This window comes from Lagopus muta, chromosome 9 (assembly GCF_023343835.1).
Source record: "Lagopus muta isolate bLagMut1 chromosome 9, bLagMut1 primary, whole genome shotgun sequence".
Lineage (NCBI taxonomy): Eukaryota > Metazoa > Chordata > Aves > Galliformes > Phasianidae > Lagopus > Lagopus muta.
In genome coordinates, this window is record NC_064441.1 from 12,071,840 (window position 1) to 12,123,635 (window position 51,796).

The window sequence follows — 51,796 nt, forward strand, 5'->3', positions numbered from 1 at the left end:
CCCAGCCCCACAGGCACACACGGAGCAGTTCTTAACAGCACTTTCATAGAGAGGTAGTATGATCCTATATATCTAAAAGGTAATTAATTTGATTTATTATACTTGAAAAATCCTGTCTGCAGTACGGGCGTCATCTGGAAACTTCATGCTATTTTATACTATCGCTCTAAAGCCGAAATAAATGTTACGAATTGATGACAGCTTCCAGCTGCATGATAAAAATAGCCCCTTCGCCTCGCAGGATCGTGTTTCTTGTTATCGAAGATGAACCAAAGCTGACCCGTGGAGTTGTGCAGAGAAAAAAAAATATTTTGATATAAAATAAAAACCTTGGCTACGTTTAATACACAGTGAACCTGAAATCGCAGCTTGGTTGCGGTGGAACGGAATCCACTTCAGTGTGCTCAGCAAGTCAGAGAAATCCATCCTGCGCTCAGCCCCAACCAAGGACCCCGGGTATTAATCTCTCCAAATGAATTTGAAGAATATGTCCCTTTTGTTACAAACGCGATCCTTTCTACACAGACGTCCGCACGAAATAATTGAGGTTACGTGAACCTCCAGCACTGCACCTCCTCGTGAAGCACACCGATGTGTGTCCTTCTGGAAACACTGCCGTTTCTTTACATATAAATTCAGATAGATAGCGGTGAGGGCATAGATACGTATACGTATATTTAATAAAACCGGTAACACGAACGGTGATTCTGGTGAGCATGTGCGTAGCTCACGCGTGCCCCTTGGGTTACCCCAAAACAGAGCCCGCACCTCCGCGCTGCGGGAATGAGGCTGCGGGGCTGCAGCGGGCCCAGCCGGGCCTCCCAGCTCTACCGGCCTCTCGCCGGCAGCACAGCCCCGCACTGAGCCGGGCCGCTGCTTTTGGAGAAGAAAGCAAAGGTTTCTCCGCCGAAACGCCGCACCGCGGGGCTCGTTGCTGTGTTTCGAGGTGCGCGACGCGCACGTGTGCGCGTCCCGCGGTGCGCGGCGCCCGGCCGCGGGGCTGCGAGTGTGCGCGTGTGGGTCTGTGCGTTTTGGAACCGTGTCCAATAAACGGTACCCCGTGGCCCGTGGGGATATCGCTCGCAAATTCCTTGCCCTCTGAGCTTCAGCGGTAACACGCACACCGCCTCCTCCGGCATCGGGTCACTCGGAACGCCCTGCCCCGTCCCGGCAGCCTTCTGCTCCCGGGCGCTCTGTGCCCCTCCCGCTGCTGCCGTGTCCCCGCCGCCACACCGCGGCTCCGCGCCGAACTCGGTCTTCAGGCGCTCCCGCTCTCCAAGTGCGCAGCCGGCACCGGCCCGCGGCGGAGCACCGGAGCCTCTCGCAAAGGAGCAAAAGCTCCGGACGTGGAAAAGCTGACCAAGTCGAGGCCGTAGAGTAGCGTAGCCAGAAAGGCAGCGATTGTAACTCTCGACTCTTCGTGCAGCCCTACGAGCACTGCCACTTCTTTACGGCTAAAAAAAGGGAGACAAGCAGTGGAGGCCAGCGTGCAGCTTGTGTCCCCATTTGAAGCAGGGTCCGCTTTAAGGAAGCTAACTTTGTCTTTTGAATGCCGGCCTCGCCTTTTTAAAAAAATTCAAGCGATCATTCACAAGCCATTAAAGAGACCTGAAAGGCGACTCTTCGGGGGCAAATGGAAGAGCCCGATTATTGTGCTGTATTTAACTTTCTGCTTCCCAACAGCACCAGTACTGCCGGGGGTGCTGCGTAAGCACTGCTCTGGAGTGGATGGACGGCACCCCCGCACCTCACACACCTCACGCAGCCCCTCCAGGCACTTCCTGGGCGCTCTCAGCTTCCGCACTGCGGGGCCCAGCCTCTGGCTGCCGGCACGGCGAGCTCAGGAGCGAGAGGCCCGCAGACGAAAGCTCCCGAGCAGTCAGACATTGAGGACGAGAGCAAAATAACGGCCCCCGTAGAGGCTGGAGAGCTGAGACTCGTTTTTCTCCCCGCAAACCTTCGGGAGGAGTCCTGCACAGGGCGCATCGCTGGGGAAAAGTTGGCTTCAGCGAGGGAACCAGCGCAGGGAAAGCCGCCCCGCAGCCTCTCCGCCTGCGCGATGCCCCCACTCTGCCGGGCACCTCGGGGCGCTGCTCCCCTCCTCACGGCCGAGCGGGCAGCACCGCCGTGCCGTGGGCTGGAGTTCAGAGCATTAATCGCCTCAACGCAGAACACCTATTGGACCGCACCGTGCCCCCAGACAGAAAACAACAACAGCAGCAGCCAGACAACCGAACACCTCCTCGTGCTGCAAGGTGCTCACACAACCCTCAGCCCGAAAGTTGGCCGAGCGCTCGGTCCCAAGCGCCGAGACACACACAGGCACAGCTCAGCGCTCAGCTACCACTGCAGACCGCACACAAGTTCAGACCAACTGGCCATACACATCTTTAAAACACCTCTCTTGCACCGCGCTTCCCTCGCAGCACGTCTCTCGGTGGGACAGGGCCGTCCCTATTCCCTATTCCCACCACTATCTCCGTTAGCCGAGCTCTGGTCTCTCTACCCGAGTCCCATCAGGGACGGTGAACAGCGAGCCGCTCTCTGGGCGCCTTAAACCCCATCTCCGTGCGGCCGTGCCCCGGGCAGCAGCGCTCCGTGCCGGGGTCCCAGCGGGGCCGAGCAGCTCCGGTGCCGCCGGGCCCTGCAAGGTGGCGCTCTCAGCATGGCGCGGCGCTCCGCCTTAGAATAAACGCTGAGGGAAGGGAAAGTTCGCGTCGAGCTGCTAGAGCGCTGCTCCAAAACCCCGCGCCGAGAAGTTTTATGCTAAAAAGGAACGGGTTGAGGGGAGAGGGGAGCTGACAAACCGCTCGGGAAGCTGTGGAAATGTTAGGGACAAAGAAATGCGCTCGCGTTGGTTTGCCCCAGTACAATCCGGAGCGCTGGAAACGGCTGCACGGAGCCGAGAGCGGAGCTCCGCCGCCCCCCCCCACCCCCACCCCTCCGGCCCCCACCCCCCCCGCAGTTCATATCCCCATTGAGTCGCCGTACACATAATATTTCTTTAAAGAAGCTGTTAAAGTGTCATCCTGGTCTACTGGAAGGTCAGTCCGTGCAATTCACTCTATGACATATCACAAGCGCTCGCAGCTTTAGCCAAGCTCATGATTTGTGTTGTCTGTTGATATGTTGTCTGCTTAATGGGGCGATCATGCAAGCTACAACCAGGAACAAAGCCCAACAGTTCCAACAACCGTAGCTAAGTTAGTGGAAGCAGTACAGCTTGCAAATCTATCAAACTAAACTGCAAGAAAGACAATCTGATTTAGAGAAAAGGCGTTCTGCTACAGTCATTAAGCACAAGTAATTTAGATTTTTTATATTGTCTTCTCATTTACAAATTTACTGTATCAACGCCAGCCAATGGAACGAATTTCTTAAGTAAATGAGAAATAAATAAAAGAGATAGAAAGATAATCAAATTACATAAAATAATTCTTACCCTCTAGATTTATTTTTTAGAAAGCTATTAACACTGGCAAATTTATAGTAATAATAATAACATAGCATAAGAAGTAATTGATTTAAATTAACATCACGTCTTAAGGAATATCAGGGGGAAAAAAAAAGAAGAAGAAAAGGGGGGGAAAAAGGAAAAAAGGAGGAAAAAAAAAGAAAAAGAACCAAAAAAGAATCAAAAACCAAAAATACACCCAACAACAACAACAACAACAACAGCCTTCGTGACACAGTGCTGCATCTCTCAGAGTGAAAGGCCCAAGGAAAGTCATGAATCCACTGCCTGAGAATTAGTTATGGTCATAAATGCTCTAAATTAAAATAGCAACCGAAATCTCCTCTGTTTTAAATCTCCTAATATATGTTATCCGAATTAATTTAATTTAGGGACCCGGTCCATGCAGATTCATGGGCAGTGCTGGAGTGGAGTGAAGCACTTCTCGTGTAACAATTCCCCACATTAATATTTATGTAGCATATGCAATCTATTTCTGTTATTTTTATGGTTGTTATTCTATGTCTGCAAAGGTCATTTAAATTATACTGCGGCCGAAAATTTGTTTCATAAATTTTGATATAAATACTAATTACACACTATAGTAATGCCAGCAGGGATCCTTTCATTTATCACATTTATATCACCTTCGCTGCTTTAGTGATGACATAATGGAAAGCAGTGAAAAACTGGGACAGTTTTATCCTAATATCCTAAAGCTAGTCGGAGTTGCAGCAGGTTGACTGAGCGAATAAGGATTCCTACCACCATTCGTGGGATTTAAGAATCTTTAATAAGGTACGAAATGTTACCAAACAGTTCTGTAAACTAAATTTTACATACCAATTCTTCTAGCCATAAATATTGAATATCTTGTAACATGTATAACCGGACCTTTACATGCGGATAAATATGGAAATTAGGATTTATATACATTATGTTCTTGTATTTGCCAAAAGCAACGGACAGATATAGTTTATCTCTTTTTTTTTTTTTTTTTTTTTTTTTTTTTTTAATATCACTTTACATAAACAAATGTAACAGTTTGACACGCAGATCCAGGCTTTCACTATACGAATTTCTTGACAGGACGTGTAACAACATTTTACTGCACTACTTAGACTGGACTTTGGGACGAAATGTTGCACTTTATACAAAAAAGCACATTAATACCAATAATATTCTGTTAGATCGACGTTTAGACTGTAATAATACAAAGTAATTCACATTTTGGTACACATTTACTAGAACATTCTTGCCATTCAGTACAAATAGTTGGATTTCTACCTCTCCCCTCGGCCCCCCCACCGCCACCCCCCTCTCCTCTCCCCCCCCCGCCCGCCCCTCCCCCCACATAGATGCAACCACAACTCCACGGCTCCCCGGCTTCGACTGCGGTATAACTATGTACAAAATGAAACAGTACGTTCATGTTTTTTGTGTTTTCTCTCTCTCTCTCTCTCTCTCTCCTTTTTTTTTTTTTTTTTTTAACTTTTTTGAAGCTAATAATTCTGTATTTACAAGAGGGAGTGGGGGAAGGCCGCTGCCCGAGCAGACATGCAGTTGGAGAGCTCTAATCAGTGGTTTCCAGTACAGCCCTACACGGTTGGCATTTGCCCTGGTAACCTTGTCTTCTTATGCATCCTACTAAACCCTTCGCCTACCAAGCCTTGGAACAGAGCAGAGCTGAACAGTCCAAAAAGTAAAAAGGAAAAAAAAAATCAATAATAATTAATAAAAAAAAAAAAGGAAGAATAAACAGGGAAAAAAAAAAAAAAGAGAGAGAAATAAAAGAGGGAAAAAAAAAAAAAAAAGGAAGAAAAACAAACAAACAAAAAAAAAGAGTCTTCATTTTACTCAGTCCTGGGTCTACTGGCAGCATTTTGTTTTTGTTTGCTCTTTTTTTTTATATTCTGATTTCAGAGTGTTCATTATTTTTGGAGTCTTTTAAATAGGGTCTGGATTCGCTCGCTTGGGGCTTTTTTGTTTTGTTTCGGTTTGTGTTTTTTCGCTGTTTTGTTTTAGCGTTTTAAACGTACCATTCGTTAAAATTTGATGTAAGCGTGCTGTGGCTGGACGTGTGGTGGACTGCGGAGGAGGAAGGGGATAAGGAGCTGGCGGTCTGGTTTTCTGTGGATGGAGACACGATGGTTGGAGGGGTGGAGGACTCGTAGCCTGAGCTGGCGGCGGGAGAAGGCTGGGACCCCTGCGAGGACGATTCATGGACCTGCAAGAGAGAACCCGGGCAGAAATAGAGCGCGGCGACGGCCCCAGGCCCCGGTGGCGGCGGCGTTCCGCGGGGACGCGCCCAACATCGACACCCGGCGCCGAGCTGCGGCCCGGTGCCCCCCTCGGGGCATTCCTCGGGTCCAGGCCCTGCGCGCCGGGTCTCCCCCCTTCCCTCCCCGGCCGCTCAAACGGCGCTGCCCGGCGCGGCGGGGCGGGGGCGGCCCCGAGCGAGCTCCGGGCCGGGGCTCGGCTCTCCTCGGCGGCCCCGCGCCTCTCTCCTCGCTCCGCCCGCGGGCACCGCTCCCTACGGCCCGGCGGGTGCTGCCCGCGGCCGTCCCCGCAGCCCCTTCCCCCGGCCAGGCCCGAGGCGGAGCCGCAGCGCCCCGCACAGCGGGCGCCCTCCATTTACCTTCATGTGCTTTCTGAGGGAGCTGGGGTGCGTGTAGGACTTGTCACACATTTTGCAGAGATAGGGCTTGTCGGAAGTGTGCACATGCATGTGCTTTTTGCGGTCGCTGCTGTTTGCAAAGCGCCTGTCACAGCCCTCGAATTCACACTTAAATGGTTTTTCACCTATTGCAGAGGGAAGGAGGGGGAAAAAACGGATCGGATTAGGCAGGGCCGCCGGATCTCTGCTCGCCCCCACCGCAGCGCCGGACGGGAGCACGGGGCTCCACCGCAAACACTCGCAACTTTCTAAGTTCAGCGGGGCTCAAAGCCCCAGACCTTCCTGCTCTCTTCTGTCCTATCCGCACCTCCGACCCACTCTCGGCGCCCATTTCCAAATGGAGGGAGGAGTAGAGCACCCAAGAACTTTTCTTTTTTCCCCTCTCTCTGTTCGCAGGGGCGAATTTCAGCTGCAGCCCAGCCCTAGGCGCTGCTCCCGCTCCCTTTTCGCGGCGCTCGGAAGCGAGAGGCAGAGCCGGCGTGCCGCTATTTCCACCCGATCTCAGAGTCTGCTTGCCGTTTTCACGCCTCGCTCTCGTGATATTTTACCCTCGGCCCCCTCCCCCGTATTTTTCCGCAGTACCGAGCTCGGCCCGGCCGGACCGAGACACGCACGGCGGCCGCAACCCCACGAACCCTCCTCGGAGCAGCTCGGCGCGGAGCGGTGCGGGGGGGAGCGCTCCCGGCCCAGAGCAGCGCGGCCGCCTCCCGCGGCGGGGAAAAGTTCTCAGGCCCCCGGCGCCCGCCCTCCTCCGCACAACAATAACACGCGAAAGCGCTCGGCTCGCTTGATTTCCAATCGCTCCACGGAATTAAATATTTACCAGCCCCTGAATCGCACAGGGGAGACGGATGAGCCGCCTGCAATATTTAGCACCGTTTCTCATCGCGCCACACTCAAAACTGCCGAAGAACTATTAATTAAAACCTATAAATTTACCAAGACCAGGTCGCTGCGGTTATTTTCCCCCCGCTGCCCTCACCATTCCGACAGCAAACCGCGCCTCTCTCCCCCTCCGCCTCCCGGGCACCGCTCGCTTTTTGTCGCGGCCGCCGCCGTGCCCGAGCTCGAGCCAGCACCGCCCTGCAGCTCCGCGGCCCCAGGAGCAGCGAACGGCCCCGAAGCGGCCCGGCCCGACCCGGCCTCGCGAGTCCACGCGCGGACAGAAAGGCTACAGAGAAGGTTACCGTACCTGTGTGAGTTCTTTTGTGTATTTTGAGATTCTCTGATCTGGCAAACACTTTGCCACAGCCTGGGAAAGGGCAGGGGAAAGGTTTTTCACCTGTGTGGACTCGGATGTGATTTACGAGTTTGTATTTGGCCTTGAAAGGTTTCCCTTCTCGCGGGCACTCTTCCCAGAAACATATGTGATTGGACTGCTCGGGTCCTCCAACGTGCTCCACGGTGACATGAGTCACCAGCTCGTGCATCGTGCTGAAAGTTTTGTTGCAGGACTTTTTGGGGTTCGCCAACTGCTCGGGCTCAATCCACTTACAGATGAGTTCCTGCTTGATGGGCTGCCGCATGTAGCGGAAGAAGGCCCCCGCCCCGTGGTGCGCTGCCATGTTCATGTTCATGTGGCCGTAGCCGTGCAGCTGGCTCGAGGCGTAGTGCTCGGAGCGGGGGCTGGTGACCTGGCCGTACTGCTCGGCTCGGCCGTACATGTCTCCGGAGAAGCCCAGGCGCATCTGCCCGTTCACCACGTTGGGCGAAGCATGGCCAGCCGCTTGCTCGTGCAGCCCGGGGAAAAGTATATGTCCCGCGGCATCGCCGTGTCCGTGCGGGCCGCCGAAGCCGCCGGCGGCGGAGGCGAAGAGGCTGTGCTGGGCGCTGGCGGCCGCGGCCTCCCCGAAGCCGCGGTTGCGGAACAGAAAGTCCCGGGTGGAGTTGAACGCAGCGCTGGAGTAGGAGCCGACGTGGGGCGGGTGGTGGTGGTGCCCCAGCGCCGCCGCGTAGCCCGGAGCCTGCGAGGTGAAGGCGGTCTGCCCGGCCGAGGCCAGCTCGTGGCCGCCGGGGTTGAGTTTGAAGGCGCCCATGCCGTCGGCGAAGGGGTTGATTCCCAGCCCCACTTCTCTGTCCGTGACATCGGCCGCGGAGTGGTGGCGAGACGATCCGAACGTAGTGACTCCTATGGCGGGATACTGCGGTCCAGCATCCAGAAGCATCTTCCCAGCGTCGATGCAGCAACCCAAAAAAAAGCACGCGCGCACGCACACAACGCGGAGAGAAGCAGCAGCAGCAGCGGCAGCGGCGAAAACACCCTCTCTGGAAAGTCGGAGACGATCACCACCAAAGCAACCACATCAAAAACACCCCCTTCGGCATCAGCGCGGGGGGGAGAAAAAAAAGGGGGGGAGGAAAAAAAACAAAAACAAAAACAACAACAACAAAAAAACAACAGAGGCTGGTGGGAAAGGGGGGAAAGAGATCTTCGCAGACGCAAATAATAATAATAAAAAAAGGTGCCCCAAAAAAATATTCACTGTCTCTCTGCTTTGACTTTTCTGGGAAGCTGAAGTGGGGAGGGGGGTTGGGGTGGGCGCAAAAAGAAACTGCCCGCAAATAACAATAACAGCGAGAGCTCGGCGCGGGCAGCAGAAAAAGAAAACAAAAAAGAAACTTCCTTCAGTGATTTTTTTGGCTATAGGAATGTCGCGAAGTGGCCGAGAGATTGTTTCTCTCTCCTCTTCGAGCTTCCCCACACTCTCCCCTATTTTTTTTTTTTTTTTTGGCCTTTTTTTTTTTTTTTTTTTCGCTTTGCAAAAAAAGGCGCAAATCATGCACAATATTGTCTTTTGCGGTTTATCTTCCTGGGGAGAAACTTTCACCTCCTCAGCCGGGCGGTGAACGCGAGACTGATAGCGGCAATCATTCCTGCAGATAAATGAATTGAAAGGACGACACCGGCCCCCCCCTTGATGAATGGGAGCCGGGGGCGGGGCGACGTGCGGGCGGACGTGGGCGCTGATTGGCTGCCGGCGGCTCCCCCTTCCCCGCGTAACTCCCCCCGGCCCCGCCAACGAGGGGCGCGCACGGCCGCCGCCCGCCGCTGATTGGCCGCTCCGCCTCATCAATCGCAGGTATTGTGAGCGCCCTGACAGCCCTTTGGACAAACAGGGCTTCCAGGAGTAGCAACTTTTTTTTTTTTTTTTTTTATAATAAACCTTTTTTTTTTTTTTTTTTTTTTCCACGAAAATATTTCCAACGCATCTTTTTGTGTCTATGTGTGCTAAGGAAATAACAACAACAACAACAAAAATCTTTGATTATTCTTTGGGTTCCTTTCTCCCCCTGTCTCCCTCTCTCTCTGCCCCTCTCGCTCCAGCACTCCTATAATGACGGTAATGATGGTTTCGTGGTGATCCCGATTTTTTAAGATCACTGAGCAACTTTTTAGGCTCTGAAAAGAGGAGCCCCGTAGTGACTCGCTGCTTTTGAAGTTGCTGTTTGCCGCCTGGTTAATACCGGAACTCTCCGAGAGTAGGTGCTGGGTGCGCTGGGCTTTATTTGTAGCCAACAGGCGTGATTCTGGGGGGAGCTGCCTCTGCCCTCCACCACTTTTCTGAAATAAATCTTGTTTTCTGCCCCCATCAACACGCAGGTGGGTGAGAACTCTTCACTTTCTACTTCTGCTGTTGCTCTTTCTCCTCTTTTCTGTTTTTTTCATTTCTCCTTTCTCTTCCCTCCCCCCCCCTACCCCCCCCCCCCCCTCGCTCTTTTTACGGGGTCTCTTTCATTCAGGTAAAAACTGTGGATTTCCCAAGCAGACATCGTTCCTCGCTCTGCTGCATGAAACTCCCGCGTCCTTTTTTTTTTTTTTTTTTTTTTTCCCATCTATCTTTATTTTTATTTCATTTCAAACCATCGATAGGAGCAATGTAAATTTTCTGACATCCAAACCTTTTCTAGTTCACAAATCAGTCACCCTTGTCACAGTTATTGAAATTCCTCAACTTGCCACACCAGGACGGTGGAAAAAGCAGGCGGTGCCTTTGTTGCTGACCAGGCTTTTGATCGCCAGGGAAAATTTACTTACCTTCAGATGAGTGAGCAGAAAAAGAAATAACACTCCCTTTGATTTAGTTAGAAAAATGCAGACATTTGGATTCAGTGCAAACATACAACACTTGGTTGTTTTCTAGATGCAACCCTCGATTAACCTGTCTTTCCCCAGCTCAAAGTCTATTGAAAATCTGCGGATAGTTCTTTTTTGTTCTCGCTACAAAGAGCCATTGAGTATATATTAAAATGATTGTCGAGAGGTAGAAGTGTGATATTTAAAGCAGAAAGCCTTTGTGGCTTAATCAATTAAGCCGAGCAACATTTGTACAATATTTTAAACGATGCTTCGGCTCTGAAAAAAAAACAGACCTCGCGAAACTTTACAATAGATGCATACGTGTGTGTATATACACTTATGTGCGAGCACATGTGTGTGTACGCGCACAGAAACCCGGCAAATTGTTTATTTACTCGGTCGCCTGCATATTCATTAGGTCTAATTATTTTCTAGTAACGAAAACACAAAAAGCTCGCTAAGACTCGGAATCCTTCAATTTCGCCTTTGTTCAGCCCTTCACTTGGCTTATTCGCAACTAAATCTGAGCCCCTCCAATTCGTGGTGGCAAACAAAGAAACTTTCAACTCCCGGTGCTAATGAAGGGCGCGGGCAGCCACCGCCGCGCAGGTACCGGAGCGGGCGGCAGCGGCACCGCCAGCAGCGCTGGGAAGTGCACGGTGCCAGGAGCGGTGGCAATGGATGCAGCCCAAGGAGGAAAGCAACCAACGACCGAGCAACAAATAAACTTTGATATGCCTTCAAGGAGCCCTCCGCTGCAGTTTATCTGCAGATGCACTTTGCCTGTGCTCAGTGCGTGAGGGTCCCTTCCAGAGCAGATGTATTATGTAATTTCCCTCTTGGAGCTTGGGAGGATTTGCAGCTTTTCGGAATAATGAGGGGCTGAATCTACACGTACGCGTTTATTCTGCAAAATCCGCTCGGAGGAATTGCAGTAGCTTAGAGCAACAGGTACACCCGCCCTGCGTGCCTCTGCGGGACGTGATCCTGTGCGGACGTCCCATTAATCTCTGCGTTTGGTTCTAAAATTAACCGGAGCGATGGGACAGAGTTGTCAGCATAATGGGGGAATCTTCAGGGTGATGGCATCAGGAGAGCCTGAAAGTTGGGCAACGTGGGGCGAGGATGCCTCCAAGTGCAGGGGGAGCAGTGACAGTGCCAGGTCCGCACAAAGCTCGCAGGAAGGCGGACGGGAGTGTATTTTTAGGAAGCATATCTAAATATACGGTGTAAGAGTGAATGTAAGGAAAAAAAAAATGTTGTGGGTTGTAGAAGTTATCAAGTGGGATTTGCGGCACGCTCTCTGCAGGAAACGAAAGCTGCTCCAGTTCAAAGCCACATGCACCAACGTGACATATAAGCCATTAAAATATCATCCTGACGGCTCATTTCTGCTTCATCATACATTCCCTAACTGCTTCCAGAAAGCAAGAAAAGAAGAAATGAAGGATGACCGCCTCGATGGAAGCGCCAAAGAGGTGGTGGGTTCTTACGGGGGGGGGGGGGAGGGGGAGGGAGGGGGTGAAGAGAGAGAGGGGGAAGGGGGAGAGGGGGGAGCATTGTTTTCCTTTTCTTTCTTTCTTTCTTTTCCCTTCCCCCTTCCCCCCAGTCACACCCCACACCCCTTACGCACCCCCCCCCCCCCACCACCCCCCCTTAATTTTTGCCAGTTCAGATATGAGGGGAAACCTTCAACAGGTCGAAGGGGTAAGTGCCGGGGAGGAGGGAGTGCCTTGGGTGGCTGCCCCCACCGCCTTCCCCAAGACTTGGGGGACATCTCCCTGCCTTCGGGGGTCTCCGCAGGAGGAGGCTCGGCCACCCCTGGGAAGAAGGGTCGGAGCCCCGCGGGGCCCTGAGGCAGCGCCTCGGCGGCCCCGAACCCACGTGGGGCCGGCTCCCGGCAGCACCTCGGCGTGTGGGGCGGGCGCACGGAGAGAGAAACCCCGGGGTGCCGTCGAGGGGGGCACCGACACTCACCGCCGGCCCCGGCCAACTTTCCGGACCCTGAGGGGCGGGCTGGGCGGCACTCCGCAGGGCGGAGCGGGACGGGGGTCTGCGGATAGGGGCGGGGGTGGCTCCGGGTGGGACGACGGCAGCTAGGTGGAGAAGGGCAACGGCGGGACCAGCTCCGTCCCGCGGTCGCCTAGGTGGCAGGGGGGTATCGAGGAGAGGGCGAGGGGCGCCGACAGTGTTGAGACCCGTGGTACGGCATCCCAAGGATGCGCTCCCCGCCCAGCGCCTCGCCCACCGCCGCGCCTGATGCCATGGGGCCGTGCCTGGGGAGCCGGCACTTCGGCACAGCGCGTCCTTCTTTATAGGCGGCTACAGGAGGGACGGAGCCCGGCCGGCCCCCTCCACCCCTATCCACATCCCACTCCCCGGGGCAGGACCGGGGGAGCTGCCAAGAAGCTGGGTGCTGCAGCCAGCATCGCGCAGCGCCCTCGGGGGGGCGGGACCCCATCCCTGGAGCCGCTCGGGAAAGGGGAGAGGCTCCCACATCGCAGCTGAGGGTGACCTATGACCCGAGCTTGGCTCCGTGTGCCAGCCCCGGGCACAGGGAGCTCGGTGTCCCGCGGCTGCTCTACCAGGCACGGCCTCCAGCCCAGGGCAACGCGGCCGGTTTCGGTCTGTGACGCCGTTTCCATTTGTGCAGCCGACTGTAGCCTAGGACTACAGTAGCTGCTGGGCTAGGGCTTTCTCCACCCGGTCTCGAGGAACTTTCTCTCTGCATTGACTTCTTCCCTGTATTCCCGGGGGCAGAAAAGGGTACCCGGCCGGACTGTCGCACCCCGAGGCAGTGCCAACAAACCGCAGCTCCTGCGGAGGCTGCAGGCAGAGGCATCTCCTGGCCCCTCACTGCTGCATGAACGGCTGCACATTTCTCCCCCTGCTTTGGGGAAGAGCGGCTGGATTCCACCGGCTGCTGGCCCGAGGGAACGTCGAGCCCTTTGGCGGCAACGAGGGCCCCGGTGCAGTCTGGAACCCTGCAGCAGAGCCCCAAGGTTCAGCCGATCACGGGCAGGGTTGCCCTGCCTGGATGATGGGACATCCTGCTCCCCGTTCTGACAGTGGCACCTTGTGATCAGAAAGGCTATGAGGTCGTCCCAGAGTTTTAGTCAATATTTACTCAGTTCCACAACTGTTTTGCCTTCGCTTGTGTCATCTGGTAACCATTTGAAATATTAAATGCAGCAAATTTGTATTTATTTATTTATTTTGTCCAGTTTCAACAAGTTTCGGAGAATGCTCGGGAGCTGAGCTCTCCCAGCTCCTCCATCCTACCCCATACAGCACCACTCCTGCAGAACTCTTGCCAGTAGGGCAGTGCTTACTTCACTGGCTCTATAAACATGTGAGCGTGAATGGAAATTGACAAGTAAAATAATTCCTGAAGGTTTTCCTTTGGTCCTTTTTATTTCTTCAGTAATTTTCATCACAGCAGTGAAAAGGTTGAAGGCATCAAATTATTCGTGATGGAGTATGCCTGTGATAAGCTGATGAAGTTTCATAATTAATATCATCAATTATTTGTGTTAGTATAGATTTTTATTCCCCAGCCCTGGAGTCTCAATAATAATAATAGCAACAGAAATAGTAATAATGATCTCTTTCCGAAGGGAAAAAAAAAAAAGAAAAAGAAAAAGAAAGAGGATTCTCCTCTGTTTTTCTATATTGTAAAACACTCGAGAATTTCAAAGGTATGTGTAAGAATTCGGCCTCGGACATTGCATCAAAGCCCAGATCTGTACTACTGCTGCCGCTCAAAGAGATGCGCGAAGTTCTGCCTGCAGCAGTGACAGTGCTCTGCCTCGCAGAGTGCAAAGAGCAAGCTGAAAATTATAGGCAGGGAGAAGTGCCAGGGTGTTACAATGCTAATCCTTGCTGAGACAACAACTTGCGTTGGAGGCTCGCGGAGAGCCCGAAATTTAATTTCGGGAAGGAAGGATCTGTAAACAATATAGCCGAGTTGATAGAAACCCGCCTCACAACAGTCTGCCAGAAGGTGAATGTCAGATCAAAGGAGAAGTTGAAAAGATGCCCTTTCATAATTTTTTTCCCCCTTCATCAGCCATGGAAACTTCATGACTCCATAAAACATGTGATGCTTTGCTGGGGAGACAGCCTACAGTTTCCCCTCAGAGAAAGCTCCTCTCGCCCACCCCTTGCTGTTAACTCTTGGGGTTTGTTTCTCTCGGCGGTTTTTTCTTTCCTTCTTCTTTCCTCCACGGTGCCCAAGCCATACATAGCCGTACTCATTTCATATCACACACAAACTGTTACGCTCTTAACTTTCCACCCCTCTTCCTTAACAGGAACCAAGTCAGGAAATGAGGCACAAGACTCCCCTTGTAATGAGGAAAAGAAAACGACTTTACAGAAACATCCTGGAAAAGTCAAGTAAGTTAAAATATGTCTATTTTTCAGTTCAAAGGAGACAATATTTTTTTCAGCTTAGTGTTTAACATACTTGCATAAACACAAATCAGCGACACAACGCCCCACCAGCAGCTGCCTAATCCTGCTGAATGCCTATTCATTTGGAGGTTCTAGAATTAATATTTGACGACTCTCTCATTGAAACAACAACCCCTGACCCCCAGTGATTGCACTGTCACATTATTCTATGACATATTCATCTTGAATTCATTTACGGACGATTTGATTGGAATGAGGTTTGACACGTATTGGATCCTATTAAAGAAGAAGACTTTGATCTTGTTGATGGGGTTTACATGATATGTATCATCTTTACCAGGGCTACTAGGCTTCTACAATGTGGTGTCTAAGTAGTTAGTGACTGACAGCTTATCTGACAGGAATACCTTAATCTTGAGGTGCTGAATGAAATATTCTATTTAAAATAAGCATATGATTTGCTCGTCCTAGGGTAGCTCTAGGTCACAAAAAGTAAGAGACAAACCAAGGCACAAGTCCTTGCTCGTCTGATGGCTGAATTCCCTGAAATAAAGAAGCCCCGTCTGCGGGAATGGGGCGAGGAAATAGGAACAAAGGGAGAGTGCAATCCCGAGCCGCTCGGTGCCCCTCTTGGCGAGGAGATGCCGAGGGTACCGGCAGGCTCTACCGAGCCATTCCCCCCGAGCAGCGGTGCCTTCTCCCGGCTCAGCCATTGCCCACACACCCTCCCGGCCCATCGCGAAGCTGATGGCTGTGGGATCGCACGGGAACGCAGCTCGGTCCTCTCAGTTTCTCTTCATTGTTGTTGTTGTTTGTTTGTTCTTTTAATTATTTATTTATTATTCCTCTGAGTAAATATTAGGATTTTCAGATTAATCCTTTCCTCCAGTCCAGGAGTTGAAGCCTGTAAGGTAGCTCCTAGAAGCTGCTGTGTGGGGATTTAAGGGCATACCCTCAGAGCCCGGATCGGAGGGGTTCTGGCCGGCTCATTGAGCAGGGAACTGTGCTCAGGGGTGGGAGGGCACGGCCGAGGGGCCGGAGGTCAGAGCCCGGGGCAGGACCTCTCCTAACATCGAGCACAGCTCTAGGGGGGAGCAGTATTTGGCCCCAATTCAAAGAGCACAACACGAGCAGTCCCGGTTTCCTGGGACTTTGCCTGTCGCCTTCACAGAAAGGTAGCAATAGGGAGAAGTGACTTACTACGTCGGGGAAATTCACAGCAAAACCATAGTAGCTCTGTAAACCGCTCGGCACAGCCAGGACGGCCCACCCCCGGGTCTCTGAGGTGCTGGGCTTGTCCTGCAGGACGCGGTGCGGGCAGTGCCGGGGGCTTCGTGTTGCAGACGCCCGCCCATAGACAGGGGCCGTAGGACCGGGGAGAGCCGTAGCCCTGGGGCCAAGGAAAGGAGAAAGGTGCCTCGGAGTCATCTCAGAGGAAAAAACCCGGGTGTATCGCTCCATAACCTGTCAGCTCTCTGGAGCAGACCATCAACGCAGGCAGGCTTGAGGACAGCTGCTAGGAAAGTTGTACCGAGCACAGAACTGTCAGGAGCACACGTTGATTGCCCCTGGATCTGTCACCAAGAGAGCACCGAGGTTCCTCTGCACTTCATTCTATCCTAAGGTCTACCCTAAAGATCTCATTGTCCTAGCACTGGACCTACCCTGATGACTGGCTCAGTTTGAACGGAATGTTTCTGTTTTGCTGCTTGAGCATTGCTGCCTTCTGCCTGGAAGTGTTCAGGTTCATCCAGCTTAGCAGTCCCGGGGGGGTCCAGAAGGGGATGCCCATATCGTAGCCAGGTGGGTGGAAAGGAAATAATAACAATAATAATAAAACCTTGGCCACGCACAGGCTGATGTTGACACAGTTGAGCGTTTGCCGAGCTCATCTGGTCACACACAGCTCGCAAAGCTGCCAAGAGCAGGAAACCTCTCTCACCCCTCGAGCGGCAGCCAAAGGGCCGCTTAACGGCGCTCAGGATTCCAAGCATCCCGCGAGCAGCGCCGAGCTTCAGCCCCGCTGCCCCCCGCCGTGCTGCCCTTCTCTGCCGGCACCGGGAACCCCGCCCGCCCCCCGGGACAGCGGGATCGGGGCTTATTCGCTGTTGCAAGCGGGACTGGGAGCGGGGTGCGAGCCGAGAGCCATCGGTGTCCAAACAGAAAACACTGCAGTAACTCAAGTGAACGCAGGGCAAATCCGGTTAGAACATCTTTAATAGATAAACTGTTCCAGATGTATTCTCTCCTGCCCGAGAAGTGTCAGAATTACTGGATAACAAGTATGTAGAGGTGGAAGGTTTTCGGGAGGTTAGGGAAAGCAGCTTTGTTTGGAATTCACGCTCTCAGTGCATTTGTAAGTAACAGATTCGTACTTCCTAACGTGTCTCCTGAGCACTCCTATTGAGTTGCTCATGAATAGGACCGCTAAAGCCATTCCCTAGAGCCAGTAGTTGGAAGTTAAGATACTATGAGGATGGCGTGTGCTGTAAAATGCCTGTGTAAACATGTTCTGTAAGGATGGAGAGCTGACAGCGTCATTTGCCACTTTTCATCGTATCTCCACTCAGATAGATGTACATGATTATGTTCCTACAGCCAGTGACCATAGTATCACTTCTGTGCTATGGGGGAAGTAGAGCGAGAGCCAAAACTGCAGCCAGGCAGCATGCTAGGCTGTGCCAGGAACATGTCCTATGTGATTCTGGGTGTCTCATGTTTACATCCTATCGTTTCCACTCGTTGGCTAGTAGCTTCTGTTCTGAGAGCAGCTGCCTTGACCGTGCAGAACATTTTCATATTTTGCCACTTATTGTAAAGCTGATAAATTTGTGTGGAAGTGTGGAAACCTGTAATGGGAGCTTCATCTGGTGTGACAGAGAGCATCCATGGGGAAGCGACAGCGAAACAGGTACCGAGCTGTGGGAGCCAGGCTTAGGGAACTAATTGCTTCTTTCCCTTGCTCATTGGCAGAGTCCTCTGTGGTAGGACCCCAGATCTGGTGCTGCTGTAGGCAGCTACTTACAGTTGTGTTTCTTGTTCTCAAAGCACACACTGTCTTTCACGTGTCTTCTCCCATGCTCCACAGAAAGTTCACAATCCCCATTTTACATTGAAGTGGGAGCTTCCTTCTACACCCTGAGCTTATCTAAACCTGTCAGGCCTCAGTGCACGGAGCCTGACTCTTAGCTGGCAGCTCGCACCCCTTGGTTGTGCTCTCTCCTCCAGGTGAGAAACACAGAACGGAGGCGTTACGGGTGTGTTGCGATGCTTCTCATCAAATCGAGGATGGGGATTTACTTATAAGTGTCAGAGAGAGACAGGAAGGGAGATACCCCCTATTCTGGGTTAAGAACTCAGACTCAGCCCCAGACACCACGATTTCTCCCATTGCCTGAAAACGAGCAACCGTATAACACCAAAACTCGCCCGAGGCTGTGAGCGCAGCTTTTTCGAGAGCCCTTTGCGCGGCCGAGAGCCGCAGTACCAACCCGAGCACGGGGACGCTGCACAACCCCAAGGGGAGGCTCGCGGGGCTGCGCGTGGAGGCGGCCGCCAGTGAGCGCCGGGGCCCCAAACAAAGGAGGAGGCCGAGGGGAGCGGCCGGGGCTTTCCCACCGGGGCTCTCCCTGCCCGTCGGGGCTTTGTTTACCCGCACCGGAGGCCTGGCCCGGCGGCGGGACCGGGGGCACGCTCCTGTCACGGCCCCGGCCCCCGGCAGGGCTGCGGGAGGGCGGCGGGCCGGGGGCAGCCGGCGGCAGCGCATGCGCAGTACGCGGCTCCCCGCAGCCCCCCGCCCGCGCCGAGCGATAACCCTCGGTTCGGCGGCGGGACCTGTCAGCGGTGACGCCACGACGGCGGCGGCCAATGGGAGAACAGGGCGATTGTTTGGCCGCGGGGCCGTGCGCGGCAGCCCGGAGGCGGCGCGGTCCCGTCCCGCGGCCGCGCGGCGCGGGTCTGCGGAGGCCCGCGGAGGCCGGGCCGTGCGGGGACCTCCCCGGCCTCAGCCGCCGCCAAAAGCGAGCCCCCGCCACCCCCGCGCAGCCCACCCGCTGACACCGTGCGCCCCGCCGCCGGAGCAAGCGGGACGGGAAACTTTTGGGGGGAGAAAGGAAAAAAAAAAAGTTTTCCTCCCCCTTCACCCCCCTCGCTTTTTCTTTGCTTTTTCTTTATTTCCCCCCGTCCCCCACCGTCTCCCTCTCCCCTCCGCTGTCAGATGGCTTTTTAGCGTTAACAGCTAAAGAGTGTGGGTGCTCCGGGGATCCCAGTGATGGACCCCGCTGCTCTTTGCGGGCGGAACGCAGCGCTGAGATTCGTTGACCCGGGGGGATCTCTACGTCCCCATCTCCGCCACCCCCCGCAGTCCGTGCCACGCTGCCCGGGCCTCGCCGCGCACCCCCCCGCCGCCGGGTCCCGCCTCGGCGGGCCGCACCAACACATGGGGCACCGCCACCATCCTCATCTTCCTCCTCAGCATCACCTCGCATCCCTAAAGCTCGGCCCTGCCCCTCAGCCCCACCGCCCGCGCCCGGCGGGCTCGGCCCAGCCGCTCTCCGGTCACACAGAAGCGTTCGGCCCGGCGGCGGTCCCCTGCCCCGTGTCCCATACAGCTGCGGTCAGGGACTCGGCCATGCCCGGGCTGAGCGAGCAGCACCCCGCTGCCCGATCTCACCACGGACTGTTTGTCTCGACAACAGGTAGCTGCCCCGGACACCGCGGGCACCACCGCCCCTCGGAAGCCGGGAATCCCGCGCTGTTCGCTGGACTCCATGAGCAGCCGCCCCGTGCAGCTCCAGGTGGCCATCTAAACGGACAGATAAGGCTGGGGTTACCTGGAGAAATGTACGCCAAAGCTGAACATTTCACTCCAGTGCCAGCCTCCAGGACAGAGCCTTTTGCTGCTTCTTCGCTTCATAGCTACGGTGGCATGAACCTGAACGTGAACCTGGCTCCGCACCACGGCCCGGGGGCCTTCTTCCGCTACATGCGGCAGCCCATCAAACAGGAACTCATCTGTAAGTGGATTGAGTTGGAGCAGACTCCCAAAAAATTATGCTCGAAAACTTTCAGCACGATGCACGAGCTGGTGACTCATGTCACCGTGGAGCACGTTGGAGGACCCGAGCAGTCCAATCACATATGTTTCTGGGAAGAGTGCCCGCGAGAAGGGAAACCTTTCAAGGCCAAATACAAACTCGTAAATCACATCCGAGTCCACACAGGTGAAAAACCTTTCCCCTGCCCTTTCCCAGGCTGTGGCAAAGTGTTTGCCAGATCAGAGAATCTCAAAATACACAAAAGAACTCACACAGGTCAGTATGGAAAGCTCTCTTTACTCTCTCTGTATTATTCAGCGTACTGTTTTGCTTTATTTTCTTTTGAATGTGTCCTTTGCGTTGTTGTTGAATGCACGCCAAGTCCTTCCAGAAAATAAATTCTCGAATTTGTTTGCTTCTGTACCGCTTGGAGGGAGGGGGAGAAGATGGGGGGAAAAAAAGGTGAGCGAGAACAAATCTCGGAATTCTCGTCCATGTTTTTTTTTTCTGGTTTTGTGGCTGTGAGGTTTGTGCGGGGAGAGCTGTGACCATACCGAGTGGTAGAGCTATTGCTGCTGCTTCACACGGGCGTGGATTTCTTTCTTTTCTTTCTTTCTTTCTTTTTTTTTTTTCTTTTTTTTTTTTTTTTCTTTTTTTTTTTTTTCCTTTCCTGTTGGCAGTTTAATGTAGTTGGGGAAAAAAATGAAATCATTGTGCAAGCTCCCAAATTAAAAGTGAACAATAGGACTTACAACTTGTCTAGTCAGTTTTGAGCGATGTCGCTGAGATGCTGCTGGTCGAACGTTGTGAGAATAACACAGCTGCGACCTTTTCGTTCAACAGTTTTGTTTTGGGCAGAGGGAGTTTCAAATGTTTGATCTGAATAACACTGACATATTTCATGAGCATTGCCATCCACCGACTCTGTGCGCTCGCAGATACGGGGAGCTGCAAGTTCTGAATCTCGGGAGGGAAAAAAGAGAAGAACCCCCTGTATTGTTTCGGCCTGTACGGCTTGAGATGTCATTTGCAGATCTGTGAAGCGAAATTGGGACATGTGTCGGGAGCGTCTGTTGGTTCTGGCTAACAGAAATAAAGTCACTCGCTGGACGATCTCTCAAAACTGCCTTTGAACTCTTCCGGCCAGGAAAGCATTTATAATTAATGAAATGACACGTAGAAAGTTTTCACACTTTCAGGAGCAGCTTGTGAAGTTGTATTAATTAGTTTAGCAGCCGGTGTTTGTAGTCTGTGGAGTTGGGTTGTGATTTTTTTTCCCCTTTTTTCCCCTCTTGTTTTTTTTTTTTTTCTCTTTTTTCCTTTTTTTCTTTTTTTTCTTTTATTTTTTTCTTTTTTTTTCCTAAGGACGATAAGAAATAAGCCCTTTTTGGAACATTTAATCTGTTCCAGTGTCGGGTTTTCCACCCCCACCCCCTCCTGTACTGCCTTATGCACTGCGAGGGAAACTCCATAATCCTATTGTAAGATCTGCTTACAGCCAAACGATTTTTTTCGCCCTCCAGTTCCTAAAAGTCCCCTTCCCCCCACGCTCGCTGCGGCCCGACCTTCTAGGAGCCGCGTTTTTACGATACAACCCGACGTGCTGTAATATGCATGACATCTATCCTAATTTCGTATCGTATCGCCTAAACATAGCGCGGAGGTTTTACAGCGAGCATCACTCGTCACCTAATTATTTTTCCATCGCTCTGTGAGTAGCTCATCTGGGAGGGGGTGGGATGTGGGGGGGCAAAGAGGAGCTGGGTTCCTCTCTTCGTTCTCGGCCGCTTTGCGAGAAGAAAGGAGCGGCCCCGGGTCACGCAGCTTGCGGGCGGATCGGAACAGGTACAGCCTTCGCCCGGCGGAGCTCATCCCTTAATGACGGCGTTTTTCTTAAGTAAACAAACTTTTACTGCTCTTTAACGGCCTCACTGTTTGAAGTCTCTGAAGCAGAAAATGGTTAAGTTCTTGGGGAAAGTGACCTACATCGGCGAGGCAGGTTCAGGGCAGAGCCGCGATCGGAGCCGTGCGTTTATTAAACATAATTCCGCGCGTCTGTACTTTTCACTTTAACGTTCCCGGTGATTAATTGCTGTATTGTGAAAACTCCTGCGGGGCCTTTATGGTTCCACCGTTTCTATTAAACACCCAGAAGTTGTCAAAAGCGAAATGTTTCTGAAACCCTCATAGAACTCGCTACAAATTATTCATGAAGACAGTTCTAGATTCAACAGGAAAATTATTGCCTCCTCAAATATTAATGACCGCCGCTCTCTGAGGGGCCGGGGAGGGCTCTCTGCCGGGGCTCTGCTCCCCAGGCCCGAGGTTCCCGTGAGCCCAGGGTGGGGGGGGGGGGGGGCCGGGCCGGCTCCCGGCGCTGCCTCCCGGGGCCCTCTGCGGGCCGTGGGGCGCTGCCCGCCGCCCCCGTTCCCCGCCCGCAGCCCGAGGCCGCCGCCTCCGGCCCCCCGCCCCCCGGAGAAGTTGGTAAATACCTTAATCCACTCCCGGAGACGGGGGATTATGCCACAATTTCCGAGCAGAGGACGGTTTTGCGCAGCTACAAGTGGGGGGGTAACATGGCGGGTTGGGTCCTGCGCTTTTCCGTCGCCCGGAGAACTCTCTGAGCGTCCGCATCGCCGCACCTCTGTACCCGGGCCGCCCTGGGAGGACCGCACCGTGTCCTCTTCCCTGCGGGTGGGGTTCCCACGTAAGAAAACCCTCTCTCAGGAAAGGAATACAGCTCGGCCGGCTCCTCTTTACCGAGGCGTTCCGAGAATGCAACCCGGGCGGCTGCGGAAGCGCTGCCCTCTCCCCGCTGCTCTCTGACTGCACGAGGGCTGCTCGGCGCCTCTCTCACGGGGTTAAGCGAAGTTTAACGTTTTGCAACTCCGGAGGAAGCAGAACGCGCCGCAGCCGCCTTTACCTGATTGTAACTCACGTTGCACAACCGAAGCGCTTATGAGGATGGCTTTCCCTGGGGCCTCCTAACTTACTGCTTGCTTGTACTACACTAATATCCTTGATTTGTTGTCTCAACGTAGATGCTGAAGGTCAAATTGTTGCCTTACGTGAAGCTGTAATTAGATTATATGTGTGCGTGCATATGCACTGCTGTATACCGACAGCATTTGGTTACGGACCCGCATTAATTTCTTCGAGACCTTATTTTTAACCTCTCCCCCTTCTCCCCGATGCCAGGTGTTTACCAATCCTCTGTGCAAATGTTAGCGGAGACGGTCAGTGGGTATTCCGGAGGAAAGGACACGCTCGCAGCGCGGAGCCGTGAGCCTTTTCCCACCCACCTTGCATAAAGTGCATTCATGTGAAATATTTGGAATGCTTTCCTTTATGTGCTCGTGCTCACAGCCAGCGCGAGGTGGGCTGCGCCCCTCCGAAATTCGATCGTGACGATCCGCGAGGGGATAAAAACCGCCAACAAATTAAAAACCAGAAGCCCGGAGCTTTTACAAATGTGCCGGGTCCCTTCCGCCACACACGCCATGATGGGAGTACAGGGGCTTTGTTTGTACTTGACGATTAGGGTTCGGCTGCACATCTCGTGGTGTCTCCCTCGCCCCGATACTTTTTTGCTTAAGGGGATGAGTTGGCTTTTCTTTTTTTTTTTTTTTTTCCCACCCGGCTGCTGCAGAACCTGAGCATTCCTTGCCAAGCTGGGTTTGCAGTGTGCCATTGTCAGTGACAATAACGCAGTCGTCATTTCAGCCCGAAGCTCTCCGTGGCACGTTTCCTGGAAAGCTGCCTGTATATCGTGTACCGTGCACGGTTTGCACCATCCCAACTTATGCGTGACTTTGGCATCACAATTATATTTCAATTCTGCTTAACGTCACTTATCATATTACCCGACAAATTAATCCCGATTGCGATTCCTTCCATGACTGAGTAGGTTCAAATGAAAAGAGAATGCTGCCCCAGACAGAGCAGTGCCCCGGCCTACTCTTTCTCCTGCTGAATCCCTCTCGTTTCGCCCACACCATCGATGTCTTTTAGAAAGATTTTGTGCTTTGCCCTACTGTGTCAGCAACTGGGGAGCGGGGAAGGGAGGGGGGACGCGGTTCTTCCGCGGGGTCGTAATCAGTGCGAGAAAGGAGTGCACGAGATGTGATCTGGTGAGGTGACGAATAATATTTCCACGTGCACCTCCGGGAGTGTGAGAAATGTATTTAACGTAAAAACGCTCCCAGAGATAAATCACTGCCCGCTCTTTCTGCAGGACACCGGGGTCCTCAGGGACAGCGCGCATTGTTTACCCGGAACGAGCACATCGCATCGAAGTTTTCCTTATCTGGGGGCTTTGTCTGGCGCACAAAACCCCACGTTGACACCGAGGGCAGGGGCGGGAAGAGCGGCCTCGGGCCGAGCGCTCCCGCTGCGGAGCCGGATGGGCATGAGGGGAGCGTGGCGGGGAGGGACCGGGGCTGGCGGGGCCCGAGAGGAGCGGCCCCGGGGGAGCCTTGCGGGGCCGAAGAGGATGAAAGCGGGGTCGGGGTGCGGGGGCTGCCCGGAGGCCCCCGTGCTAACGGCTGTGCTCTCTCTTTGCCACCCGCAGGGGAGAAGCCGTTCAAATGTGAATTCGAGGGCTGCGACAGACGCTTCGCCAACAGTAGCGACAGGAAGAAGCACTCGCACGTCCACACTAGCGACAAACCCTACAACTGCAAAGTGAGAGGCTGCGACAAGTCCTACACCCACCCCAGCTCCCTGAGAAAACACATGAAAGTGCACTGCAAATCCCCTCCTCCCAGCTCCGGCTACGAGTCCTCCACGCCCTCCTTGGTGTCCCCCTCCTCGGACTCCGGCCGGGACCCCCCCGCCTCGTGTTCCCACGCCGAGCCCTCCGCGCCCGCGCCGCCCGCCGCCAACCTGAGCGAATGGTACGTGTGTCAGGGCCGCCCCGCGCCCCCCGCCGCCCCGCCGCCCCCGCGCCCCGCCGCCCAGCCCCGGCCCCGCTGCTAGGGAGCGCGGCGGGCGACGGGAGCGGGGAGCGCGGCCGCGGGCAGCCGGAGAGGAGGGGACGGGCCTTGGCTTCGGCCCCGGGGAGGCAGAGCCGTGCTGCCGGACCCCGCTGCTCCCGCTCGGCCTGGCCAAGCTGCCTCCTTCCTCCGAGCGCACCTCCCGCTGATCGCCTCGCTCCCGCCTGGCCATAAGCGCACAGAGTTGCAGCAGCCGTTTTCTTTTCCCTTTCCTTTTTCCTTTATCCCTTTTCCTTCCCTTCCCTTTCCCGCTCCCCACCCACAGTGGTTTCACAACAGATTCGCAGCTGTACAGGTTTTCTCTTGTCAACAGTGTCTCGTGCTGAAGTGTTCTGCTGGTCCTCTACTTTCTGTGAGAGCGTTGTTCTGTTTTTTAAAAAAAGAAAAAAGTATATAAACAATTATTTGTTACCGAATTGTACAGAATTAATCCATTAAATTCTTTCGTTAATTAACTCTCTCGATGGACGTTTCTGTAAAGAATCTCCCACCGTTCCCTGCAGCAGTACGTAACAATACATACAGCTATCTATTTCCCCCAGTGCCTAACACAGGCGGCCCAGGCGGTGTGGGGCTGCACGTTCCTTCGGAGCTGACTCCCCCAAATCCCCCTCTTCCCCCCCCCCCCCCAGGTGAGGTCTCTGTCTGGTTGGGGTTGTGGGGGCTGAGGGCAGAGCCGCCAATGACGTCACGCAGCGGGTGGGGGCCCAGTGCCCCCCGGCAGAACGGGGCCGGGGCCGCTGCTGTACGGCTGTGCCCTGCGGAGCGCTCCCGGTGCCGGTGCTCGCACAGCGCGGCTGGGGCATGGCCCGGAGCTTCAAGCTAGACCCTACACAAACATACACGGCTCACTCCTCTTGGCGAAATAAAGGAGGAAAGAGGAGGGAAAAAAAAAAAAAACCAAAACCAACCAAAAAACAACAACAACAACAAAAACAACAAAACAAGCACACAAAAGCCTCCAGTGGGGTAGCTTGAAACTGCCGAATGGTACCGTTTTAATTACTTTAATGATGTTTAAGAATAGCAGATACTATAGGCAAATAAATAGCACGGGCTGCTGGAAGGGTTTCCCACGGCTTGCTGGGTGCGGAGGGGCTGCTGTGAGCTCTTTCCCTGTGCCCCGTTCACCCCCTCCGCCCAGGTGGCTGCGGCTGTGTCCGGCAAACACACGCGCACATACACACGTGTGTGTTTATAGATGTCAAGATAAAAGCGAGAGGAAAACAGATAGGCGGTTAGTGGCAAACCCAGCCCCTCCTGCTGCAGCCCGATGCTGTTCCCAAGGCACCACGTCCCCACTTCATCAGCGCGAACCTGGCAACTTTTGGGGTTTGTGTGCCTCGCTCCTCGCCGTGTGTCAGGGCGAGAATGCACCGCTGGGCCGGGGGAAACGGGTGCGGAGCCCACGCTGGGCGCTGCTCCCTTCTGCCACGCAGCCCCAAAGTCACACCTCAGAACCGGAGCCTGCTGCGGGCAGAAGGCTGTGTCCATCCTGTCCCCGGCTCTGTTTAGTTCTTTATTTCTCTATTTCCAGAAGTGTTGGATGTGCAGGCTAATCACCTTTAATTTTTCATTTGCTTGTTACAGATGTCTGCCCCGTTGCTCTCAAGGTAATCTAGACAGACGCAGCTGAAAGCCTGAATCTTATGCCTTAGACATCAAAGAAAGCTCGCACAAAGAAGTATTTCTTCACAACGGTGAATCTTCATGGTAAGTTAGGATTTCTATGGCAATAGGCAAGTCATACTTAAATAGTGAAAGGCGAAGTCTGGAGCCCGTCCAGTCTTTTCATTAAGGACATAATATTTACGTCTAACGGGCCCTTTTTCTTGTGTATACAAGTATATATTTTTGTTTGACGCCAACTAAATCATTTTCATTTAATTTCCGGTAAACAAAACCCACGCGAACGGGGCACTTGTTCCAGATCATAATAAAAATGGATAAGAATGTCGGGAAGAAAAGGCCCGCCTGAACCGCCGCCTCGGCTCACTTTTGTTTCTGCTTTCTGCCGGGATCAGAGAATGCGTTTGGGATTTGAGGGCGAGTTTCTAAAGGCAAGGAAATGGTTTTTAAGGGGGAAAAGAAAAGGAGAAAGGTCTAATCAAGCTCGGGTTGTTCAAAGGGCCTGATTTTGGGGTTGAAAGTGTGAGTTTTATGGTGCATCAGCATGCCACGTTAGGATCGCTATGGTAATGAGGAGAGCAATAGCAAGCGGCCTTCAAAGGAGGCACACTCCATTTGAGACAGTCTATTAAGATACATTTGCACTGACCTTTGGTTTCATGCTAGCTTAATACACTCAATCTGCCCCTCGCTACGGACATGCTTCTTCCACCCAAGGCCCTTCTGCGGGGCTGGGCTCCGCCGGGCTTCACCCTCGACCCGAGCGGGCTCCGCTCCCCTCATCCCCCAAAAGGGGCAGCTCCGGGCTCTGCCCGCGCTCCCCTCACCCCCATCCCCCCGGTAGGACGGGGAAGAACCCCTCTGGCGACCGCCCCACGGAGGGGCTGCGCCGGGGATGTCACCGCGACCCGCGGCTCCGCTCAGGGCTCGGCTGGAGGGACCCCCCCGCAGCCCCCGGGGGCGGGGAACTTGACACCCGCACGGCCGGGGCCATGGGCGCTGGGCCATGGGCCCGGGAAAGTTAGAAGTCCATGTTCCAGTAATTGTCTTGTTGTTTATTTTATCCAAGTACCCTGGTGAATAGGGGAAAAATAAACACGGTGAAAAAAAAATTCAAACAGTTGAGTCGTCTTTAGTGCCAGCCCTTGTGGTTGAATAAAAAGGATGGTCCAATTTCTATTGAGCTGAGAAATCTTTGAAGTGGGAGTTATTATCTGAGAAATTCCTGCTCGTCGTCCTAACAACGCTGATGAAACGTAAAAGGTTCTTTGTCAGCGATTTGTTCTCCTCTCTGTCAAACTCACCCTGCCCGTTGGCTTTAAACCGTTTCTAAAGAGATAAAATCAAACTTTTAAAGATAACTTTGGGGGCCCAGAGGGTGCGGAAAATACCAAACTACCGAATCCTGTGTATAGACATACATCTGGATCTACGTGGCTGCGTCTGTGTGAAACTGTCTGCCTACAGATGTCCGTAGATGTCTGTATGACCTTACTGCTCTAAAGTTGAAATGATGTCCATTTTGGCATTTTATCCTCTGAACTTTTCCGTCTAATAAATTATTCCTCCACATGTGCTGCGCAGAATGCAGCTCCTGAGAGAAGGCAGAAACGTTGGGTCTCGTTGCCACCAGTATGTGACCAACAAACGTGTTCTTTCACTAGAATGAAAGCAACAGCAAAGACATCAGAGTGAAAGTCTTTGATCATTTCAACAGTCCGAATACCTATTAAGCGTGTATATACTGCGATGTATCGAAGTGGTTAACGCATTCAAAGCGATGGCTTCCATATGCTCCCATGTTTTATTGTCCGTAAGTGTAAAGATAGCCCAACCGCATCCCTTTTGTATCTTCATTTGATAAACATCACCGTGCGTACCGATTCCCCGGTCAAGATTTATTTAGGAGTTTCCCATCGGAGATCGTTCAAAGCTCTGTTTGTAAAGCGGATTCCTCGAAGTTGTAACTCATCGGTGTACTTCTGTTTTAGTTGCTACAGAGTGATCTGAGCCCAATTCCGCCGTTCTAAGCAACCCCAAAATTTTAATGGGACTTTTCCTGATCAAAGACCGAGTCAAACTGCGGCGGAGAGGGTATTATTATTAATAATATTATTGTTATTATTGATTCTGGCTCTTATCATATTTATGGGGAAATCTACCACACTCCTCGTGAACTGTACGGAGAAGAAAGCACCTCTGAAAATGTAGCTCGCAAAAACATTTGCAACGTTGATATACTGTATCTGACTTCTTAAATTCCGTCTTTTCCTTCATCACATGTTTGGTAACGGAGGAACTTTCTGTTGTGCGCTTGAACATACTATTTATTTTTAATATTTGGATTTTTTTTTTACAATAAATATTTATAAACGTATCAATTCTAGGGTTATTTTTACAAATGTGCACTTTTAAAAATATGTGTTTGTACCGACGATGCCGAGCCGCTCCCAGAGCGCTGTAATTCGTCCTTCTGTTGGTTTTATATTCGTTGAAAAAGATTTCTCGAAGCGGTGTACTGTCAATGTGGTGTACGATATAAGGCGTGTTTTTTTGTTGGTCTTTATCCTCTCCTAATGTTAATCGTTTTAGGTTGGCATTTGCATTAAAAGAACAAAACCAAACCAAAGCACCTCTTTGGCTTCATTTCGGGGATAGCTTTTTTTTGTTTTGTTTCGTTTTTCAGAGAAAGAGATTCCAATGAATTCTATAAACATTGCCCGAAGTGCAGCGTGCAAATGCAGATCCCAGTTCCCCCAGTTTTCCCCAACGAGCCCCGTCCCTTTCTTGTCTGCCCCGCACTCCGCGGTTCCGGGCGGGCAGCTCCGCTCTCGGGAGGTCCCCGACCGCCGGGGATGGGCGCGGGGCTCCTGGCAGAGCCCCCCCAGATCCGCTGCTCCTGCCTCTGTCCCATGGTGTGTGTTTTCTTGGCAGGAAGGCGTGGGATAACATTGTTTGAGGAAATATCCCCCTAAAATGAGCCCTGACACAGTGCCACTTATTTCATTTGATGAATATTTGTATGTATATATCTAAGAAAGGAAATGAATTCATCAGGTGAAGTAGCACGAAGATAACCCTTCCGGGCCATACGAATTGCACCGACTGATTTTGACGCCCTGCAGCTCCCAGCTCGCTCAGAATCCCCTTGGCAGGGCTGCTCAGAGCCCAGCTTTGCCATTTGGGTGAATGCAGCCCTGGGCACAGCAGCCCCAACCCCGGCCGGTGTAGTGCGCATGCGCGCTGCCTTTACCTTTTTTTTTTTTTTTTTTTTTTTTCCTAATGGAAAACTTGAAAGAAGTTGACTAACACACGGAGATGACAAAAAGTTGGCTTTGGGTGGCACGAATATTGTCACTAAGAATGCGTTTGACTACAGAAAGGGAGAGAATGAAAGAAAGTAAAGAATTACAGGAAGAAAGGAATGAAAGAAAAAGAGAGGAAAACATTTTTGCTGATGTGTAGAAGACAAAAAAAAAAAAAAAAAGGCACAAAAAGGCAAGGAGGGCTAACAGTACATGCTAATTAAAGAATACAATTCTATGGTCTCTAATGATTGAGCGAAGACATGTACTTATTGCACTTGACTGTCAACAAGGGAAGGAATGTCCCCTCAGACAGCATGGTGAGAGACGTGTGGGCATTATTAGTGGCCCTTTAAAGACATTGCCTTTTCTTTCTCAATGCTGACAAACCATTTTGGAGGGAACCATCCCCTGTTGCTTCCTATCATCGATCCCCGTGCAAGCCTCTGCATTGTGCAAGTGCATTAATTAAAGACCATTCATTTAACAAAAGCACATTGTATGTTCAGGAAAGGAAGATTAGAAATATGAATCAGTAACCAAAGCCCATTTCCTCCACGATATCGGGAGAAGCGGAGGGGCGGGAGGGGCTGTCAGACACGCCGAGTAGGACTGAGCAGTTTGGGACAGAAGCCCTAAACTGGTTTACATTGCCAAGAACCCGTTGTCGATGTCTGAACGTGCAGCGTTCTGCCCGGCCCTCCCCTCTCCTTTCCGAGGGGTCGGACCCGCAGTGACCCGGGGCTGAGCCCCTGCCCGGGGACCATCACCCCAAATGGGATTTTCCAGCTGTCTCCATGCACACACACTTACGGGCACAGACACGCACACACGCTTACTCATCCTTCCCCATCCCTTCGCTGTCTCGATTTTTACAGCCCAAAGGGAAACCCAGCTGGTCCGGCCAGGCCGGCTGCGACAGGCGCGTGGCTTATCGCGATAAGGTGGAAGAGAAGCGCGGAGGTTACGCGGGGGAAGGAGAGAAGCCGGCTCCCCAGCATTGCCCACATGACTGCTAAGCGGCTCCAGCTCCGCTAAAACCTCTGGGCCATATGTTAGTTTATTTATACCCTTTGTCTTTTCCCGTGTCGCCTGGTGCAAGGATATTCCTGGGATACAAATGAAAGTAAGCAAGAGTGAACAAACAAGGGAGTGTCTGCTAAAGGGATGTGTAACATCGCACAGATCCCAACAGAGCACGGCGTTCCCATGGTTATAAAAGGGCCAGAATAGCAATTAAAGCTTTTAGTTAAAACTCTCGGATTTTTAATGCTGACTGACAGAACGACTCCATTTTTCTTGTGGATGATTTAGAGTTTTTTACGATTACTCTGGGGAAGGAGAAGGAGGGGGGGTCTGGGGGGGGACGACAAAAGTCACCGCAAAAACAACTCTTTCACATAAGAAAAAGAAAAAAAATATATCACGAGAGATCAAGGTGTTCCTAATGATGGCAACAGCATACAAAAGCCTCCACAGTTCCTCATCGTGTTCTGAGCGGTCCGAGGAATGGGAGAGGATTGGGACCCGCGGCTCCGGGCATCGGGCTCCATCCTCAGCCGCGGCTGGGAGCACGTTGGGCAACGATGAAATACCGATACCTTTTATTTTATTTTCTTTTGATTTGATTTTCACTAAAATATACAGGACGCCCAATAAAATCGGCTATTTAATCTTTCCCTTCTCAGGTCAATGCCACCCGGAAGATCGGCTCCTCACTGCTGCCAAACCTTCTCAGGGTCGCTGTGGCGGTGATGAGCGGACGTGGGGAGCCACCCCGGCGTGCACGGGGTTGGGTGGGGGTCCCGAGAGCGTTTCCCGACGGCACTGCTCTGCCAGCGGTCCCTGCCCCCTCTCTGCTGCCCCTCCGGATACCTGCTAGAGCCCTCCCTGAAGCCAAACAAAAGCGCACATCTCCCCCTTTCCCCCCATCCCTAACTCCCCACCCAGCAGTTTTGGAAGACAAAAAAAAAAAAAAAAGTATTCTCCAACTTTTGACTAGCCTCTGCTGGCTTAAATTATCCTTTATCCTGGGGGGCAACAGTGTAGCAATGGGAGCTCCTGCGGGCGGTGGGGAAATGGGGTGCAGCTGAACTCGGGCTGCTCTGCCGCTGCCCTGCTGCTCCTCCAGGGCCGGGGGTGGTGGGGCTGGAAGTCCTGGAAGGGAACTCAGAGGGAGGGCTCGAGGGGGAGGTTTTGTTCTCTCTACCTGAAGACTGATTAATCCTCGCATATAGCTGATAAAGATGAAGATCTTGCTGGGAGAACGGGGAAAAATCGGTAGGAAAAGAAGGAAGGAGTCACTGGATTGTTATTGTCTGGAAAGCGGGCCACCTTTAAAAACCTGTTGTAGAAATACAGAGACTCCTTTAAGTGTGAAATATCATTTCATTGTAACTAGCCAAAAAAAGAGTCGGTAATCCAACTTCCGGAAACTGTTCTGAATTATTTCAGCAGACTCTTTTAAAAGGGGATTAGCAGGGCTTTAGGGGCAAAATCCTTCTGTTTTATTCAATCTCTGATTTTATGTTATAATTACTAGATGTAAAGACTCGCGAATTAGTATGCAGGCGTCGTCCAGACATTATGCAGGTGCTATTCTAATCATTCAGCTTTTTAATTAAGGAACGAGGTAAGAAAACAGAATCATAAAAACACTTTTGTGAGAGCTGAGAAAATCGTGAGCGACTGCATGAATAAAGCCTTTATACCTTATCCTGACAGGTCAGACACCAATTGCCTGACTTACGACCTTTTCTTGCTGAAACAATGGTTAACAGCTTTCTCACCTTGTTCCCATTATAGCCTTTATTCTCGGAGAGAATTTATGGAAATGGCCCCCAAATGCTTACACTAAAGAGGGATGCAGAAAGGTATTGCAATTTTAATTGGTGCGCGTCCCGAGTAAAGATACTTTCTTTGTGGGTCGTTCTGAAGCGGAGGGTCTCCGTCCGGCACGGGAATTTGGGCGGATCGAGGTGGTTTGATGGGGAGCACAGCAACCCAGCGCCGCTGGAAGTTGCCGGGATGCCCGGGCAGCCGAATCGGCGGGGCCGGCGCCGGTCCCCCTTTGTTCAGCGCATCACAAGGCATCGTGCTCCTTGATCCCGCAATGCAAACTTCAAGCCTTTGTGGTCTTTGTTATTATTATTTAATTTCTTTCCCTCGCCTTCCTCCTCACCCCTCCTCTCCCCCCTCCCCACGCCTGGCACTACTGCATCACGTGTATTAACATATGAATGAAACGAGCAGAGCCAATGCACTTAAGGTAATACCTATGCTCCGTTCTCGCCTGATTATCTTTTTATAGAAAGTTACATTAACTAATGACATTTACATAAATATGAATAATTAGTAAGGTAAGTAATTCTGCTCCGACGGGGGAAGGCGGAGCGGGAGAGCGCCTGAGCCCTCAGCCCAATTTTGGGCTCTTCAGAGCTGGGCGCAGCCTGGCACCGGGACGGGGCTGCGTGCAGGGAGGAGAGGATCTGTCCCATTTATATTGTTTTCTTTTTTTCCAATGAGAAACTTTTATCTTGTGCCCCTCTTTTATCTTCCCTCCGGACCTCCAGTTCTGAGCAGAGTTCAGTGGCTGTAAATGATAGGTTCCCAAAAGCATCAATCCGCGCTCCTCTAGTACTTGGCCGAGAACAATGCAAGTATTAGGATATCAGCAGCACTCGAAATGATCACGCGTTAAATTATTTTGCTTTCACGGATGAGGAGGCTTTTTTCCAATGTAAATCAAGCGCTTTAGTTATTAAGTCTGAACACTAATCTCCAACAACCTTTACATAATGTGGCAGAATGTGCCACACCACTTCGCACCTGCACTCTGAATAGAGCCGCCTTTTCAATGTAAGACACGCTTGTTGCCCCTGGGCTCCAAAGGAGTTGTGTGAATAAGTCAAGCTTTTTGAATACCCCTACTCGCTTTCTCTTCCTCCTTTGATCACAGAAAATGTCTTCTAATTTGTCCTTTTTCATTGTAACAACGTTTTCAAGTCTCTTTTTATTTTCCAAACCACATATTTATAAAGAACATAAATCGCCCCAGAAAACAAAAGTTCTTTCCTCGCCAACTGGCCGAGTAGCCTATGATCACTTTGTTATTCACGAGGAGAAGAAGGGGACAACAAGGTTCTAGCAAAGGCTGTTGCTTCTCTAGTTTGTCCTAAACAAACGTTTAACTCCGGGACGGGACGAGGGGGGAGAACCGTGTTCGTTCTCTCCAGCAGTGGGGACGGAGCCATTTGACTCGGGGATGCGCTCGCTGCTGTCCCCAGCCTGGTGGCCGGCCACTCTTCAGCCTTTCGGTCGGCAGCAACACATGGCGCGGAGGAGGGCGGAAAGACGGCCGCCTGTCCCTGCCCGCTGGACGGCCGCAGCCTCCGCCCTCTTCCCGAGCCCACCAGGCAGAGCGGGACGAAGCCAGCTGTAGCGAGCCGGCTGCACGCGTTCATCCTTAGCGGAGCTGCCTATATTAGCGACCTCCGAGGATAATGAACTCTAATTTAGAAACGCGCGCAAGACGCCCGAGTCAATGGGGAGCGGATCCGCATCGTTCCTACTGACCCCGCCGGGCTCCCCTCGAACCCCTATTCTCTGCCCCCCCGTTTCCCGACCCGGTTCTGCAGACCGGAGCCGGGCAGCAGCTGCCCCACTCCGGAGCGCGGGCAGAGCCCGGTGGGGCTCCCATCTCCCGCCGCCTCCCCGGCCCCGTCGGAGGCATTTCCGAGGCGTTCTGCCCCACAGTCTGCTAAGGAGCAGTAGGTTAATGGCATTTCAGTGAAGTTGGTCTCTCGGTGGGCTAAGCCCAACCTAGGAGTTTCTCACTCCTCCTTCTCACAGACGGGTTTCCGGGCGGCTCTTTAACATCCCCATTCATTAGCACGCTAATCAAGGCTGTAATCCCGGCGAAGAGGTGCCCGTGCGTTTGTGCTGAGGCTCAAACCTCCTCCCGAGCGCGCACCTTTACGCGGAGCCGCGCAGCGCCCGCTCCCCCCTCCGACGGCCGCCTCCACCGGGAGCCTATTTTCTGACATTACCGTAGGCTCCGGGTAAGAAAACTAACAAACCCTTCTAATACAGTTTAAAACACTTTGATGTCTTGCCAAGAAACACACTTCCTTCAACAGACAAGTCAACATTTGTTTTTCACGTTAAATGGCGTTTAGTTGCCACTGAAAAAATGATACTGAAGGTCCACTTTTTAATTCGATGTATAACAACCGCGGGGGTCTAAGAGAAAATAACGGCGAAAGCTATAGACACAAATAACTAAATTACCAAAACGTTAGTATATCTCCTAGGTTCATTAATATGTAACAGACTCCCCAGTTAATCTCCAAAAGCCAGTGTTCCCCCTCTAAAATAGCACTCTGGGACGAATTGTACAGGAGATCAATCACTGCTAATGCAGTAAGGTTTACTGCAAGGGGGGAAAAAGCTATTTACACCTTCAAATAGAAGCTTTTGAGATTTAAGAGTAAGGGTCATACATCACCAAGAATAAATGATTATGAATTGGTAAACGCGCCCTCCAGCCATTAGCTATGCGACGCGATTTATCATTTCTGGGTGTTTTTCTTTTTAAAATCATCTGGCTGTTTGAAAAGAAAAGCATGACGGAGAAAAAAAAAACACCGCGGGAAAGTTTGTTTTTGCATATACTATAAGTCATCAAAACACGGCTATTCAGAAATAAACGGGGTCACTTATGAACCGCTTAACGAGGGACAATAAAGTCCCTCCATTGTACACTTTTATGACTGAGCGATCGGTGGGCTCCTCCGAATCGCGCCTGCGGCCGCTCCTGCCTTTTTTCTGCCTTTTCGTTGGAAGTTACAAAGCCGCGAGCGGGCTAAGAAATCATTCACGCCCTAAAAATGAATCTTTCCGTCGTTCAGTCGCCTGACAGATATTGAACTTCAGCTACGTGGGACATTTCTCCAGTGCTCAGCAATCGCCGGTCGTTAGCCAAGACGCTGGCAAGCAGCGGGCGGGGGAGCGGGGAGGGCAGGGGGGCTGTCCAGATGCTGGGTGACAGCGGACACCCTTTCTTGCTGACTCCCTGCTAGAAAAGAGCCGAGGGCAGCTTTGGGTGGGGAACCTTACGACTCAGGTCCTTGGAAGCTTGCTTAGCCCTCAGGCGATATGTGGAGAGCTTCTTTGCTCGCGTGCGTGTCGTTGGCTTTTTTTTTTTATTTTATTTTTTTTTTTTTATTTTTAATTTTAGCTGAAATTGGCTCGCAATGCCAAGTAAACCTTTTTTCACTTAGCCTGTGCTCAGGGCGGTGGGAATGTTGCTCATCAAATTAAATAATCTATAATAAAACGCATACTTCGGAGCTGGGAAAGAATGGCAGCGTGCTCTCCGAGGGCGGGGGCCGGCTGGAGGCACCGCTCCCCGCTGCCGAGGGCTCGGCCTGGCACCTTCCGTCTAGGGGGGACCGACGGGACGGGCTGGGGGGTGGCGTCACAAAGGTCTTTTGGGGGGGATTCACCTGCCCCTCTGTCAGATCCTCCGCAAAGAACGGATTGCAAGGCAAGGGGTGAGGTGATGGGGCTGAGCAGAGAGGACAGCGAGGTGGACGTCTCAGGAGGGGAGACGTCTCTGGAGAAGAATCTCGGGAACGCTCAGACTGGGGCAGCTTGGACCTTGCAGGCCTCTAGTGGAGGCGTGCGAAGGACCTCTGCTCAGAAGGGCTTCAGGGGAAAATGTGAAGTCCCCTAAATGGTTACATCCCGCCGCCCCTGTAGGTCAGGCTTCAATTGTGACAAGTGCCTGTTTTCTTTGGGCAAGGGATTAAATATGTCTGGTGAAGGGGACTGTGGCAGCGAGGGTCACAGCAGGTAACCATCTCTGCCAGGGGGTCTTTTAGTCCCACTTCTAACACTCCCAACATATTTGCAAGATTTGGGAATGAAGCGGCTCGCTTGTGGACTTGAGGAAGAGCTGAGATTTCTGGTTTGTTTTACAAGCTCATTACAGGCGCGTTTGGCCAAAGGGCACAGTTTTATGTAAAGACAAAGACACAGAGCCCGTTCTGGGGAATGAGGGTCTTTTACACAACTATGCCCCATCGTTCATTGTCTACTGGGTGGCTTGGAAAAAAAGCCAGGAGTTTGCACGCGATGAGCTCTAGGCACCTAGGGACGTTCACCAGGAGAAAGAACAGAAACGTTGTGTGGAATTCCCTATGGAAGAAACACACGGGGAAACCGTGGAGACCTTGGCCAGGCATTGGTGCAGAGGGCAGGGGTGGCCTGGCAGCCGCTTCGGCCTGAGTGCCAGAGCTCTGAGCGCATGGACTACCTCTGGATCAATGCTAAGCGTTGCCTCCTCAGGTCAATTCCCACTCCGTAGAGGGCTAATAAATGAGTAGTTCCCCTTCGTAACAGGAGATGCTGCTCCTCTCCACCCCAGGACACCCGCTGGAAGGTCCACTTCTTGGTCCACCAAAGAGCGCTGTGAGATGTTTCCCTCAGAAATCCACCCGTCCTCTCATCCAAACTGCTCTCCTCCTTCCCTCAGAACCTCTGCTAAGAACCCCATTTCAGAAGGCAGAGAAAGAAAAAAATAAAAATAAAAAAATCAGAGACCTAGTTCTCCGCAATAGATGAGATTGTCTCCTTGAATATCTAATGCTGCAATTCCACTTCGAAGTAGTATACTCATTTCCTCTTTATTACATCATTCAGCATTTTATTTCTATGATTTTATGTTTTACTGCTGTTGCTTTTTTCCCCCGCTCAAGTCTATATTTCTGGCGTTATAGAAAGTCTCTGAAGATCCATAAGATTATTATTTATCTGACTTTGTGCGTCTCCGAGTGCTGTATACATTATATAATTGCTTTAAAATGTTTTCATAAATTACATTCAGAAATGTGTCATAGTAAATTACCTTTGTAATAAAATGTAAAAAATGCAAATGGCTGTTGTCTTTATTACGTTTTAAACCATTGGTTTATCTGCACTATTTCACTTGTCAGTTGCACAATATGTTGTATAAAGGGAAAGCACAGTTTGATAACAGATAGATGGAACCTCGTGTGTAATCTAGCAGGCACGTACAGTTTGGGTCATTTCCTTATCTCCCGCAGAAAAGACATTATCCCCCTCATATTTACATACTTTTCAATATTTGTCAAACAATCATAAATTATAAATTAATGAAATGTTCGACAGTCTTCAGAGATCAGACTAATGAAGACATTTACCTTTTTGGTGATTTGGAGTCTCATCTTTGTAAGTTTAATGACATTTAGACTCTCACGGTTTATTAGGCTTTATTAGATTTGTCCTTCACTCCTGCTGTCATTCAGATGTCTCTGCATAAACATCACCTGCTTCAGGTACGGGAACAAATCGACTTCTTCCAGGAAGGCTCCGAAGCACCGCCGGCCCTGGATGGGGGATCCGGGAGGCACGGGAGCTCTGCTCACTGCCCCGGACGGTGCTGCCAGCCCGCTCCCTAGCCGCCTCCCGCAGTCGGGAGTTATTAAATGCCCTCCCAAGCCAAGAAACCCATGTGCGTTTGATTACGAGCCCGGCAGCCAGGCGCACCCACCCGTCCCAGCGGCCCCTCGGGGCCCTCCTGCTCGGGCTCCTGAACCGCGGGGGCAGCTTGCCAGGGCCACGGAGCTGCAGCTTTTTGGACATTTTTCTTTTGTTTTGCCCGATGCTTTCGGACGCTCTGAGGCGCCGGGCCGGGTGCGGCGGTGCCCGGGCCGGACATGCTGCCCGTCCCCGCTCAGCGCCGTGCGGGAACTCGCGCTGACGGATGGTGGCCGCCTCCCCAACACGATTAGGCTGCGGGAATTAAATTGCCCCCAGAGAGACTGGCCCTCATCCCCCTCCACCTTTGCTGGGAGGCACACGCTGAGTCCCGCCGGCCAGAGCCCGGCGCCATCTTCCTGGGAACAAAGACGCGGGGATCCCCCGGCCTCGCCCTGTAATCGAGTTTCCTAATTGCATTACCCCGCCGGCAAATGGCAGGAGCATGTGTCGGGGCGCCGTGCCCCCCCCCGCCTGCCTCCCCCCGGGGCCGCATGGGGAACCGTCGGACACCGAGCTCCGGCCCCGGAGCGGGGAGCCTGGGATGGCCGCTGCCTTCATCCTCCGCTTCATCAAATATAGATGGGGTCTGAACCTCGCTCTCAGAACCTCTAACATTGTTTGCAGAGGCTTCCAAATATTTCCAAACAACGCTTTTTTAAAACACAATGGAGAGTTATTAAAGCGCTTGTTGGTAAAGTGAGCATGTGTTCTGCAATCATCAAAAATTGATATGTACCGCCAGTAAAGTAATTATGCACCATCCTGAGGATACGAGAACAGTACATTGTTAATCCACTTGCACACCCGTTGACTTGCAGCATCAGGCTGCAAATAGCTTAATTAAGTCATACACGTGGAATATAACCATATTGTTACATTGCATTATGCACAGTATATCTCAATTTATTGGGACAATTAATGCAAGTGATAGACCTCGGGCAAAAAATATTAACCGCAAAGCACTAAAGTTGCATTCTGGTGACATTTGCAGTGCGGGGAGTAAACACTGGAATAAGGCACCGCGGTCCGAGAATCGCGAGGACTTCCGAGGTGCCCCCGGCCTCAAGTCGCCCTCAGCGGGCACTTCGGGAGAACGCCTCTGCCACGCTCCGAGCTGCGCCCCGACGTGTGAATACACTGCTCCCGGCACCAGGGATGTTAGTGCTGGGTGGGAACTCCAGGGTCGGTCCCAAGGAGATGTGGAGCATGGAGCAAGGAAGCTCGGAGCCTAAGTGCTTCCCCGCAAGGTTGAGGAACAACGCGGGGAGAATGGAACGACAGAGTTCCGGTAGCAATGGTGGGATTGGGAGGGCACAGCAGTGCCTTGGAGCCCTTAAGCTAGTGACTGAGCACACAAACCGGGATCTCGCCCAGGGGAGCGGTGTGGTTGCAGGCAACAGAGGAGGTTGCGGGCCCCGAGCAAGTTGAATCACCCGACGCTCCCGCACCTCGGCACTGCGGGCAGCGCGTTCTGGGCCGGGAGTGCAGCGGGGCCGGGACACCACGCCCTCTGAGCCTGAAATGCCCGAACTTTGGGCCCTCCGCCCGCCGGGGGCAGCCTGGGGCCGGTCTCACGGCGGAGCCCCGAAGGCGGTGGGATCTTCTGCAGCCCCTCGCGCCTTCCCTCCACCTGCCTGGGGACACCAAGCACGGTGCCGGGAGAGTGTGGGGCATGGGCAGAGCGGGGTGTGTGCCGCCCGGTTACTCGTGCGAGCGGGCACGGTACGCTCCTGGCAGCGAGCGGCAGAGATATGCGCTTTAAGCGCCCGATTTATCCCTTCTTCCACAAAACCGCTCCGAATTGATAGTAATTTTCTGGGGAACAAATTATACCCAAACCCAAACCAAAACCCTTTTGTCTGACTGACTGAACTGCCTTTTCCAAATTGTCTAAATGCCTCTCTATTGTGCACTGTCATTCCCATTGGGATGAAGTCTCACCAAGTTTCCCCAGCCTGTGTTTTTGAGGGATGCGTAGGGCAATTGCCAGCTTCTCAGGGTCTTTGATTTAACGGATTTCCCAAACGTTTGGGGAAAAATACGTCCGGGAGGTAACCGGGGTTCCCCAGGACGTGTCCCCTGCCAACGCTGGAACGTCCCCATTCGGGACAGCCCCGCAGGCGGGCAGGAACCATGGTCAGACCCGAGCGCGACTGAGGCGGGGGCTGCGGCGAGGTGAGATGTGCCCAGCGGACGTATTTGCCCATTCCCATCCCGGCGGCCGGCGCTGCTCAGCCCAATGCGCACATCGGCTGGGGCTGCCTTCGAGCTGTTTATTTCGTAGTTTCCATCAGCATCTCCTTTTACCCACTTCTGAGCTTCCCGAGAGCGACCGCACCGGTGGTAGAAACGACTGCGAACAGGTTTCTGCTCCTGCCTGCGGGCGCTGCTGCAGCCGTGGTCAGCGGTGCAGGGGCTGTCGGGGAGCAGTCCCAGACACTGAGGTCGCCAGGCGTTGGGAACCTGCGGAGTCGGTTTTGCTATGAAAGGTGGCCGTGCCGGTGCATGAATCTCACTTCCGTCCGGACACGCAAACGCACACTCCTGCCTTATAGCTAACTTTTAGCTTGGTTGCGCGATGTTTCCTACCCATTTCGTTTAATCGTTTACAAATGGACCCCAACATCGGGTTTTTAATGCCCCCCTCCCCGGGGAAGCACCCGGCTCACAGGGATCCCCCTCTGTCCCTTGCGCCCTCAGCTCGGATCCAGCTCGGATCCGGGCAGGACCAGCAGTCAGCTCCTTCCCTCCGACGGCGTGGGCAGCACCTGCCGTCCCCACTCTCTCACCGCGCGAGGACAGCGCTGGAACACGCGGCTGCCCGGCACGGAGCCCTCTGTCTCTGCCAAGCACAAGGTGGCTCAGGGTTTTGCCGCTGCCACCGCCCGGTGCTGGAGGGCAGAGGCGAAGGGCGCGGGGTGTGACCCGGTGTTACGCTGCCGGTCGGGAGGGCGGGACGCCGGCATGGCAGAGTGGGGACAATGGGGAAACAGAGGCGAGGGGACCCGGGGGGTGAACACAGACTCCTTGAGCTCGCACCTCTGGAGAAAGTTCCCCTTCCCCCAGTGCGCAGCACATCGACACCTCGGAGCGGAAGCATCGACTGCTGACAGAGCAGGTGAACGCAGCCCTGTGGACACAGCGCCAGATAAAGGCGAAAGGGCCAAACCTATGAACTCTCTTCCAGAAAGGGCTACTTTCTGGAAGCCAGTGACTGCCCCTCCCTCACACCGAAATTACGGGAATTTCACAGGGGAAGGAAGAGTTTATTCGGGAGCAGTTTATGGATGTTTCCTAAGAGCAAGCAATTCACACCGAATTCATACCCTGCTCCACAGAGTCCTTGGTCTGGGGCATTTATGATTACTATTGGAAACGGTTATTATTTAGAGCTAGTTATTACTGAGAAGAAGGAAGGCACAGCCTGCGGTTCAATCCCTGCAACCCTTCCGGCTGTCCGCTCAGGTTGCGGCCAGGAGCCCTCCCAGGGGGCGAGAGATGAGGTGCTAGAAATTAAAACCTAACACCTTGCCCAGGGGCTTTGAGACCACGCGTCCTTTAAAAACTAACCTTCCCCCTCTACCCCCCCCCCCCCCCCCCCCAAAAAAAAAAAAAAAAAGAAAGTTGCCTTGTCCTTTTTCTAGGGGCGGAAAGAAGAACGGTGCGTGACAAATGAATCGTAAAAGTTCACTTTTGTTTATTTATTTGTTGAGATATCTGTAATGGGGGCAAACAAAGCACGATAAACAAGAAAAAAAAGCGGAAAGTCTGGAGGACTGTAACTTCGGTGGCTGGGTTTGAGGCGGGGGGATTCTGGCTACCTTTGGCCATCTGGCTGGTTTAAGCTTTTGCCCCCATGCTGTATGATTTTAGCTTAAAATCTCTTCCGTTGCAGAGCCGCTTTTATTGAATTCATCAAAAGCAAACTTTCCCTGAGTTTTTTTTTTTTTTTTTTTTTTTTTTTTTTTTAAGAAGGGCTAAAATAATAAGTCGACCACTGTGACATTCTCTGGGCTTAGGCCATTTTTCATAACGCAGCTGATACGCTTTTGTGCAGCTAAGGCGACCAAACAGATGAATAACGAGAAAAGTCTCCCGAAAGCTAAAGCTTCCAGCTTTTCTCATCTTTAAAAAGTTAAGCAAAGTGAGAGGTGCGTGTCGAAAAACTTCCCAAATCCAAAAAATAACCCCCCTCCCCCCCACGCCAAAGATCAGGGCAACACGTTAATACCTCCGCATGGTAACGATGCCTTTATAACAACTTACTGCACACACGCACACACCCGCACACACACACGCACGCACACACGCACTCACACAAAACTTTAAAGCTTGTGAAACTGCCCAGGTGGTGTTTATAGGACCGTAGCCAGTGGGTTGTAAAGAAATCCGAGACATTTGAAGGAGATTAGTCTATTTAAAAAATAAATGACAAAATATTTTTTTTTTTTTTAATTTTATTCCCGTTTCACTGTATCAGCAGTGTTTAACGCAGGGTTTGGAGGACCAGGTTGTGTGCAGCTCTAAGGAACAGTCCCACAAGTTGGGAGGATTTGGCAGGCGGGGGTAAGTTCATTTTTTAAAACGTGTTTTCTCATGTGTGTATGCTCGTGTGTGAAAGCTGCGCTGCGAAGAAAATATGCCCTCGTGATTTTAATGTCATTTTAGCCAGAAACCATTTTTGCTCTTAGAATCACGTCCCTAACGTTGTTGATGATCTTCCTGGAATTTTGTCAAGGGGAAAAAAAAAAAAAAAAAAAAAAAAAAAAGTAGATTCTGTCAGCAGCAGAACCCCGCAGCACTCAGACCCCACACTGCTGGGCGGCTGCCTCCATAGCACCAGGCAACAAGTACGGATTTCATCAACTTTCGTTCGGGTTCAGACGAATCGTTTTGAGTTGGAGGTGGCTGTGGGGTTTTCCGTGCGTGTTTTTTTTTTTTTTTTTTTTTTTTTTTCCCTCTGTGTGTGCGTGTTTGTTTTTGTGTTTTTTTTTTTTTTTTTTAATCTCACTTTACTTATTTATTTATTTATTCATTTCGCACGTGCAAACGCCAAACCTTGAGCACTTTCAGATCACAACTGTGAAAGCCGGGTTTATGATGAAAACTACTGTACGTACAGCCTGGATGGAAGCACAGCCATTGGTTCAAAGGAAATGACTATTGATTCAAAGTGCGAGCCCTCCAGGCTGATCCGAGAGGGAAGGAATTCTTTTTTTTTTTTTTTTAATTTTTTTTCTTTCCCCTTGAAAGAGAGAGACTTCTAAGCTGCGAGTGTGACAACCACCACCCAGCCCTTTGATTCCTCTGTTTTTTTTTCTTTCTTTTTTTTCTTTTCTTTTCTTTCTTTCTTTTTTTTTTTTTGGACAGCAGGAACAATTTCCCTATGACAAATAATAAGGTTTTCTTGGAAAATTCTGCAGGCAGATCACCCTCAGAGATAAATTCCAACCTTTCCTATTCAAAACAAGGCTTTGGTTTATTGCAACGACGTGGGGACGAATGAGGATAATAAAGTAACTCAGTCCCTCTCCCTCCTCCTCTGCACGCACTTTCAATGGGAGCATTTCCCTGCACTGCTCTCCGCTCGCAGTTTCTCGGGACGTGCCCGCATCGCCCTTCTCCCCGTGCTCCGGGCAGCGAGCGGCAGCGCTCAGCCCGCTTCGTTGCGCGGGGGGGGGGGAGGGAAGGGGGAGGGAAGGAGTGCAGGAAAAAAGATGTGTAACGAGGAGAAAGAAAGAAAAGGGGGAAAAAAAAAGGAAAAAAAAAAAAAAAAGAAAAGAAGGAAAGAAAGAAAGAAAATAAATAAATAAAAAAGCAGGGGAGAAGAGCTCCCAAAGCCCCAGTTCGTTGGGAGCAGCTTGTTAGCGAGGGGAGGTTGGTGATGCATCCCGGGCACCTCGCAGCCCGCAGCCCCTCCGCCCGGGAGCTCTCTGCGAGCACTCCCCGCCAGCTCCCAGCTCATAATGCCCTTTGCAGAGGTTTGGTCTGCGGTGCTCGCATAAAATGCAACTTTTGCCCCATTGGTTAGCTAGGTGAATTAGCACACACTGCAACTGAACAGTACTTGACCTTTGCCTTTATGTTTGCTCAAATGTTTGCCTAAAACACAATCACCCTTGACAAGAGAGCATGCTACCGTGTGACACTGCCTATTGAATAGATAGATGTTCCCTGCCACACACAACCCAGTTCAGCATTTTAAATAGCTTAGGTATTTGTAAAAGCCGTATAAATTAATGTCTGATGATTGCTAGTTGCTGGTTAAAGAGCCGACCATTTAACACGTAGAATAAAAGTCAGTTTAAAAAAAAAAAAAAACCAAACCGGACCGAAACCGACAACCCGCGGGAATAGAATGGAAGGGCAGAAAACCAAACTGGTGGTGAAGAGCGATCGGCGAATTTGTGCTCAGCATCCGGGACCCGGCGCTGCACTCGGGCACTGCCTGGAGCTGCCTGCGGCAGAAGGACGCGCACCTGAGAGATCCATAGGTGACACAGCGTCACGATGGAGACGGGCAGATTGTCGCGAGATAAATCTGCCCTATCCTTCGCCCCACGAATGTGTCTTACCGAAACCGGGAGGGCAAAAAGTTCAGTTAAAAAAAAAAAAAAAAAAGTTGCCATTTGATGGCAGCGTTTTGGATGTGATGAATTCCCCCGAAGCCCCAGCAGCGGATAGCCGGCGCTGGGCAGCAGGCAGCGGCAGCTCGCCGTCGGGGCCGCCCGTCGGGGCTCGGTGTAACGGCGGGGCAGTGCCGGGACGGGCGGCGGTGCGGGGCGGCTGCAGACCCGGCCGCGGGGAGCGGGCAGAGCAGCTCTCGTTAACAACCCGCCGCCTGAGGTGTGGCTTTTGTTTGAAAGGCTACTTGGGTGTTTGGGAGCGTGTGATAAAGCTGTTCTCCGGAGAAGAATATTTATATCGACTGCAGTTTATAATGTAAGCGGATACCTGCACATCTTGCCCGTGCTTCCACTCGGTAAAAAAATACTGCGCAGCCCAATAGGAAAAGTACAAGTGGTATTGCAAACAGTTGTTCTGCTTTGATTTACCTTTACTGTCTTCATCTGGATATTTTTGACGACCTTTTTTTTACTGTCTTTCAGTTTTGGGAAACACAACTTCCCCTCCTTCTCTCCCTCTGTGTTTTATTTTCACGGCACGGTTTAGTCAGGAGCCTTTTGAAAAGAAAAGAAAAAAGAGTTGATTCATATTTCTGTGAATAAGCAGCTTTAGCTCTAAGTGTAGCGTAGCACTACAACCGAAGGGACAGGCAGAAGTCAGCAGTGCAGTTCACACAAAACGTTTCTTGTAGGAGTGGGACTGCGCCTCACCGACTGAAATATTTCACTGTTACTAGTTGCCACTTAGACAGAGATATTATTTAGATCCATCATTTCATTTTTTTATACCAACAACGACATTATCTCGTTTACGACGGTGTAGCAAACGATCACGAGAAAAATAGCGATCGGACTTCGCAAATAATCTATTTGTAAATGAAAGGAGTCCAGATCTAATTTATTTCGAGACTGTCTGCTCCCTGATGGGTGTATTTCTGTTCACGTAGATAAGCGTGAAGTGTGTCCAGCGCTGCAACCCGGCTCGCACCGAGTTACAGCAAAGCAACGTCCATTGCAAAGGTCACAGCAGCGCAGTGTTCTGCCCAGACATTGCCCCGAGTTGGTGACCAGGGCTGGGAGGCTGTACTGTCCACTTCACTCCTCTCTGCTTTGTGACTAAGTCTAAGTGACCTGGTGGGAAAAATTTTCCTAGAGTTGAAATGGTGTTTTACGTGATTTGCTTCTGTGTGGCTGGTTTTGATGCGGGCACGTGTTCACTCGAGCATACAGGTCACTGGTGACCTGGAATAACGTAGCACCTATTCCTGGAGGCAAAGCGAACTCCAAGGCCGGGCGGTAATTCACTGCGAAGTGGGGTAGGATCCTCTGCCGCTCCCCTCGGGCAGGGAGAGCTGGGACGGGGTTGCCGGACGGGGCTGCGGTGCGGGACCATCACGCACATCCGCACGGGTCCCTCTGCCTCGGCTCGGCCCCGGCAACCCGGGGGGAAACCGCACCTGGAAGGAACGGAAATGGAGGAAGCCCTCACGTGAAATGGGCACCGACACGGAGAGGAGGGGATGGGGGTGGCTAGGAGCTTTCTCCTCGGTTTTGCTAGGGGTTAGGGTCTGTTAGGAGGATTGCGAGAGGAGAGATGGATGATTCTGTGCAGGGAGAGTGATTTCAAAAGGAAAACATTTGTTTAAAGGATCAAAGTCTGTATCAGAGTTGTGTATTTGTTTTCATTTAGGTGCCTTTTCAATTTTTCTTAAGTCAATAAAAATAATTTCAAACACAAAAAACTCCAAATGAAACAAGAGCTGTGCGATGTTCCCCAAGCGATTGCTGTTTTCGGTACATTTTGGCCAAACTCTCGTTTATATTTATTAACATCCCCTGTGCAGAGGCAGTTCTCTGCTCACCTGGAGGACAGTTGCTTTGCCAGCAGCCCCACTGCTGTCCGAAATGCCCCCACCAAGCCGCGCTCGTTCTGCCCCGCACAGAGCGCACTCCAGAGGCGCAGGGCACAACTCGGCATCGCCACCCGTTTCTTCGTCTTTCTAGCTTCATTTTTTAAGGGATGAGTTTTACTGGCAGGAAGAGTAAGGATGTGCGTGTCTCGTCTATGTTTGCAATGCTGTGCAGGTATCTCTAATTAGAATAAGACAACCAGCACAATGAGTAGCGATTGTATGGGAGTTTGAAGCACTACTGTTCCTCTTTTGGTTCAGAATCGCTGCTTACAGTTATTCTCTGATTTCCGATGCCTAATATGTGTACAGTGGAGACTATAATTACCTGCTGATTTCTTTGTGGTAGTTAAAGAGACTTTGTACTGTTCGGGCAATATTGTCCAGTAGTTATGTCTTCAGAAGCTGTCGTGAAAGCTTGAATATACTTTGTACAATCTGCAAGTAATCAATGAAATTTACGATCTCGACCCACGCCTCCCTTCCACACACATATTTCCTGTCTAAGGAAGAAAAATTGAGATACGAAGGTCTCCGAGTCTCCTTCACAGTACCCCTTACACGGCGGCTTTGGACGGGAAACGAGCCCCAGGCTGTGTGCCTCCATACGGGCTCGGGAGGAGGGCGGGGATCACTCCCGGGAGCGGTGCGGCTGCTGAAGCCGGGGAGCTCGGGGTGCCCGAGGGGCTCTGCCCGCACATCTCTGCCCTTCGGGTCGCGCTGCACCGGAGCGTCGGGCGCTGCCCCCGCCGTCTCCACGCTGCGTCGCGCTGAAGTGAGCATGGAGACACCGCCTCCCTGAGCCCTCTGCTCAGCCCGGGGCCATCAGAGCCTTCCTGTGCCTCTTCCAAGCCTGTGCCCGCCCGCCCCGCAGCCACAGGGCGCTGCTCTCTGCAGCAAGGGTCTCCTCGGAGCGAGGGCGAGGCGAGGTGTGCGCTTACTGTGTGCTCACTGTGCCCCCCTACCCGGGAGCTGCCCATCTCCAGGGGTGTGTCTGCGTGTGTGCGAGGGAAGCAGCGAGCTGCTGCAGGCATCTATATCTCACGGCTTTGCTGAACACCGACCCGCTGCGGCTTTTTTTTTCTTTTTTTTTTTCTTTTTTTTTCCCCAAACGCTGTTATTAAAACATTTAGAGAGTGTGCATAATTGCAAAGTTAAAAGGCATGGCTGATGCATCTCTGCCCAGAAGGTTGGAACAGGGTAGTAGCCCCTGCCCTAAAAGATGAGAGACTGGCCCGAAGTTTGACAGAGGTTCTCCTAAAGAAAAAAAAAAGAAAGAAAAAAAAAAAAAGAAGAAAAAAAAGAAAAATAAAAAGAATGGCACTCACAGGCAGACACAATGGTGAATCTGCCCTGACCTAACGATTAATCTTGGGGAGAGAAAGTGACCAGATAGGGTGGGAAGCCTCTTCCCTGGGGAATCAGAAGGAGGAGGGGAGGGGAGTTGATCCTGGGCCCCAGGCCTGCTGCAGTTCATCCCAGTGGTTATCTCTGAAACAGGTGAAACATGGCCCAATCCACTTCTTCCTCACTCTGAGGCCCAGACGCTGCTTACAAGGTGATGTTGTGGTTTCCAAGTCCTCCCAGTGCCATGAAAAACCACTGCTTCAATAACCAGGATTACAGCAGCATCCTTTCTGCAGTCTGCTGGCAAATTCTGTGGCATAGAGATACCCCAGACAGTGAAGGGTCAACTCCTGGGCTGAAGGACTTTGTGGACTGGGGATGGGACCAGTGGACCAGGAGTTCCATCCTGGTTATAGGAAGATGCTAAAGGGCATGTATTAGGGTGAAATGATGCCAAACAGGTGTAGCAGTGGACACTCAGCTGCCTCCAGGTGCTGGCTGCTGCACATAGACCATCCTGCCCACATGAAGTTCTCCCATTCTGCAAAAGGGCTGAACATCGTCCTTGCTCTTTGCCATTTGACTCTGAGGCTGCAGTGAGGCACCTGAGCACTTTGCAGCCAGCCCAGCCCCTCTCCCTGCTCACAGCTCCCTACGAGGATCCTCTGCCTCCACGTGCAGAGCAGAGCGAGTGTTCACCAGCAGCACAAACCCAGATGCCCATGTCCATGTTCATTAACGTGGGATTTTGAAACTAGGGAGTTTCTCTAGAAAATAACTGAGAAAAGGCACTCAGGGACAGAACAAGCTTTCTCCAAGGATTTCTGATTCTGGGAAATCTTCTAATTTCCATTACCTCTCCAACCTGATGTATTGTATTGCCCAGAAATGGACTCCAGTCAAGTGGAAAAGCAGTCTATGATGGAGTCAATCACTGAATCGTACAGGAACACGTTTTAGCAGAGGCACCAATGCCAATGTAACTGATACAGCACAGACCAGCCATTTCTGATGTTTCCTTCACTGGTGTTTTCATGAAAAGAAAGCAGCTGTAATGCAGTCCTTTTGGAGAAATCAACACTTCCTACTGCTCAAAGTGAGGCAAGGAACTAAGTTGTGTGATTAGGGTTAATTCCAGGGGGTGCCTAGTGTGACATGTGAGCCCAACCAGCCACTTGTCCTCATGGAAGGAACCAAAGCTGGACTCGGTTTTCCTCCCAGGGTTATTTATAGCTTGCCCTACACACGTGTGACAATGCCTGTTGCTGCTTACTAACAGAGAAGTCAAACGCATGCTTGTGGATTTGAATGGGCACTCCTTTTTCTTTGCCTTACTGGTGTGTAAAGCCAAGATGTCATTTCAGAGCCTCATGCTGCCCAGATTTAACTGATTTCTAAGGAAAAAAACATTAGTGACATGTTGATTTCTCTAATATTCACACAAAACCATTAATTGGAAAAAAAAAAAAAGCATCCATTTTTATCCCGTCTATTTTTATGCATTAAAATCTACTGCAATGAGTGTGCTGCTGTTTTTGCACCCACCTCTGTTATTGATACCAGTGTTAAGCAGTAGGCTTGGGCAGTCCCACCGACCCAGGCAGGGTCAGTGCCTTCCAATGGCAGCCTGGGCCTGGCGGTGGGAAGGTCCCGGCCTGAAGCAGAACCTTAGGGCCAAGGGCAACACCTGGCTGGACTCAAGTTGCTTTGGGGAGGAGGGAAAGGGAGGGGACTCTTTGGCACACGCCGTGTCTGAGGTTGGCAGGGCCGGAGGGAGCCCAGCACACAAATCAGCTACCCTCCTTCCCTGCCCCTGCAATCCTCAGGCACAAAAGTAGACCCAAATTATAAAAGCCTGTTCTGTGCATCAACAACAAAAAAAGCCCCCTATTCTCCCCTGACTTTGTTCTTTTGATTTTTTATAGATCAAAGGCAGGATAGAGAAAAAAAAAATTGGCAGGCGAAGATAGACATTGTTCTAGTGACAAGATGAGGGTCCCGAAAGGAGAATGCTTGCTCCATCGGAAGTGGCTGCGTGGCAAAGGGAGAAACCTCACTTTTCAAGCCCCTTTGCGAGGCATTGTCTTTGGGGCTGGCGCTGCTGCCATACAGTAGGGTCCCCATGGCAACGCAACCTGCTGCTGCTGCTGCTGCTGCCCCTCTTCCAGAGTTGAAGGCACTGAAAGGCAGCTGAAGTGACTGGGCTTAAAGAGCAACAGAATAAACAATATTTTGATTCATTGGGAGAAGAGAGAGAGGCTCCCGCCCCCCCACCCCCGCCCCCCGACCCATGAATGCTGGCATTGTCCATGCTTTTCTGAATCTGATTTACCATATCATAACCCCTAGGAAGAAGAAAACATCAATATCCCGAAGGAATGGAGATGTTTCTATGGAAAACCTAGGAATTTTAGTCCATAACAGATCTGGTGTAAAAATCAAAGAGATCAAAGGCGGCGCTCCCAGGAGTATAGATGCGTCTCTGAATTAAAGATGGACGATGCAGACTACAAAGTACTTTTTTTCCACCCTCCTTTATTCAGGCCTCTGTTTCCATTTCAAGGGAGGCGCTGTCCCAACATCATATCTGAGCCCAGACAGTCACCGCGAACAATGCTTGTGAAGGGGGAGAAGCGCTAAAGAAAGAAAATCATAACAACCATCCGGCCTCGCAGGATTGTTTCCATTACAAACCCGGGCGCAACAATTAATTACGAAATTGTTTAAAAAAAAAAGAAAAGAAGCAAAAAGAAAAGAAAAGAAAAGAAAGAAAGAAGGGTGGTGGTGGGGAGAAAGGCTCAAGTGAAGGGGTTGATACAGCGGATAAAGGCTATGCGTTTGGGGGCTGGGTGATGTGGGAGGCAGCCCTCTGTACCCCAGTCTGGCAGAACACAGGACCATAAGGATCCATGTGCATCAGCGGAGGGCACTGTGGGCGGTGTGTGCTGCTTGGCCCCATTGGAGGCTCTGAGGGTGGTGTCGGGTCTGCTTGGGCAGGCATCGCTCCACCTTGTGCCATAAAACAAAGCAAAAACACATTTAAAAGAGCTAGGGGTAGGCAGCCCGCTTATCTGCGACACGGCTGTCCCTCGGGGCCCTAATCCCAGTGAAGACACCCCTGTGGGAAGGGGAAGCTCTGCCTGTGCAGACACCTCTGGACATTTTCTTTTCCTGGGGGCTGGGGAGTGGGGGTGGGGGGAGGGCAGGAACCCGTTGTTATAGAACCCGAGAAGATGAATATTGGAGAAGTCAATTAAGTTGTTTGGAAACACACGCAGAAAAAAGTGCTGGGACTAATGTTATGAAGAAAGCCAATTAAAATGGTTTGATAAGCATATGTATTAGCAACAAGTGTAGCACAGAGGTCAGAAACAACACTAAGTAAACAGAGTTGACAGAAGAGTGAATCTTTTGTGGCGGGTGCGCAGCTGTCCGGCCTCCCTTTGTCCGGGCTGAGGCTGGGTGCACGCTCCCTGCTGCCCTCTCCCCAACTCAATGCACAAAAACAGATTGGGATGTTCTGCATGCATAGGCAACATTGCAGCCCCAGTCCTCCCTTTTCTGTTCCTTCTTTAGGAGACAGGGCTCTCCAGACATTTTTTCCTGACAGTAACAAAGCAGGGCTGTAAAACAGTTCAGAATAGGAGGGGAGAAAGAAGAGAAAGGAGTCCCCGAGGGGGAAAAAAGCGCCATGTCATGGGACAAAAGAATAGGAAGTTGAAAATAGAAATAAAACTGAAAGCAAGAATTATCTTGTTA

General features: G+C 51.7%; 2 protein-coding genes across 4 annotated transcripts; one reads left to right on the plus strand and one right to left on the minus strand.

The window, feature by feature from the left end:
- Nucleotides 1-4,807: 4,807 nt before the first annotated feature.
- ZIC1 (Zic family member 1) lies at nt 4,808-8,999 on the minus strand. Its single transcript, XM_048954737.1, has 3 exons — nt 7,324-8,999; nt 6,093-6,256; nt 4,808-5,681 (listed from the first exon to the last, which is right to left on the minus strand). Exons 1-3 carry the CDS (start codon nt 8,294-8,296, stop codon nt 5,484-5,486), a joined length of 1,335 nt encoding a protein of 444 aa, XP_048810694.1. The 5' UTR covers nt 8,297-8,999; the 3' UTR covers nt 4,808-5,483.
- A 2,282-nt stretch (nt 9,000-11,281) lies between these two features.
- On the plus strand, nt 11,282-28,850 carry ZIC4 (Zic family member 4). 3 transcript variants are annotated; one of them, XM_048955323.1, is made up of 5 exons: nt 11,282-11,690; nt 14,523-14,607; nt 19,323-19,937; nt 24,232-24,556; nt 26,246-28,850. In XM_048955323.1, coding segments are annotated over exons 1-5 (1,251 nt in total). In that variant the 5' UTR covers nt 11,282-11,465; the 3' UTR covers nt 26,247-28,850. The 3 variants fall into 3 exon arrangements, with proteins under 3 accessions (XP_048811280.1, XP_048811281.1, XP_048811278.1); XM_048955324.1 differs by lacking the exon at nt 11,282-11,690 and adding an exon at nt 11,898-11,916; XM_048955321.1 differs by lacking the exons at nt 11,282-11,690; nt 14,523-14,607 and having other exon boundaries at nt 18,896-19,937.
- The last annotated feature ends 22,946 nt before the right edge of the window (nt 28,851-51,796 follow it).

Coding starts and splice junctions, on each gene's coding strand:
- ZIC1 (XM_048954737.1), bottom strand. CDS start 8,296: ATGCTTCTGGATGCTGGACCGCAGTATCCCGCCATAGGAGTCACTACG. Junction 6,257..7,323: donor ACACAAAAGAACTCACACAG/GTACGGTAACCT, acceptor CCTCTGCAATAG/GTGAAAAACCATTTAAGTGT. Junction 5,682..6,092: donor CCCTCAGAAAGCACATGAAG/GTAAATGGAGGG, acceptor TCTCTCTTGCAG/GTCCATGAATCGTCCTCGCA.
- ZIC4 (XM_048955321.1), top strand. CDS start 18,896: ATGGACCCCGCTGCTCTTTGCGGGCGGAACGCAGCGCTGAGATTCGTT. Junction 19,938..24,231: donor ACACAAAAGAACTCACACAG/GTCAGTATGGAA, acceptor TGCCACCCGCAG/GGGAGAAGCCGTTCAAATGT.